At 34.5% G+C, this 72089-nt stretch overlaps 5 protein-coding genes and 1 pseudogene across 5 annotated transcripts in view; 4 read left to right on the forward strand and 2 right to left on the reverse strand.

Annotated features, from left to right (window-relative positions):
* Positions 1-27062: 27062 nt before the first annotated feature.
* LOC130049609 (uncharacterized) lies at positions 27063-27725 on the forward strand. Its single transcript, XM_056147452.1, has one exon. The coding sequence runs from the start codon at positions 27063-27065 to the stop codon at positions 27723-27725; it is 663 nt and encodes a 220-aa protein (XP_056003427.1).
* A 1261-nt stretch (positions 27726-28986) lies between these two features.
* On the reverse strand, positions 28987-47095 carry LOC125660689 (uncharacterized). Its single transcript, XM_048892427.2, has 3 exons — positions 46159-47095; positions 30290-30518; positions 28987-30007 (listed from the first exon to the last, which is right to left on the reverse strand). The coding sequence occupies exons 1-3, from the start codon at positions 46397-46399 to the stop codon at positions 28987-28989; spliced, it is 1491 nt and encodes a 496-aa protein (XP_048748384.2). The 5' UTR covers positions 46400-47095.
* LOC125662868 (uncharacterized) lies at positions 41931-45947 on the forward strand. Its single transcript, XM_056146948.1, has 3 exons — positions 41931-44962; positions 45515-45620; positions 45752-45947. Exons 1-3 carry the CDS (start codon positions 42284-42286, stop codon positions 45787-45789), a joined length of 2823 nt encoding a protein of 940 aa, XP_056002923.1. The 5' UTR covers positions 41931-42283; the 3' UTR covers positions 45790-45947.
* Positions 47096-47962: 867 nt separating the features above from the next.
* On the forward strand, positions 47963-50117 carry LOC125662869 (ATP-dependent DNA helicase RecQ-like). Its single transcript, XM_056146949.1, has 3 exons — positions 47963-48307; positions 48483-48642; positions 48749-50117. The coding sequence occupies exons 1-3, from the start codon at positions 47995-47997 to the stop codon at positions 49695-49697; spliced, it is 1422 nt and encodes a 473-aa protein (XP_056002924.1). The 5' UTR covers positions 47963-47994; the 3' UTR covers positions 49698-50117.
* Positions 50118-50162: 45 nt separating this feature from the next.
* On the reverse strand, positions 50163-60430 carry LOC125660696 (uncharacterized; annotated as a pseudogene).
* An 8577-nt stretch (positions 60431-69007) lies between these two features.
* LOC125662870 (uncharacterized) overlaps positions 69008-72089 on the forward strand; it is a 4619-nt gene continuing 1537 nt past the window's right edge. Inside the window, exon 1 of the mRNA XM_048895220.2 lies at positions 69008-69171. Coding sequence (XP_048751177.2) covers positions 69055-69171 — 117 coding nt within the window. The 5' untranslated portion in view covers positions 69008-69054. The remainder of the gene's footprint in view (positions 69172-72089) is intronic.

A 72089-nucleotide genomic window follows, 5' to 3' on the forward strand; every position in this document is an offset into this window, starting at 1 on the left:
AAATATTTTGAAAAGCAATAAAGAACAAAAGTTGTTCAGAATGATGATCTGAACAATATGCATATTTCGTTTTTACCCTATGTGGCCCCGTTAGGGAGCTACAGTTTGGCCCCTAAAAATTACTTCTAGAAATAACTCGAGAACGGTAAAGAATTTCTAAATACTTGTTGAACAAAAAATGTTTGAAATGTCATGACCTTTCTTACGATATCAAGCAAAAGGGGCTGACCCTTTAAATTAGGGGCCCAGAAGGGTCCAAAGGTTTATGAGAATATCTCAGAAACTATTAATATTTTGTAATAAGTCATTGAAGCGGAAATGTTCATCTAAACGAGCTTGTTCTTATCAAATCAAAAAGTAGGTCATATGTTACGTAATAAGGGATTTTAAGGGCCAAAATCATAAATAATTGACGCCTCATATCTTGAAAACGACAAATATTTTGAAAAGCATTATTGAACAAAAGTTGTTCAGAATGATAATCTAAACAATATGTACATTTCGTTTTTTCCCTATGTGGCCCCGTTAGGGAGCTACAGTTTGGCCCCTAACTATTTCTTGTAGAGATAACTCGAGAACGGTAAAGAATTTCTAAATACTTGTTGAGCAAAAAATGTTTAAAATGACAAGGCCTTTCTTACGATATCAAGCAAAACGGGCTGTTGTTGAGTCTATAGAGGGCTAACAAATGACATCAAGAAATAGGCCCGCGGGCCTTATGGCTCGCCTGGAGAGTCGAATTTCAAACGAATTTCACCGCAACTTTGCTTCAGAAGCTTATGATATGAAAAATTGATTATATCTAAAGTGTCTTAAAGTCGGAAACTAAATTGGGACTCATTTGTCTTTTTTTTTTTTTTTTTTTAACTCCGAGTGCATCAACAAATCGGACGGAAGACCTACTCGTTGCTCGCAACGAGATCGTGTCTAGTTATTATTATTATTATTCTTTCTTTCTTCTTGGGACTTTTTTGTCCACGAGTGTTCTCAGAAACTACTCAAGGGATCAATATGAAACCTTTTTAGGATGATAGTATAGCATATGTAGATGTGCGGAACGAATGTCATTTTGTCTGAAAATGCATGCATGTGCATGCACGTGCATTGGATTTTTTGTTTACAAACTTTGGAATGAGTCTAACTTTTTTATTTTTCAATGAAATCGTTTGCTATTTATGTCGTAGGTATAACATGGGACCCTAAACTGTTTGCCATCGTCAAAATTTCAATTCTGCACGCGCATGCACGTGTGCTTCAATTTGATTGGATAATACAAAACCGTTTATAACATTCATGCCAATTAAGGAAATTTTATGATGTTTACAGGATAGGTAGACATTTCAAATATCTACAGATCGATGTAATAAAAATTGCAAACGCGCATGCGCACGCACGTGCATTGTCTTTTGAAGGTTCAATTCTTTCAATGACCCTAACTTTTTTGTTTTTGTCAAAATCTTTTCAAACTTGTATTGTATATGTATCTTGATATTCTTAACAAAAGTGTATAGTCATAATTACCATCCGGCACGTGCATGCACGTGTGCTGAATTCTGATTGGACGATTTTCAAATCGCCATAACTTTCTTATAAATGATGGAAACAATATGAAATTTATACTGTAAGTATATCTATCAAATGCCTATTGAATGACATCAACATTGATGCTGAGTCATACTCACGTGCCCGTGTATCCACGTGCATAGCTTTTTTTTTCATTTTTTGGGTACTAAAATGGTCATAACTATTGAATTAAAAACTGAAATGAATTCAAATTTACCCTGAGGATCTATGATATGAATGTCTGTGAAATGGTGTCAACAAATTTTCCATTATCAAAATCGCGTGCGCGTGAATGCGCGTGCATTGTAATTTTTGACGTCTAAATTTGAGTATTGGTCTATAACATTTTGAGATTGCAATGAATAGGTTTGAAAATTAGGTTGCAGGTATGTTTTGGGCCTGTCAATTTATTAATAGTCTCAAAATCACTTCCCTGCACGCGCATGCACGTGCGCTTAATTCTGATTGGACGATTTTGAAATCCCAATAACTTTCTTAAGAGTGAAGCGATCGATACCAAATTCATATAGTAAGTATATTGTTCAAATGTCTATTGAATAGCATCAACAAAATTGTTGTGTGGTACTCACGTGCACGTGTATGCACGTGCATTGATCTCGGTCTTTGTAGTTTTGAGTTGTTGTTAATTTCTCGATTTTCATTGAACTATTGTGAAACTTCTCTTGTACTCATATGGTAAGACTTCTAATGTATCGAGATGGTCAAATTATTTATCAGCACGTGCATGCACGTACGTGCACAAAATTCTCAGATCTTTATAACTGACATGTACTAGCATGAAATGGACTGTACATTATGAAATAGTTATATATTCACATGCTAGACAGTTTGCCATGGTCAAAACCACTTGTACTGAAATAAATGGCACCGATTGCTAAATGGGGGAATGTTTGGGGAACATGTGTAACGGTCCCCGTTACAATAAGTACTAGTTATTATTATTATTCTTTCTTTCTTCTTGGGACTTTTTTGTCCACGAGTGTTCTCAGAAACTACTCAAGGGATCAATATCAAACCTTTTTAGGATGATAGTATAGCATATGTAGATGTGCGGAACGAATGTCATTTTGTCTGAAAATGCATGCATGTGCATGCACGTGCATTAGATTTTTTGGTTACAAACTTTGGAATGCGTCTAACTTTTTTATTTTTCAATGAAATCGTTTGATATTTATATTGCAGGTATAACTTGAGACCCTTAACCGTTTCACATCGTCAAAATTTCAATTCTGCACGCGCATGCACGTGTGCTTCAATTTGATTGGATAATACAAAACCATTTATAACTTTCATGTAAATTAAGACAATTTGATGATATTTACAGGATAGGTAAAGATTATAAATATCTACAAATCTATGTTAAAAACATTGAAAACACGCATCCGCACGCACGCGCATTGACATTTGAACGTTCAAATCTTTCAATGACCCTAACTTTTTTGTTTTTTGTGAAAATCTTTTCAAACTTGTATTGTATATGTATCTTGATATTCTTAACAAAGGTGTACAGTCATAATTACCATCCGGCACGTGCATGCACGTGTGCTCAATTCTGATTGGACGAATTTCAAATCACCATAACTTTCTTATAAATGATGGAAACAATATGAAATTTATACTGTAAGTATATCTATCAAATGTCTATTGAATGACATCAATATTTTTGTAAAATTCACTTCCGGTCGTGAGATATAGGGTGGACATATTCAAACCTTGTTTTTTCAGTTTCTCAATAATGAATATAGATAGACGCTTGAAACTTGTAGAGTTGATCAACTAACATTAGTCCATTGTACAGATACATTCAATTTTTTTGTCCGTCACTTCCGGTCTATACCGGAAGTATTTGAATAATTGTCGATTTTCCGATTTCTTCGAGTGATTTCTCAGAGATGGCTGAAATTTTCAGGAATAATGTCTTATGAAATGACCTTGCTATAATTATTTTTGTTTTTACAAAATTCACTTCCGGTCGGAAAATATGGCCGATTTTCTGTTTCTCAAAAGGAATTTTGTCCAGCATTTTTCTTGGAAAAGGTAAAATATAGGTTCATCAAACATTCAGGGATGATCAATCTCCGTTTGTAGGCGTGCAGTAGTGGGTTGAACATGTCGACCGTCACTTCCTGTCGTCACCGGAAGTGATGGAAGGAATCGCAAATTTCAATCTTTTTCTTTTAAATTGAAACCTATACTAGTTTATTAACTCTCTTTCAAAATGTCAAAAGAATGTTGAGTATGTCGGTAGACAAAACGACTACTTCCGGTTTCTTGATAAAATACCTTTTTACTTTTCGTCTCTTTGTCCCCATGAATCTCGCTTATATTTGAAGTCTTTCATATGATTTTCACATGTCTTAATAAAAGTATCAACTTCTAAAGTTTTGATAATTTAGTTTTTCAAAATTGACTTCCGGTCGGTAGTAACCTACTACTTTTTCTTTCTTTAGTCTACTTCTTTTTGTTGAGAACTCTTTCAGATAGAGACGTGAAATTTTCAGGGAATATAGACAGTAGAGTCGCTGTCATTTATAGGACAACGCATCTGAATAGTACTTCCGGTCGTCACCGGAAGTTACGAGAAAGGAGTAAAAAATTCGATAATACATTTCTCATTCACTGTTAAAGTAATTCCATCCTCCTGTGATGTCATCAGATTTTGCAAAATCAATGATTTATTTACATTTATGCGTGATAGGAACATAAATTTTGTTGGAGTCTTTTCCGATAGTTATTGTAAAAAATCTTGTTAAAAATAAACTATTTTAAAAGTCTAAGTTATAGATGAATAATCAATGATACGTTTTAAAATATTGAATCCAAGGGCAATAAATCTGTTTCTATTGATTTCTTTATCAAGTCTATTATGCGATAGATTTCCTTTATTTTTACAGACATTTTGTATATTTTTGTGAAGATACAGTTTCATGAAATTGTTATGAATGCTACTATATCGTCATAACCAGTTTGTATGAAATTTTGATAACGCTGTTTAAGGAAAATTGCAATTTTCTGACGGTGATATATCATTCTGTTTATGTACGTCTCGCATCTTAAAAAGTGTGATGACCTATGTATTTTATTTGATAATTTGTTAGTTTTAACTTTAATGAATGGAAATAAATACATTTTTCAAACTTGTATCAGATAAAACTGGGAGTATGGAGTTACCTTAAGGCACATTTTCTGATACATTTAAATGGTTTTCGTAGGAACAGAAAGTTCTTGACCGGAAGTGGTCTGACGGAAGACCTACTCATTACTAGTAATGAGTGTCTAGTTATTATTATTAGGGTCTTCCGTCTTCAGCGGAAGACCCTTCTATTATTCTATTGTTGATTTTTCACTTTTCTTATTATTATTATTATTATTCTTTTTTTTTCTCCTTACCGATTTTTGTGCAGAAGATTTCTCGGAGATGGCTGGATCGATTTGCTTCAAATTTTCAGGATTGATGCGTTGCCATTTGAAGTTTGTACCGCCGTTTCAATTTTTGAAAAATCACTTCCGGTTGGAAGTTATCCCCCTTTTATCGATTTTCAGATAACCATTTTGTCCAGACAAAAACTCAAAAACGATACAAGCTAGAGTGCTGAAATTTTCAGTGATGTTAGACGACATGTTGTAGTTGTGCACATCGGTTTTCAAAATTTCCGGAAGTGCCTAGTATGGAAGCTCGGTAGGGGTCGAAAATGGAGTTTAAAAAAGTGTTCAATTTTTTTCCACGTTTTAAATCAGAACTTTTTACTCGTAACTATTTTGTTTAGATTTATATAACAAAAGTTGTACAGTTTATTGAGATCTTTTGTGTCATATCAAGAAATAGGCCCATGGGCCTCATGGCTCGCCTGAACCATTGAATTTCTGTTACAATGATTAACTTTTTTCTCACGAAACGTTTGATAAGACATGTAGAATAAAAGTTGTTCAGTTTTGCAAGATTTATTTAATGATATCTTAAAAAAGGCTTCCGGGCGTCATGGCTTGCCTGAACAGTCGAATTTGTATCGCAATTAATAACAATGATAACTTTTTTCTCGAGAAACTTTTGACAAGACATGTAGAACAAAAGTTGTTCAGTTTCGCAAGCGTTAACTAACGATGTTAAGAAATAGGCCTGCGGGTCTCATGGCTCACCTGAACAGTTGGGTTATTGTTGCAATCTATAACATTTTTGTCAAGAAATTCTTAATAAGAAATCTAGAACAAAAGTTGTTCAGTTTTGCAAGATCTTTCGAACAACATCATGAAAAAGGCCAACGGGCCTCATGGATCGCCTGAACAGTTTGATCAATGTCACAATTACTAACTTTTTTCTCGAGAATCTTTTGATAAGACATGTAGAACAAAAGTTGTTCAGTTTTGCAAGATCTTTCAAACGATATCAAGAAAAAGGCCCACGGGCCTTATGACTCGCCTTAACAGTGATAAATGTCGCATAACTTTATACTCGTAAATATTTTGTTTAGACATATATAACAAAATTTGTACAGTTTATTGAGGTCTTTCGTGTCGTATCAAGAAATGGGCCCATGGGCCTCATGGCTCGCCTGAACCATTGAATTTCTGTTACAATGATTAACTTTTTCCTCACGAAACTTTGATAAAACATGTAGAATAAAAGTTGTTCAGTTTTGCAAGATCTATCTAATGATATCAAAAAATAGGCCTGCGGGCGTCATGGCTCGCCTTAACAGTCGAATTCGTATCACAATTAATAACATTAATAACTTTTTTCTCGAAAAACTTTTGATAAGACATGTAGAACAAAAGTTGTTCAAATTCGCAAGCGTTAACTAACGATGTTAAGAATAAGGCCTGCGGGTCTCATGACTCACCTGAACAGTTGGGTTATTGTTGCAATCTATAACATTTTAGTCAAGAAACTTTTAATGAGACATCAAGAAAAAGGCCCACGGGCCTTATGACTCGCCTTAACAATCTGATAAATGTCGCAATCAATAACTTCAAGAAAATTTTGATAGGACATTTAGAGCAAAATTTGTTCAGTTTTGCGAGATATATCTAGAATGATATATATATATAAAAAATAGGCCTCCGGGCGACATGACCCACCTGATAAGTCGAATTTGTATCGCAGTAAATAACATTATTAACTTTTTTCTCGAAAAAAGGCTGACCTCTTTAATTAGTGGCTGAGAGGGGCTGAGAGTCTTTAATTTATAACACATAAATGATTAATATTTGTAAAACATTACTGAAGCTAAATTGTACGTTTAGACAATATATTTGTATCATTATTTATGAACGAAAATCTCAGTCAAATTCTTATCTCATCACATCTAAAATTGGACGGAAGACCCACTCGTTGCTCGCAACGAGATCGCATCTAGTTATTATTCTTTTTTTTTTTCCTTACCGATTTTGTGCAGAGCATTTCTCAGAGATGACTTGATCGATTTACTTCAAATTTTTAGGGTTGGTGCATTGCTATCTGAAGTTTATATGTTTTTTTGGATTTTTGAAAATTCACTTCCGGTTGGAAGTTATCCCCCTTTTATCGATTTTCAGATGACCAATTTGTCCGGCCAAAAACTCAAAAACGATAAAAGCTAGAGTGCTGAAATTTTCAGTGATGTTAGACGACATGTTGTAGTTGTGCACCTGGGTTTTAAAAATTTCCGGAAGTGCCTAGTATGGAAGCTCGGTAGGGGTCGAAAATGGAGTTTTAAAAAGTGTCCAATTTTTTCCCACGTTTTAAATCATAACTTTTTACTCGTAAATATTTTGTTTAGTCATATATAACAAAAGTTGTACAGTTTATTGAGATATTTCGTGTCATATCAAGAAATGGGCCCATAGGCCTCATGGCTCGCCTGAACCATTGAATTTCTGTTACAATGATTAACTTTTTTCTCACGAAACTTTTGATAAGACATGTAGAATAAAAGTTGTTCAGTTTTGCAAGATCTATCTAATGATATAAAATAAAATAGGCCTCCGGGCGTCATGGCTCGCCTGAACAGTCGAATTTGTACCACAATTAACAACATTAATAACTTTTTTCTCGAGAAACTTTTGACAAGACATGTAGAACAAAAGTTGTTCAGTTTCGCAAGCGTTAACTAACGATGTTAATAAATAGGCCTGCAAGTCTCATGGCTCACCTGAACAGTTGGGTTATTGTTGCAATCTATAACATTTTTGTCAAGAAACTTTTAATAAAACATCTAGAAAAGAAGTTGTTCAGTTTTGCAAGATCTTTCGAACAACATCATGAAAAAGGCGAACGGGCCTCATGGCTTGCCTGAACAGTTTGATTAGTGTCACAATCAATAACTTTTTTTCTGGAGAAACTTTTGATAAGACATGTAGAACAAAAGTTGTTCAGTTTTGCAAGATCTTTCAAACGATATCAAGCCCACCGGCCTTATGACTCGCCTTAACAGTCTGATAAATGTCGCAAACAGTCACTTCCGGAAGTGAACAAAAGAAACGTCAAATATCAAATTTACGCTTCTGAAACAAAACTTGCATACATTAATTAGGTCTCTTTTGGCCTTTCAGAAAATTTTAGACTTACCGGAAGTTTAACCAGCAACTTCCGGTTTTTAGAGAAAACCTTCGAAAAGTTGGTCTTCCTTTGTTATCGCATATCTCGCTAACCTATCAACTTTTTAATACGATATTCTCAGATATTATTGACATTATTCATATCTAGGAAATATGCGAAAACTCAATAAATTGCTTATCACACATGATGCCTAAGATTTCTTGTCAGCTTTTCCTTTTTCTGACATGACATTTTGAACATACATTATTATGTTAGAAAGTAATTTTTCCGGTTTCATGAAATTCCATCCAATGTATTGGTATGACAGTAGCCATTTGGCATACTAGGGTGTATAAAGACTACTTACACTGGGTTGCTTTAATACTGGAGCACCACAATCATTTATCTATCAATTTCAGAAGGACAGCATCGTGGTAACTATAATAAGTTGGTAATCGATGAACACCATCAATTTGTACAGAACTGGATATATACACATGATCCAGAATTGTTCCCCCTTCTGTGGTGCTAAAAGATACAAGTTGTCTGAAGTTTTGATCTCTCAAAAATCTTTGAAGTGGACCATTGGCTTTGGCATCCTCGTTAAAATCCCCCAAAATGATACTGTTTTGATCACTTGCTTTTAAAAAGTCAAGAACTTCCTGAAGACTGTGAAGGAATGTTGTCATATTTGCCATGCATGGTCGATACACAGTCAACAACAAAATATTTTCCTGTATCAATTGCACAGCTATTCCTTCAATATTCATCTGGGACAGTGAATGAATATCATAACAATTTTCACCATCTTTCAAATACAGAGCAACACCTCCACCCTTTGACATGCGCAAACCCTGATTTGAGACAGTACTTTCCTCATATGCTTCCTTCTAGGAAAATGATGAAACTGAAACCCTTGAAGAGCATAATTCTCTGTGTTTTCCCCAGATCTTAGCCATGTCTCAGTTAAGCAAATAACATCAGCCTGACTGAACCTCACATCATTTCGCAGATCTGCAAAATGGCTACCTAAGCTCTGTATATTATGCAGAATTATTTTCTTTCCACTGGAATCTAGAGTTCGTGAAATGTCACCAAAAATAACTTTTGCCATTTCATTTAAAGCTGCCTTTACCTCTGGATCAGAATAAATATTTTTCTGTAATCGAGCTGGATCATCAGTATCAATAAATAGGCCAGACTTTGAAGTAACCCTTGACAATGCAACATATGCTTGGCCTGGGGCAAATGCTCTATCTAAATTCACTACAACTTTGTCTGTTGTCATCCCTTGCACCTTATGAGCCGTGCATGCCCAAGACAACCGAATTGGAAATTGGTGACGTACCACTGTAGTAACTTTGTCCTTTATCTCTTCTTGCACTCTTTCTATGAACACTAACTTCTCATCCTTTGTTTTTTGCCCCGACTTCTTCCCAACTTCCTTATTATCAAATTCTATTCCCACCGCTTTAACAATTCTATCACTGTTTTCTTCAAAGACAAACTGACAGATATAACCCATTACTCCATTTACAAGCCCATCTTCCACATTGCAATTTCTTGTGAGCATCACTCTTGCTTTGATGGACAAGATCAAAGTACTTAAAAGTCCATCACCTCTTGATTTTGTCACAGGTTTATCTTTTAGTATCAGTTTACCAGATGTTTTGTCCTTCTTATAATCTTGTGCATTAATTTCTAACAAATCTTTACAAGATCTCTTTAACATTGTCAGATTGAATGCGTTAACCTCCTCATTAGTAGAAAACACATGAAGAGCATCTTCTGGTCCTTCCCTGATACATTCTTGTAACAAATTACTTTGCTGCTGTGTTAATTGTTCATCTCTCTCTCTTATACGAAAAGAATTAAGTACCTCTGCAAAAGACAAATCATCTCTTTGCCTCATTATGTCTTTCAACTCAATGACCTTAAATAAATCAAGCCAATAGTCCACAGGATATGACATGTTTTCTTTGTAAAGCCTTTCATCTTTTCGCTGCTTAAAGGGGGAAGCTGATAAAAGTCCCCAACAGCAATAACACAAACTCCTCCAAATGGTTCTCTGCATTTCTTAATCTGTACCAACCTTTCTTGCAACCATTGCAACCAGCCTATTGTTGAAATACCTTGAAAGTGTTAATTTCTCTGACCTTTCTTCATTCCAGGAAAAACGACCACTCGGAAAATGACAAGGAAATGCTTTGGCTTCATTGCCTGGATCTTGTAACATTCGAACCGGGTTCTTCCCTTTGCCTGGTGCAATGTTGTATACATCATCAAAATAATGGTCCAAAACTTCCTGTGCAATATCAATTGGTTGTAAACGTGTCAAATGAAACCATTTCCTCTTCAATTTCTGTTTTATCTTTTGTAACTACATCTGCTACTTCTTCATGATTCCCAACACTTTCCTCCAAAGTTGATTCAATTTTCACATCCGTATACCAATGATTGTTTTCCTTTAAATATGATAACGCTGACATAACATTATTTGTATTAACAAACTGATATTCAAAATATCCTTTGTAATTCAATTTCCTTTTTAATTTGACACGCACCAACAAGTTTTCATCTTGATCTAATGGTAAACTGGCAGCCTTTCTTATATCTGATGGCACACAAATAACAGGTCCATGTATATTCTTCTGCTCACCATAATCTTCATGAATGGGATGTGGATAGCGATCAGATGCTGTTCTAAACTATTCAATTTTGTCAATACAAGTGGAACATCCTCCAATTTCATACTGTTGACTGCAGCCTCTGCTGGTGTTTTGCCACTCATTATTTTTCTGTGACACGTGTAACAGATCCATAATGATGATTTGGTGCATGCTGCTGGACAAGATTCAGAACATTCATGTAAATACATGTCTAGCAAACAAATGTCAGAAATAGATTTTGCCGATTCACTTTTTTGATACATCTGATATTCACATGCTTGAACTTGTTTTTTAAACAAAAGCCTATGACAACAAGTGCACACATAATTAGGGCCCTCCATGGCATTTTTCTTAAATGCTCTGATAACTTCCTCTTCCTGTTCCAAGTTCAATTGCTTGAGTTTCCTCTTTTGTGCAACTCCCTCCTTCCTCTTATTTCTCACTTTCTCAGATAACAGGTACCTAGTTTTACTACGTCTCTTCACTTTTGACTGAACTTCAGTATCAGTTTGATATCTCCTTGCAGCTCTTCTTTGCACATTTGCTTTAAAATCTTCATTTGTACTATACCTATTCACATTAGCAGCTTTGTTTTTCATTCTGTAAGTTTCATCTTCTTGGTATTTTTTCAAAACTCTCTGTTTTGCAATAGCCCTATGTTCCAAGTCTGTCTCATACTTTTCATTGCTTCTCTTTTTAACATTTTTCTGATGTTCCAAGTCTGTCTTATACTTCTCAGTACTCGCTTTTTTCACATTTTCCTGGTGCTCCAAGTCTATTTTATACTTCTCAGTACTTGCTTTTTTAACATTTTTCTTGTGCTCCAAGTCTATTTTATACTTCTCAGTACTTGCTTTTTTAACATTTTCCTTGTGCTCCAAGTCTATTTTATACTTCTTAATACTTGCTTTTTTCACATTTTCCTGGTGCTCCAAGTTTGTCTTATACTTCTCAGTACTTGCTTTCTTTACCTTTTCTTGATATTCATAATTTGTCCTGTACTTTTCTTTGCTCTTTTCTTTCACCTGTTCTCTGTGTTGAGCATCCAACTTATATTTTTTAACACTCTTCTCCTTTTTTTCCTGTCTATGATTCAAATCTGTTAGGAACTTAACTTTACTTCTCCTTCTACTTGTTGTTTGCACTTCTTTTCTGTATTCTAAATCTAAGGCATATTTCTGAATACCTTGTTGAATGAGATTAGACCGATAACCAATATCATCATGATATCGTTCTTCGTTTTTCGCATGCATTTTCATCTTGAACTCTGAATTTGAGTACATGTTTTTCTTTTGCTCCAATATTTTCATGCGAAACTTTTCATTTTCTCTGTACTTTTTCTTAAATGCATCCTTTCGCTTTTCTATTGAATCTAATGCCACTTTTGATTCAAAAGTATTTCTTTTTGTTTTCATTCTGATCCGATTTTTTTTACGTTGAGTATACTCTGTTCTGCAAGACCTTTTTTGAGTGTCTGATTCCTTTTCTGACACCCTTGTTGACACATGTAAAACAACATCATAATGGTTCTGCTGTCTGTGGTATAAATAAATAGCTTCCCTCTGTTCGCCCAGTTCATAGTATTGTCCCTCTCCATTGAACTGAAGCCACTTCTTGTCTGAATAAGTATAAATATCTACATTTAACATATGCGACATTGCAATAATCTCCAATTCAGTGGTCCATGTACTCTCTTTGGTCATTTTACTTGAAAGCAAGTAAGTCCTTAAAGATCCCTCAGACCTCATAAACTGTTGAAATTTTGATTCATGCTTCAGCAAATGTTCACAAACAGCTTCACGAATATGTTCATGATAGTTCTGAGTTTGTCAGACTGAACGATATTGCCCTGAAAAAGCAATTTCCATCTTGTTCAATTTCTTTACAGTGGCTAGGTTTATCCATGTTTTTCACAGACACTGCATGTTCACATCCATTAAGAGAATACGGCAATCCCAACTCTTTACACAACTCTCTTTGTTTCTGTACAGACAAAGGAATAAAATCATGTTGTGTGACTTCCTCACCCATAAAAATTACATCATTTGTCTGTATCACTTCAGATTGATCTGACATTAAGTCATCTAGCATGGAATTATCAAATGCTCCGAAAGCTTCTTCAACCTGACTAGCAAATAAGACACCTTGCCTTGAATTTTTTAATGTTTCCTCATCGACTTCAGCAGTAGTAAAATGCTTCAGTGAACACAATACCCCAGTTAATTCACATTCAACAGTTCTTGAAAAGCCCATTGATACAGCTAATGAGACTAGATGCAAGTACACATCATGTACACTCCTCAACAGAATTCTTGTACTCTTCCCATTTACACTAAGATATCCACGATAACACCTTGAATGTGAATCAAATATATAAAAACCTTTTCTGGTTCTACCAACTAAGAGGGTGTTTCCTCCAAAACATACAAAACATCCACTCGTTCCCGCAAGCACCATCTGAAGAGCCTCAAACAGGGGGAAAGCATTGAAATCCTCATAACATGGTTCTTCATCTGATAAGCTTATTAAACTAGACACAGCAAGTTTAACCTTGAACTCAAACGTTTTGCTGTAACACTCAAAATACTGTGGTAATTCATCCACTAATAGATATATGTTCGTAATTGAGGAACTGTGTTGCAAATATGTATATAATTCATCTCCAGTGACTAGTACTTTATTAATGTCAGATGTTTGCCAAATAATGGCACATTTCACGATATCATATGCTAAACCTGCCAAACAATTTGCGACACATTGTGTCCCTGCAGTTTCCCCAAACAATGGATCGCCTTGATGAAAAGAACCCTGTACTGAAACAGAATATGAAGTTTCTTGATCAATCTCAAATGTGTTCCCTTCAACACCTCTATCATTTAAACTGGAACTAGAGCTTCCTCTTTCTACACAATACACGTTTAACTCTTCTTTATGCTTTCCTTCATCAATTCTTTCCTCAACCACATTTCCAACTGTCTCTCCTTCATAGGTTTCTTTCATATTCTCATTCACACAAGTTTCATTTCTCTTCTTGAAAATGTTTTCCACAGTATCATTATCACTCAACTCTATTAAATTCTCAGCATTCTCTAGTTCATCTTTATTTCTTTCCATACGGGCCTGCACCTTGGCCAGGGGTTTTCCCTCAAAAGGCGGCAACCCCATAAAACCTTGCCCTGAAAGATTATCAGGAACATCTGACACACCTCTGTCTACTGTCCCGCGAGGAACAGCAGACTGTATCAGATCATCTGGTGGCTTGGAGGACAGAGAGTGCTGAAGTCTCTCCTGTCTCTTCCGTTCTCTGTCTTTCTTTCTTTGTTCTCTATTATTAATTCTCTTTCTCTTAGCCATCTATAAACATTAAAAAATTTACATGAAATAATTTGTTGTACCACCTCAATATGTTTAACCCTTTTTGCTAAAAGGCCGTAAGCGCCAAATTTGACCTGTTCTTACTTGAACCAATCTATATTTATTTTTTGAATTTACCCTATCTTTTATTCTACTTGATATATGGAGACATCACATACATTTATGGATTATTCTGTACACTTCTTTAAAACTCATTCATTTCTGATACAATATCAGTAATAAATCAACATACCACACTAAATGCACTACCAACGACATGCAGTAATTTTAATACTTCAACAATACAACGTACTATAATCACAACATGTAGATTTATACAAGTTGGATTTGTATGAATTTTAAGCGTGCTATCAGCTCCACGTGTCGTCCTAAACTGACTTTACATAGAACCTCACTCGACTAAAAATCGCACGACTGAACATACGTATACAGGTATTCTAATTGAAAACTTGAAATATCCGGAATAATCCATGGATTAGTGTATAGTATTATTATGAAACTTTCAGGTATGATAACGTATTGGACTGCTGATGTCTGCAAAATGATCACTGATAATGTAATACGGGAGGAAGTTTTAAGGAAACAATGTACGAAACTTTGATACTCTCTCGGAAAAATATTTTGAAAAGACTTTGAAACGAAGATTGCTCAGAATGCCACTTTAAATAATATGCAACCTTTAATATCATTCTTGCGACATCTTTAAGGGAATACTCGGGCTGTTCCTAATAATCCCGTAGGGATTCGGGTTAGAATAGGTCCTCAGTACCCCTTGCCTGTCGTAGGAGGCGACTAAATGGAAAGGGGGGGGGGGGTGCTAAAACGCGGAACGGAACAGAATTTAAGACTCAGAATGAATAATGTAGCTGAAATAACAAAACAAATCGGAAGAAAATACTTTATTATGCTTAAAATCAAATTTTTGGGAATTTGTTTACAAGAGGTAAAACAATTTTATCTTAAAATTCTGCATCATAAATTGATTAAGCGAAGTTAAACGTTTGTATAAGAATTTACAAAGCGTTTTATAATAATTTTGAAATGTCGGCATTGACAGATATGTTAGCACGCAGCGACACCTATGAGAAGATAATGGAAAGAACACCCGTACTTTATATTGCCCCCTCCCCCCTTTTGGTGACAAAACGACATTAAATAACGCACATTTACAGGAATGTTGTATGGATATGACAACGACAATTCATGATCAGCAAGTGAAACATCTTGTGTTTGATACATTATTTTTTAACTAACAGAGACTTTGTGACCGAAGCACTCCAATCCTAAATAGGGGGGAGGGCTTCTAGCAGTTTATTTCTAAACTAAATATTTGTATCTTAATATTTAGATTAATAATGAGACGATCTTTTAATTCCAATTAAGCAGAAATTGTTAGTTAGTCTTTCAGCTATTTCATACTAGTATCTGTTAATTCCTCATACTATGGATCGTAAACTTCACTCTAGTTTACATTGGTTTTGTTTCAATCTTTCTTTCTCGCTGTATCTCTTCAATTTCAACACTAATCCGCAGGATATCGGTAAATGTACGAACTTTCGCATCGATTCATCCCAAATGAGGCAAACCTTTTTTCCACACCAAACTCGTTCGCTTTAAAATTTGATGTGATACATAAATGTATATTGTACCAGGTGTAGAACTAAATTCAAATGCAGTTATCTTAAACATATGTAGTTCGATTAAAAGCAAGTTCGAATTAAAAAGCCTATGTTTGGGGAAAACTGATTACTGTTTAAAAAATTATTTTATCTTTTACAATGTTGGTTTGGGTTGTTTTTTTTTGGGGGGGGGGGGGGGAGGAGGAGGGGCTTTTATTCATTGGGTAGGCTCATGAAATCTTTTCTCAAGGTAGCAGCCAGAATAAATTGATATAATTTAAAAGGGTTTCGATTATATTTATTATTTTTTTCATTTGTGAAACAACATACTGTCACAATCGCGGGGAGGGGGTGTAACAAAGGATGGTGCTTGCTTAATATTTTTATTAAAACTTACTATGCCAAATATTAGGCAAGCGCCTTTTAGTCCACAACATCCGCCGTTTTTGAATTCATAATAATGCATTAGTATGAGGTACAGTGTATTAATATGAAATGGTGGATTCTGAGGATGACTTCCTGTTCTCTCTGTAATTTCTGCTTCCTTTTTTCATAATAAGCCTTTTGATTTTACAAAATGTTGACCTTCTCATTACATTATTGCATAAAATATTTCCGTTTTCCGTTCCATATGCGTGAAAAAATCCCTAGAGGGACATTAATCGATTAGTTCCTAATGACTTTGACTTTTTCTTCTTTACAGTGTCATGAAAACATGGCATCGTCAACACAGGTAGTGATTGCGCCTTATCGAGATTAAGACGTAAACACAAGTAATAATTGCTCCTTCGCTAAACGCTCATCATACACAAGTGAATTTTGTGTTGCAGCAGGCGTTGGCACGTTAAAGAGCCCTCACCCGTATGACCATAGGTTGATTGATTGATTGTAGTTTTACACCGGTTTGGCCATTTTACGGCGTTATGACCATGAACGTTAAGCAGGCCGGCTTTACTATTTTGAAAAACGCGATCGTTAACCGCGAGTCACCTAAATCCATTTAATACTTATCATTTCCATTAGTGGAACTCTTCAAATTAAAGGCGCGTAAAGTCGTGCTACCGGGACAACATACGTAAACATTACTTAGGCATACATAATATAAATTATGGTATCGGATACATATTATATATAACCGACTGCAAACCACAACACTGATTAAAATTCTAAAGTCAAATTTAGGAATTGATTATTCTTACAAGAAAACAGACGAACTTATTAGACTATGTGAGGGAGTGCAGGTACTAAATCTGCCAAATCTGACCGATATAAAGCATCAATCGCAAGAAGAACTGTGAAGGGAAAAACCTATATGCACATCTGACACAATAACTTTTAATGTGAGTAATATGTTTTTAAAGTTATTCTGTCAGACTATGAAGACATTCTGTTTTATCATACAATTAGGACAGGTTCATATGGCATGGACTTGGTAATCGTACACGAACAACCCCCCCCCCCCCCAATTTCCATATTTTAGAACAAGTTATATATATGCCAAACTGCATTTTTTAAGACGTTTATAACACTAATTAACACAACTAATGCGTTTCCAAACTGCATTCAAGTTATTTTGAAAATTACAAAATATTGATGGATTTAGGACAGAGAACATCATTGTTTGGAATTTTTGAAATAGGTGTGGTGGAGTTTAAAAACATGTAACATTTTTAATAAGATTGTGTTAGAATATTTGAAAAATGCAGTTTGACCAATGGTTATTTTATTTAAAAATACACCATGTATTTTAACTCTTAAAAAGGGGGGGGGGGGGTGCTATGACCGTTTCGTTTATGTCCCAGTAATCTCGCACTTGCTCGCGAGACTTGTGCATTTTCTTACCAATGACGCACAAGAGCCACCAAAGCGCGATAACTCTAACGAGCTGGTAATGAGAAGTATTGATGTACGTGCGTGCGTTCGTGATAGTGATTGATTGTATTATGCTTAACGTCCCTCTCGAGAATTTTTCACTCATATGAAGACGTCATCAATACCGGTGAAGGGCTACAAATTTAGGCCCGCTATGCTCGGTGCTTACGGCCATTGAGCAGTGAAGGTTCTTTAGCGTGCCACACTGACTGTGACATCCGTTTTTAAGGTCATCTCCGAGAACCCGTGATATTTGGTGATGGAACTGTCACTAACTGTTTTAACGACTTTCAAAGGTCTGTAGTCGCGGCCTTCCGCATGCGGGCCGAACGTTCTACCTCAAAATAATATTACTGTACTGAATATGTTGTCCTCGTATATCTCGCTTATAAATCAAGTTTTTAAAAATGATTTTCGCATGTATTATCAACATTATCCATCTCTAGAGTACAATCAATTCACTTCCGCTCACGAGATATGTACAATTTCCGGTTGTTGTTTTTTCGAGGAAATTTTGTGCGGGTATTCTTTCATCAACAGTTAAAGATTGAATCAGGAAACTTTCAAGGATGAACAATGCTGACTTGTTGGATTTACCTACGAGTTTAAATGTTGTTGCTGTCCCAACAATAGTCCAACAAAGTGTTTCAAATCATTCCATTTCCACCGGAACTAAGTTTTTCCAAAACTGAGCATATTTTATTGACACTCTCAAGAATGATTCCTGTAAGACCAATGGTGAATTTTAAGTCATTTTATGGACTTCCGATGCACGAGAACTGAATGAAATTGAACTGGAAGTTATTTAAAACTGATAAACTTCATATCTTACGTGTTTTTCGTTCTCTGTTTGATGAATTTAGGTGCTTGTTGGTTTCATCTATAGTCATTTTCACCAATTGAATTGTGCCAGTAAATATCTTATCCCTGTCAAAATCTTATTTCGTCAGAAATCGGACGGAAGACCTATTCGTTGCTCGCAACGAGATCGTTTCTAGTTATTATTAAGGTCTTCCGTCTCCTGCGGAAGACCTTACTATTATTGTTCGCGTTCTTCTTCTTCTTCATTATTAAGGTCTTCCGTCTCCTGCGGAAGACCTTACTATTATTGCTCGCGTTCTTCTTCTTCATTATTAAGGTCTTCCGTCTCCTGCGGAAGACCTTACTATTATTGTTCGCGTTCTTCTTCTTCTTCATTATTAAGGTCTTCCGTCTCCTGCGGAAGACCTTACTATTATTGTTCGCGTTCTTCTTCTTCATTATTAAGGTCTTCCGTCTCCTGCGGAAGACCTTACTATTATTGTTCGCGTTCTTCTTCTTCTTCATTATTAAGGTCTTCCGTCTCCTGCGGAAGACCTTACTATTATTGTTCGCGTTCTTCTTCTTCATTATTAAGGTCTTCCGTCTCCTGCGGAAGACCTTACTATTATTGTTCGCGTTCTTCTTCTTCATTATTATTATTATTATTATTATTTTCCTTGGTAGTACACGCGTTTTTCTCAGCCATTTCTCGATCGATTTTCACCAAATTTTCAGGAAAGATGTCTTTTGGTGACGAGACTTTGCTTGCAAAATTTCGTGCTTGACGTCACTTCCGGTCAGGAGTTATCTCTCTTTTAGTGACTTTTTGAAGGGCCTTGTTGTCCACGCATCTCCTCCGTTAGTTTTGAAGCTAGAGTCTTGAAATTTCTACACAAGATAGAGTAAACATTTTAGAAGATTTGTGGGGGATTCGATTTTACCGGAGGCGATTTGCCTAAACGCTCGCCTGGACCTGAAAAAATGGATGCCAAAATTCTTCGCCGATTTCGGCGATTTTTGACCTTTGATCTCCAATATCTTTTTTCTTGCAAATATTTTGTTAAGACATGTAGAACAAAAGTTGTGCACATTTACGAGATCTTTTCGAAAATATCAAGATTTAGGGACTAACCCCTTAAATTAGGGATCTAGAAGGGCTCAAAGTCTACATCAAATATCTCAAAAATCGTTAATATTTTGGTATAAGTCAAAGAACAAAAAATGTTCATCTCAACAATCCAAATCCATTCATATAAAAATTTAGGTCATATGTTACGTAATAAGGGATTTTAAGGGCCAAAACCATAAATATTTTACCCCTTGTATCTCGAAAACGACAAATATTTTGAAAAGCAATAAAGAACAAAAGTTATTCAGAATGATGATCTGAACAATATGCATATTTTGTTTTTACCCTATGTGGCCCCGTTAGGGAGTTACAGTTTGGCCCCTAAAAATTACTTCTAGAAATAACTCGAGAACGGTAAAGAATTTCTAAATACTTGTTGAACAAAAAATGTTTGAAATGTCATGATCTTTCTTACGATATCAAGCAAAAGGGGCTGACCCTTTAAATTAGGGGCCCAGAAGGGTCCAAAAGTTTATAAAAATATCTCAGAAACTATTAATATTTTGTAATAAGTCATTGAAGCGGAAATGTTCATCTAAATGAGCTTGTTCTTATCAAATCAAAAAGTAGGTCATATGTTACGTAATAAGGGATTTTAAGGGCCAAAATCATAAATAATTGACGCCTCATATCTTGAAAACGACAAATATTTTGAAAAGCATTATTGAACAAAAGTTGTTCAGAATGATAATCTAAACAATATGTACATTTCGTTTTTTCCCTATGTGGCCCCGTTAGGGAGCTACAGTTTGGCCCCTAAATATTTCTTGTAGAGATAACTCGAGAACGGTAAAGAATTTCTAAATACTTGTTGAGCAAAAAATGTTTAAAATGACAAGGCCTTTCTTACAATATCAAGCAAAACGGGCTGGCCCTTTAAATTAGGGGTTCAGAAGGGTCCAAATGTTTTTGAGAATATCTCAGAAACTATTAATATTTTATAATAAGTTGTAGAAGCGGAAATGTTCATCTCAACGAGCTTGATCTGATCAAATCAAAAAGTAGGTCATATGTTACGTAATTAGAGATTTTAAGGGCCAAAATCGTAAATATTTGACGCCTCATATCTTTAAAACGACATCTTTTTTGAAAAGCATTATTGAACAAAAGTTGTTCAATGTGTCATAACCTATCGACCAATATCAAAAAATGGGTATGTGGGCCTCATGGCTCGCCTGTAGAGTCGATTTTTGTCGATATCACTCGATTTCAAAAACTTGTAACTGGTAAATATTTTGTAAGGACATATTGAACAAAAGTTGTTCAGTTTATCGAGATCTATCGATTGATATCAAGAAATAGGCCTATGGTCCTAATGGCTCGCCTGTAGAGTCGATTTTTTGTCGATATCGGTCGATCTCAATAACTTTTTACAGGTAAATATTTTGTAAAGACATATAGAACTAAAGTTGTTGAGTCTATAGAGGGCTAACAAATGACATCAAGAAATAGGCCCGTGGGCCTTATGGCTCGCCTGGAGAGTCGAATTTCAAACGAATTTCACCGCAACTTTGCTTCAGAAGCTTATGATATGAAAAATTGATTATATCTAAAGTGTCTTAAAGTCGGAAACTAAATTGGGACTCATTTGTTTTTTTTTTTGTTTTTTTTTTTAACTCCGAGTGCATCAACAAATCGGACGGAAGACCTACTCGTTGCTCGCAACGAGATCTTGTCTAGTTATTATTAGGGTCTTCCGTCTTCAGCGGAAGACCCTTCTATTATTCTATTGTTGATTTTTCACTTTTCTTCTTCTTATTATTATTATTTTTTGTTTTTCTCCTTACCGATTTTTGTGCAGAAGATTTCTCGGAGATGGCAAGATCAATTTGCTTCAAATTTTCAGGATTGATGCGTTGCCATTTGAAGTTTGTACCGCCGTTTCAATTTTTGAAAAATCACTTCCGGTTGGAAGTTATCCCCCTTTTATCGATTATCGGTAGGGGTCGAAAATGGAGTTTTTAAAAGTGTCTCATTTTTCTCCACGTTTTAAATCATAACTATTTACTCGTAAATATTTTGCTTAGACATATACAACAAAAGTTGTACAGTTTATTGAGATCTTTCGTGACATATCAAGAAATGAGCCCATAGGCCTCATGGCTCGCCTGAACCATTGAATTTCTGTTACAATGATTAACTTTTTTCTCACGAAACTTTTGATAAGACATGTAGAATAAAAGTTGTTCAGGTTTGCAAGATCTATCTAATGATATAACTAGGCCTCAGGGCGTCATGGCTCGCCTGAACAGTCGAATTTGTATCACAATTAATAACATTAATAACTTTTTTCTCGAGAAACTTTTGACAAGACATGTAGAACAAAAGTTGTTCAGTTTCGCAAGGGTTAACTAACGATGTTAATAAATAGGCCTGTGGGTCTCATGGCTCACCTGAACAGTTGGGTTATTGTTGCAATCTATAACATTTTTGTCAAGAAACTTTTAATAAGACATCTTGAACAAAAGTTGTTCAGTTTTGCAAGATCTTTCGAACAACATCATGAAAAAGGTCAACGGGCCTCATGGCTCGCCTGAACAGTTTGATCAGTGTCACAATTACTAACTTTTTTCTCGAGAATCTTTTGATAAGACATGTAGAACAAAAGTTGTTCAGTTTTGCAAGATCTTTCAAACGATATCAAGAAAAAGGCCCATGGGCCTTATGACTCGCCTTAACAGTCTGATAAATGTCGCATAACTTTGTTCTCGTAAATATTTTGTTTAGAGATATATAACAAAAGTTGTACAGTTTATTGAGGTCTTTCGTGCCGTATCCAGAAATGGGCCAATGGGCCTCATGGCTCGCCTGAACCATTGAATTTCTGTTACAATGATTAACTTTTTCCTCACGAAACTTTGATGAAACATGTAGAATAAAAGTTGTTCAGTTTTGCAAGTTCTATCTAATGATATAAAAAAAGGCCTCCGTGCGTCATGGCTCGCCTGAACAGTAGAATTTTTATCACAATTAATAACATTAATAACTTTTTCCTCGACAAACTTTTGACAAGACATGTAGAGCAAAAGTTGTTCAATTTCGCAAGCGTTAACTAACGATGTTAAGAAATAGGCCTGCAGGTCTCATGGCTCACCTGAACAGTTGGGTTATTGTTGCAATCTATAACATTTTAGTCAAGAAACTTTTAATGAGACATCAAGAAAAAGGCCCACGGGCCTTATGACTCGCCTTAACAATCTGATAAATGTTGCAATCAATAACTTTTTTCTCAAGAAAATTTTGATAGGACATGTAGAGCAAAATTTGTTCAGTTTTGCAAGATATATCTAGAATGATATATATATAAAAAATAGGCCTCCGGGTGACATGACTCGCCTGATCAGTCGAATTTGTATCGCAGTAAATAACATTATTAACTTTTTTCTCGAAGAAAGGCTGACCTCTTTAATTAGTGGCCGAGAGAGGCAAAGAGTCTTTAATTTAAAACACTTAACTGATTAATATTTGTAAAAACATTACTGAAGCTAAATTGTACTTTTAGACAATATATTTCTATCATTATTTATGAACGAAAATCTCAGTCAAATTCTTATCTCATCACATCTAAAATTGGACGAAAGACCCACTCGTTGCTCGCAACGAGATCGCATCTAGTTATTATTATTATTCTTTTTTTTTCTCCTTACCGATTTTTATGCAGAAGATTTCTCGGAGATGGCTGGATCGATTTGCTTCAAATTTTCAGGATTGATGCGTTGCCATTTGAAGTTTGTACCGCCGTTTCAATTTTCGAAAAATCACTTCCGATTGGAAGTTATACCCCTTTTATCGATTTTCAGATGACCATTTTGTCCAGACAAAAACTTAAAAACGATAAAAGCTAGAGTGCTGAAATTTTCAGTGATGTTAGACGACATGTTGTAGTTGTGCACCTGGGTTTTAAAAATTTCCGGAAGTCCCTAGTATGGAAGCTCGGTAGGGGTCGAAAATGGAGTTTTAAAAAGTGTTCAATTTTTTTCCACGTTTTGAATCATAACTTTTTACTTGTAAATATTTTGTTTAGACATATATAACAAAAGTTGTACAGTTTATTGAGATCTTTCGTGCCATATCAAGAAATGGGCCCATGGGCCTCATGGCTCGCCTGAACAATTGAATTTCTGTTACAATGATTAACTTTTTTCTCACGAAACTTTTGATAAGAGATGTAGAATAAAAGTTGTTCAGTTTTGCAAGTTCTATCTAATGATATCTAAAAATAGGCTTCCGGGCATCAGGGTTCGCCTGAACAGTCGAATTGTATTGCAATTAATAACATTAATAACTTTTCTCGACAAACTTTTGACAAGACATGTAGAACAAAAGTTGTTCAGTTTCGCAATCGTTAACTAACGATGTTAAGAAATAGGCCTGCGGGTCTCATGGCTCACCTAAACAGTTGGGTTATTGTTGCAATATATAACATTTTAGTCAAGAAACTTTTAATGAGACATCAAGAAAAAGGCCCATGGGCCTTATGACTCGCCTTAACAATCTGATAAATGTCGCAATCAATAACTTTTTTCTCAAGAAAATTTTGATAGGACATGTAGAGCAAAATTTGTTCAGTTATGCGAGATATATCTAGAATGATATAAAAAAAAAATAGGCCTCCGGGCGACATGACTCGCCTGATCAGTCGAATTTGTATCGCAGTAAATAACATTATTAACTTTTTTCTCGAAAAAAGGCTGACCTCTTTAATTAGTGGCCGAGAGGGGCAGAGAGTCTTTAATTTATAACACTTAAAGGATTAATATTTGTAAAACATTACTGAAGCTAAATTGTACGTTTAGACAATATATTTGTATCATTATTTATGAACGAAAATCTCAGTCAAATTCTTATCTCATCACATCTAAAATTGGACGGAAGACCCACTCGTTGCTCGCAACGAGATCGCATCTAGTTATTGTTCTTTTTTTTTCTCCTTACCGATTTTGTGCAGAAGATTTCTCGGATATGTCTGGATCGATTTGCTTCAAATTTTCAGGGTTGATGCGTTGCCATTTGAAGTTTGTACCGCCGTTTCAATTTTTGAAAAATCACTTCCGATTGGAAGTTATTCCCCTTTTATCGATTTTCAGATGACCATTTTGTCCAGATAAAAACTCAAAAACGACATAAGCTAGAGTGCTGAAATTTTCAGTGATGTTAGACGACATGTTGTAGTTGTGCACCTGGGTTTTAAAAATTTCCGGAAGTGCCTAGTATGGAAGCTCGGTAGGGGTCGAAAATGGAGTTTATAAAAGTGCCCAATTTTTTTCCACGTTTTAAATCATAACTTTTTACTCGTAAATATTTTGTTTAGACATATATAACAAAAAATGTTCAGTTTATTGAAATCTTTCGTGCCATATCAAGAAATGGGCCCATGGGCCTCATGGCTCGTCTGAACCATTGAATTTCTGTTACAATGATTAACTTTTTTCTCACGAAACGTTTGATAAGACATGTAGAATAAAAGTTGTTCAGTTTTGCAAGATCTATCTAATGATATAAAAAAAATAGGCCTCCTAGCGTCATGGCTCGCCTGAATAGTCGAATTTATATCACAATTAATAACATTAATAACTTTTTTCTCGGGAAACTTTTGACAAGACATATAGAACAAAAGTTGTTCAGTTTAGCAAGTGTTAACTAACGATGTTAAGAAATAGGCCTGCAGGTCTCATGGCTCACCTGAACAGTTGGGTTATTGTTGCAATTTATAACATTTTTGTCAAGAAACTTTTAATAAGACATCTAGAACAAAAGTTGTTCAGCTTTACAAGATCTTTCGAACAACATCATGAAAAAGGCGAACGAGCCTCATGGCTCGCCTGAACAGTTTGATTAGTGTCACAATTACTAACTTTTTTCTCGAGAATCTTTTCATAAGACATGTAGAACAAAAGTTGTTCAGTTTTGCAAGATCTTTCAAAAGATATCAAGAAAAAGGCCCACGGGCCTTATGACTCGCCTTAACAGTCTGATAAATGTCGCAATCAATAACTTATTTCTCAAGAAAATGTTGATAGGACATGTAGAACAAAATTTGTTCAGTTTTGCCAGATATATCTAGAATGATATCAAATTTAGGCCTCCGGGCGACATAACTCACCTGATCAGTCGAATTTGTATCGCAGTAAATAACATTATTAACTTTTTTCTCGAAAAAAGGCTGACCCCTTTAATTACTCTCCGATAGGGGCAGAGAGTCTTTAATTTATAACACTTAAATGATCAATATTTGTAAAACACTACCGAAACTAAATTGTACGTCTAGACAATATATTTGTATCGTTATTTATGAACGAAAATCTCAGTTAAATTCTTATCTCATCGCATCTAAAATTGGATAGAAGACCAACTCGTTGCTCGCAACGAGATCGCATCTAGTTATTATTCTTTTTCTCCGGTACTTTTTTGTCCGGTAGTGTTCTCAGAAACTACAAAAGGGATCGATATGAAACTTTTCAGGATGATAGTATAGCGTTAGTAGATGTGCATAGTGATAGTCATTTTGTCCACACGTGCATGCACGCGCGCAAACGTGCACTGCAATTTTGGTACAAAAAATGGAAAATCAGAATATTAAAGGGATCGATATGAAATCTAAATAGTATGGTAGTATATCATTTGTAGATATGAAAAATAATAGTTATTTTGTCTGCACGCGCACGCATGCGCGTGTATTACAAAATTTGTACACTAACTTTGGATACAGTCTAACTTTTTTGTTGTTCATTGAAATGGCTTGATATTCATATCATAGGTAGATATTGAGACCCTTAACTGATTTGCATGGTCAAAATTACCCATTTGCACGTGCATGCACGTGCGCTTCATTTTGATTGGATAATACTAAAACGTTTGTAACTATCTTATTTATGAAGTGAATGAGATGATATTCACAGCATACGTAGACAATATGTGTATCGACATATTGGTGTTACAAAAAAATACCAACGCACACGCGCATGCGCGTGCAACGTTTTTCAAATGTTTATTTTTAAATGACAATAACGTTTTCGTTTCTCATCAAATTCTATTGATATTAGGGGTTTAGATGTGTCTTGGTACTCCTTACAAATTGCTGTGGTTAGAATTACTGCTCAGAACGTGCATGCACGTGTGCTGAATTCTGATTGGACGATTTTAAAATCGCTATAACTTCCTTATATTTGGTGGAAACGTTAAGAAATTCATACTGTGGGTATATGATACAAATGCCTGTTGCACGGCATCAACAAAAATCATACACGTGCAACGCTTTTTTTCATTTGTTGGTACTGAAATGACCATATTGAACGTACTACATGTAATTCAAGGCTAAAATAAAATGATTTTTGCTATAGATTCACAAGGACATCACTTTTTAATTGGGGGAAGTTTGGGGAACATCTGTAACGGTCCCCATTACAATTAGAACTAGTTTGACTTTTGAATTTCTTGCTCATGCAAAAGGCATACCAAAATCAACGACTGTTGGTTATTTTTGGAAGTGGATGGATATAATGCATACCAAGCTAGACTTTTTAATTCGATGGTTAGACCGAGAGATAATTCACAGAACAATTCCAGCTGTATTCGAGGCAAAGTTTCCTCGACTGACTTCTATCATTGATTGTTTTGAGATTTTTATTGAAGCACCGAAGAACTTCCTCGCCCGTGCACAGTGTTACAGTAATTACAAGAGACATACTACCATTAAGTGTTTCATTTCGTGCAACCCACTCGGAGCAATAAACTTTTTGTCAAAATGCTGGGGTGGACGAGCATCAGACATTGAAATAGTTAGAAATTCTGGATTTATTGACTCACAGTTACATTCTCCAGGAGACCAAATTTTAGCAGACAGAGGATTTGCCCTTGCTGATGACTTTGCTGCACAGTGCAGTGCAGAGTTAATTACTCCGGCTTTCACTAAACGGAAAAAACAGCTGTTTGCTAGAGAAGTGGAAATCTCAAGGAAAGTTTCATCTGTGAGAATACACATTGAGCGGGTAATAGGATGTATGAAAAACAGATTTAGCATCCTGAAAGGTACTCTTCCTATTCGCTGTATTCAAAGCTTAAAGAATGAGAAGTTGGATGCAACCTATGCCAGCTGTGACAAAATTTTAACTGTGTGTGCTGCCCTCACCAATCTGGAACCAAGCATTGTTTTTCAAGAGTAATTCATGTGATTGTGTGACAGAGACAAGACCATTATTTTTTTCAATTTTTAATTTCTTTCATGAATAATTCAATGATTGTGACAATGGCAAAACATAATTTTTCAATCTTGAATAAATTAATTGCAACATGAATGATGATTATGAATAAATAAGAAATTCAAATAAATAGTTTAAATTAATTATGCCTTGATATTCCTTTTTCCTATCCTCTTCGTGCCCGGTGGCACATAAGGCTGATACCAGATCCCTCCATTTGTTTCTATTCATAGCCATCTTTTCTACTTCCTTCCAGGTTTTTCCCATCTTCTTTATATCACTTTCTATAGTCCTTCTCCATGTCTCTCTAGGTCTTCCTCTGCTTCTCTTTCCTTCTGCTGGAGTCCATTTAAGTGCTGTTTTCGTGATGGATTCGTTTCCTTTTCTGATGACATGGCCAATCCATCTAAACTGTCTTTGTTTAATCATTGTGATTAGATCTTTCTGCCCTGTTCTTTTATATAGATCTTTGTTTGATATTTTCCTGGGCCAGTAGATCTTGCATATTTTCCTTAGACATTTTGTGTGGAATCCGGACAGCCTTTTATTATCTTTTTGCGTTAGTCTCCAACATTCTGCACCATACAGCAAGACTGATAGGACCTTGCTCTGGTATAGTCTGATCTTTGTCTTTTCGCTGATGTTACTAGTCCTCCATATTTTATTAAGTTGGTGAAAGGAAGCTTTTGTCTTCTGTCTTGATATGAAAGTCATTAATTATAGTTATCCGAACTTTGCTTTTGGTATTTACAATATTTACATTTCAATACATGTCAATACAAATTGACACAAATGTCAATTTATCACATTGGCACGACCATTTGCTTCAACCATGAACTCACTGATTTTTCATTGACAATCGGCATTCCTTGCAATACCAAGTCTTGGTACATGGCAGGCGTTTAAGTTTCAGACAAGAAATGTGGAACCACTGGTCACATTTATCACATCCTACCATATCAGAGTTGGTGTCACTTGTTGCATTACAAATGCAAAATCTATTAGTGTTGGAAGGTTTTGTGGCACTGGGGGTAGTTCCACTCCTATTATTCTCCAGTTTCCTTGTTAGCAGTTCTGGTAGAATGTGGTATGTCCAGAAGGTCTCCAGCTTCTGCATCATTTCAGAAATGAAAGTGGGGTCACGCTCTATTCTTGTTATGACACAGTCGATAGGGGTCCATATCATAAAGTCCGCATAGTCAACATCACACACATATATCTGCAGCTACACTTGTGCAAAATACTTATGGTTTGCTTTCAATGCATATGTATCACTCAAGCAAAAGGACTTGTCCAATGAAATGACAGAGTCCAGACCTGTGTCCCTGTACTTGTATGGACACTTGATTTCAAGAACTCCTTTCCCACAACAGCTGCACTCAGTCATTCCATCTGGTGAGGCTCCTATGAATGTCTTTTCAGGATGGATACAAAGTCCTACTTTTGTCGTAGTTCCATCAATGTGGTTCATTTTTACTTCTGGTGCCAGATAAATATGGCCTGAGGGTGGTTCCTTAAGTTGTCCTTCAGCTTGATGATGAATGAAGGTGTATAACTTAAAAGCATATTCTTCATGTTCGTTTCCCCATTCTATGGCTGGCACTCTCAAGGGTCTGTTTTGTGGAACACAGATTTTCTTCACAATAGAAATCGGTGGATTCTGTCCCTTCCTGGTTATAATCTCCCCTCTCACAGATGCTGTTATCCTTCCAACACGCATATTATGCCATGTAGTGGAAAGGGATTGATTCCTGGTCACTTCCTCCACATAGTCGATACGCTCTTTCGTTACAGTAACTGCAGTTCTGGCACACAGGTCTAGAAGATTTTCCTGGCTAAGACTTGTATTGTCTTCTTTAAACAACTCATGTAGACTGGGTGGCAGTTGTTTGTTTGTATTAGGTTTAGGACCGAGTCCAATAAAGGGTTCACAATGCTCCTTGAAAGTACTGAGTCCAACGGAGTTTGTCTTTAATGCACTGAGCCCATCAAGAAATTTCATTTGGTCAGACACTGTTGATGGTTGAGGTAATGGCTTTCCTTTCTGTTGTGATGACTTCAGTTTCTCTTTGGCAGACTGTTTGTAGAAATTAATTGCTGATATTCTTGCAGCCTTGACGTTCTTTGTAAAGCACTGGTTCCACTCGCAGGGTATGTCGGTACATGTTGCCGATGTGTAACCAAGCCTCACAGCTGCCTCCATTTTAAAGCTAGTAGCTCCAATGTGAGAACATGTCTCCCCAAGTCTGAAAAATTTACTTTCTTTTACTAAATAATACTTGACATTATCATCAGATGTTGATCATATTGTCATTACAATCATAATATATTATTACAAAAAATTATGAATTCTAAATATAACATATTAAATTACTTCTATATCCTAAGGTTCCCCAAACTTGAATATTGAAACACTTATGAAAATAATTTCAAAATAAACAAAGAAACCCACATCCATTTAGACTTTATATATGTATAAAGGAGCTGTAAAGTGCATATGCCTAAGTGTTTTAGTTTTATTTACTTACCCTGCCATACAATCACAGTGAGCAGCTATCACTTGACCATCCTTTCTAACTGCAACCCAGGGGTGGTGAGGTTCCTCTGTGACCCTCCATGACGGTCTCACATCAGCTTTAAGGATGAAATTCCCACTATCTGTCTTAAGATGGTAGACTGTCTGAACCCAGCCAGACACAAAGAAAGTGTGTGCCTCTAAGGATCTGTAATTTTCCATGGCCTCGGGTGAGAAAATACCTACAAAAACAAATGATTTACGTAAGGTATATGCGAATAAAGAGAGAGAAAGAGTGACTAAAATGTTTATCTCAAAATGACTGCTGCTATTTTGACACCTTTTTGATATAGACGGATAACTCTATTCTATAGAATAGAATATAATATGATTTATTTCCAAATTAGGGCCCTCTCGAGCATACAGCATACATGATTGTTAACATTTCAATGTGCAATGTTTATTTAAAACAAGAGGCCCATGGGCCACATCGCTCACCTGAGTCATCTTGGTCCATATATATATATATTTGCATGTAAAACTTTAGTCCTTGTTATGGCCCCAACTTACCCCTGGAGGCCATAGTTTTTGCAACCTTAAATCTACACTATGTCAGAAAGCTTTCATGTAAATGTAAACTTCTTTGGCCCAATGGTTCTTGAGAAGAAGATTTTTCCTATATATTTGTATGTAAAACTTTGATCCCCTATTGTGGCCCCATCCGACCCCCGGGGGCCATGATTTTAACAATTTAAAATCTGCACTATATCAGGAAGCTTTCATATAAATCTCAGCTTTTCTGGCTCAGTGGTTCTTGAGAAGAAATTTTTTTAATGACCCTACCCTATTTTTATATTTTCTTGATTATCTCCCCTTGGAAGGTGGCCTGGCCCTTTATTTTAGCAATTTAGAATTCCCTTTACCTAAGGATGCTTTGTGCCAACTTTGGTTGAAATTGGCCCAGTGGTTTTTGAGAAGAAGTCAAAAATGTTAAAAGTTTACAGACGGACGGACGCCGGAATACGGGTGATCAGAAAAGCTCACTTGAGCTTTTAGCTTAGGTGAGCTAAAAAATTATGATAAAAAGCAAGAACAAAACAAGAGCAAAATATGCACTATTAGTATGAGCAATGCTCATACATGAGACATTTTGAACATGATAATACTTATTTCTATTACATGTAAGTACCACCGTGTATCCTAATGCAAAACAGTCAGAAATACACACAGAAAAAATAAAATAAAATATATATATATGCACATAACAACACTACATGTAATAATAGTAAAAGTAGTATAAGTACATATGAATAATACTCTACTGTGATGCAAAAGATACCACGGGACGGTGCATTGGTACTAGGTCAACATGTCATGTTTATAATGAGTGCATAGTAGTATGGGCTTAGACAATGTACATAACATGAGACATTACTTGAAGTAATATATATGTAAGTACCACCGTGTATCCTAATGCAAAACAGTCAGAAATGCACACAGAAAGAAAATAATAACAATATATGCAATGACATATAATAATAGTAAAAGGCACGTAGTACAAGTACATATGATTGACTGTAATGCAAAAGATACCACGGGACGGTGCATTGGTATCAAGTCAACATGTCATGTTTACAATGGGTGCATAATCTAATCTGTTTACATATTTTATTATATTTTTCACTACATCAAAATGTAGTGGAAACCTGCCAAGTTTGGATAGTGTTGCAAAGTTTGATCTTTTTCTATGAAGACCTAGAATAAATTTACAAAATTTCACATGGAGGTTTTAACATTTTAATTTAGAGTAAAAATCAAAATGAATTTAAGAGCTTATCTACGAGAAAACCATGCAAATATATAAACATGAAGGAAATGGTGGTCATCAATATCATTTCTAATAATTTATATCATTGGAGTATATGGTTGGAATAATTATAATTTGAGGTCAATTTATTGATAGGTCGTTTCTATTTTTAGTAACAGCGCATTCTGTATTTACACGTGGATTAGTCTTTGAACACAAGAAAAATCCTTAAATATTAGGGTTTTATTTTTTCAAAAATGCAAATCAATTCTGAAGGCTTATGAAAAGAATGGATTTTTTATGATATTTCCATGTAAACCACTTATGGAGAAATCATGTTTGACATCATAAGTGTCCATAATAGAGATTACATGGAGCCTGTAATTTGGCATTTTGCCAAACGTTTTTCATTTTGTGTTATATGGTCAATTTTGAAATAGGTGATGCTGCAAAAGTAACGCTTAAATTTCTTTAAAAGTGTATAATACTTTGATATCAAATCCTTGTCTGTAAAATATAAAAAATTGTACTTTGGACTTTTGGCCGTTCATTTGCAATTAAAATTTAAAAACTGACAAAAATGAATATTTTTAAGCATTTAAAATTATCTTTTAAAAGATAAAGATTTAAAATTTGTGATATTAGATGCATAAATTGTTTGGAAATTTAATTTTATTTATAGATTTAACATTTTCTAATAAATAAATCCCAGTAATCTACTATTTTATATGAAAAAGGGGTCTTTTAATGAAATTGACCTGTTGCTGGAATTACCTCCCCTTTGATCCACTCTTCATACGTAGAAGGTACAAAATGATAGCAATATTATGGAATGTTATGATTCCAACTTGAAATGGGATTTGAGAATTTGTACATCATGTTTATGTGATATCAGTGAAAGACATAACAGTATCTGTGAATGTAATCCAGAAATTTCTAAATATTGGCAGGGTTTAAAAAGTATCCGGTACTTCGTCCTGTTATATTGCAAACTAGTAGATCTACCAGTGCATAGGCATTTTGTCATTGAAGAATTGAAAGTGTTCTTTCCTTGATAATTCATGCATTAACCGAGAATGCTTAGATGTTATATGGAGGAAATCAAAGAAAATATGCATCTATAGTCAGTCCAGATGGAGCATGTGAGGAGCTTGTGCAGCCCCCCCCCCCCCGAATTTGCAAAATGTATTTACCATCATGATTGATGAAAAAAAAATTGTTATTAGTTTACATATATGCACTAAGTAATGAGGACAGGACAGAATAACAAAATTGTGAAATAAAAATGCATAACGTGTTCTCAATTAAGAATGTATACTGTAACAGTTTGCTCGGTATCTTTCTTCTTCAGTGCTCAATGTAACAGTAAGACATACTCAATGTTTAATCATAGGTTACGATTCAACATGCAAAAATTTACACCTTTCTCTATTTTACCAACAACAAATATATAGATATTGTAAACTGATGGTATTAGGTATATGTTTATGTTAAATGTAGTTTCTTAAAGTCATTGATGTAGGTAGAGTTTGGATCGTCACTATACTTTGTTCATCATTAGAAATTGATCGGGGAAAAAATGGGAAAATCATTTATCTGACAGGGAAACCGAAGATTATTTCGATCAGGCTCCGGGGCCATAAAACTTAGCTAGCTCACTTTTGAGATTATAAAAAAAATCTCACTTTCTAAACTCAACTTAGACCGTCTCACTTTTGGTGTGCCATAAAGCTAGTTTTAGCTCATTTAGCATTTTCTAACTTGAGACAGATACTGAGACCAAAACCATGGAAACTGAGCAGGAAATGAGTTGAATTATGGGATGTTTTGTTTACATTTTATTTTTTGCAATGCCAAGCCCACTAAATATTGCATAATGCATGGAATATTAAAAAAATCCAGTAGGCCTACAAACAAAATACTTTGTTGTTTTTTCTTTTTTATTGTTACGTCAGATTTTACGTTTTTTACCTAATTACGTGGTTTCATCTTTAATCTGATTTAAACGCTATGGCTGAAAACGATATCACCTATCGTCGTAAACGCAACAAAAGTTACACATTACTTTGTTTGTCATAAAATTGATGACATAATATTGTTTTATCTTCAAAGTTTTCCAAAACAGGAAAACAATCAATTCATGAAAAAAAATATTGTAAGGAAATAAATACCACAATAAGAAATTATTTTATAGAAAATATATGTCCCAAAACCAAAGTCAGATTGATATTATTGATTTTCATATGTGTTATGATACGATTATCCCCCCCCCCCCCTATCGCGCTGTGTTCTAATGGGGAAAAAATATAGCGATATTGAAGATACATTGTAGAAATTCAAGAGTTATTAAGATTGGATGCATTGATTTCATAGAACACTTGTTTCTCATTGAAAAACACAAAGATCCGCCTAACATAAAATATCGGAATTATTATCTACAGTAATGCTGACGTCATACTAACCTTGTAGTGCGTCATGTTCATTGTGACGCACTTAAGCACCTCATTCTCACTGTTTATTTATTTATTTCTATCAGATGATCAAGCTATCAATGTAATTTATATTATAATGCAATCATATTTCGAAATACTGTGCACTGTACATACTTTACGATGTGGATTATTCTGACGCGAAAAAATATACTGGGGTGTGGGGGTGGGGGTGGGGGTGGGGGGTTGTGTTAAGAGTTTTAATGTGCATTGTTTATTTCATTGGTAACAAGATACTAATTTTTCCGTCGTGACAAGCCCTTGCATTGGGTCATTTCAAGAAATACTTTTGGGAGGAGGGAACAATTGTGCTCCTTCTGTCTCTGCCTCATTGGACACCAAGTCAACAATTCATAAAATAAAACGTTGTCCTCTTCCTAGTCCTCTAGAGGATTGCACTTGTCCTGAAATATCTGGAACCGAGTGCTTTCCTTTTGCTATGGATGGTGTTGTACCAATTCAATTGGAGAATTGCGGAAGCCATATTGGAATTGAGAAAAAAATTACGGAGTTAGACACCTTTTTAGCGATCTAACTTTCTGAGCTCAAAAGTGAGACTAAACTAGAAATCAGAGACTGAGATGAGAAATTGTTATGACACACCAAATATGAGGCTGAGACCGAAATCTGAGACGATCTCAGATTTTGGTCTCAAAAGTGAGCTAGCTAAGTTTTATGGCCCCGGAGCCAGGTCTCTTTAGCTAAATCAGCCCCCCCCTCTACTTTTTTATGGCAATCAATTAACAATTGAAATGGAAGCTTTAACTGATGAATTAAATCCTTGGAACCCCCCCCCCCCCCCACACACACACCATTATTATCATTATCAAGGATTTTGAGCTTCGGGTTGTGTTAAAATTAATTTTTTAGGGAGGTTGGGGGGTTCTATAAAAATTTGTCACCCACCCACACCCTCCGCCCTGGTGATAAGTGTCAACTACGGGGCCTCTCCACCTATCTACAATGTGTGTGTTTAGACAGGACAGACTATACCAGTCGTGTCAGGTATAAACAGTACATTTCATTACAAATTATATTTCCAATTATTACAAGCGAACTTCTTTACTTAAGTGCGAATTCAGACGTTATTATTATCTGACTTTCATCTTCGGCAATTTATGTGATTACTGTCAGTTAGTATTTAAGCTATATGTCATTTGTACGTGTAATGGTGTTAGGAGTGGAGTGCCAATGCAAAGAATATTTCTGTATTTAGATATATTCAACATTATTGATTATTTTATGATTTTAACAAGATCATTCACTATCTAAGAGCATTTTACCATTAACCACCCTTTCCTCTCAATATAATGTTTGTAATCATTAATTTCCGGTATTGAATATGGCTGCTTCGAACTCTTTCGCGTGGATTTAGAATGTAGAATAATACACTACATGTAAGAATAAAAAACAAAAGAAAGACAATAAAAAGAACATTCACATTCCTTTTACCTCACCGGGACGACTATCCGCAGAGCTACATGTATTGTAATGACCCCAGTGTTGGCGTCGGCGCCACTTTAAGGAAACACTTTAACCTGGGTTATATCTTCTAAACCAGGGGGGGGGGGTAGGGTTTTGATATATCCCTTATTGATTCCCCATGAAGAGACCTTTGATGTGGTACCAAGACTTTCGACCTTGTGACCTTAACCTATTTTTAAAAAAAACAACTTCAACCTGGGCTATGTCTTTTGAACCAATAGGGATAAGGCTTTGACATTTTACATATATAGATGTCTCATGAAGAGACCTTTGTTTTGGTTTGACCTAACGACCTTTGCCTTGAACTTTGACTTACTGTTCAAAACCTTTATCTTGGTTATATCTTTTGAACCAAGAGTGATAGATCTTTGATGTTTCAAACATAGATGTCATTTCTTTTGTTACCAGAACTGTCAACGTCGACCTTGGACTTCACCCTATTTTTCAAAAACTTTTAACCTTTTGAACAAACGGTTAGGTACAGTCATCTGACAACTCTTGTTTATATGTACATATTAAGCATGTTATTTAATTGTTTAAGGGTTGCTGGTCAAATTTTTTTCTGGGTACTTCATTTGTTAAAGTTTGATGACATCTAAAAATTTCTGACCACAAAGTACTTTTTATCTAATATATTGTACCAGACAACTTCATTTGACGTGTTAACTGTCCCGAGGAAAAGATAAAGATTTGGGGTATTATACTCTGGATATTTATTAAGTTTTGTCTTCATACAAGTTTTATCTTTGAACTTAAACCACGTCAGTCTTTAAATTGGTCTAAATGTTACAATGGCAAAAATTTTATTTGTTTTAGAATATCAACATTGTGACTCTCATACAACTTTTCAAAAGTTACATTGCTGTCTGGCTTAGTTTTTGCGATTGAGTTTGATATTTTCAGAATGTTTTCAATAACCAGTTAGATTTAAAAAAAAAAATAGATTTATCCTTATTGTATCCATAGGGAAAAGCAAATCTATGAAGAAATATGATCCAATTGCTTGTGGTATATTTAAGTCTCTGTATGACCACAATGTAAACTAGTCATTTGTACTAATCGTGCTATCCTGTCTAAATAAAGAATTTATTATATATAGCATAATATAAATTGGCATGAAATTTGTTTTTTAAAAATTGCATTTTAAAAGTACACAAATATCAATTTTGTTAAATTACAACTATTCATAAGATGCATATTATTTTTTTAAAAACGTTATTTTTTCAAATTTTGAACGAGGACCCATAGCAACAAAAAATTATTGATATATACTTCTGGTCATCTGATGTGAAATCATAAAATTATATAAGACTTAATCAGATCACAAGGACCATGCATGGCAAACAGGTTTAGGTGGCTACCAGAATAAAAAGCAAGAAAAAATGCCCAACTTGAAGTATTGATATATTTACTATAATCGAGAGTCCAAAGACAGATTTTTGATATATCGTAAATATACTTCTTTTCTATAAGATGGAAGTAATTTTGAATAAATCAAAGCGTTACTTTTTGACAACTAGTTGATTCAAAAATTATCATTTTCTGCAATTTATCAAAATCTGGAATCGTGCCAAATTTGTGACCTTTGTGCACTTAAACGGAAGTAAAATTTTAGAGTCCCACTAAACAATATGAATATGTATATCCAGTTGTTTTACAAACTGTGTCAATTATTAAAAATCCATTTTTAATAACCTGTTAGAATTTTTAAATAGAAAGGTTAAAATATACATAATTTTAACCTTTTGTCAGAACAAAAGTGCTATTTTTAGTAACATGGCTGCAAATTCCTATCCAATGACTAAACCCCCGAAAAAAATATGCCAAAGTATTTGATATTGATGTACTTTATTACACTCAAAATATGTTGTTGATCCGACAACCTTGCTTCCATCACATTTTGCATGGTTTTCTCGTAGACAAGCTATTAAACTACTTAAGGATGCTTATCTATGTAGTAAATCTTTACATTTCAACAACAAACTGTCATGGTACTCACTAGTAGAACAAGAGGCCCATGGGCCGCATCGCTCACCTGAGTCACCTTGGTCCATATCAGAAGATTTTCCATATCTATTTGCATGTAAAACCGTAGTCCCTATTATGGCCCCAAACCTTCCCCTGGAGGCCATGGTTTTTGCAAACTTGAATCTACACTATGTCAGAAAGCTTTCATGTAAATGTGAACTTCTTTGGCCCAATGGTTCTTGAGAAGAAGATTTTTAAAGATTTTCCCTATATATTTGTATGTAAAACTTTGATCCCCTATTGTGGCCCCATCCTACCCCAGGGGGGGGGGGGCATGATTTTAACAAACCTGAATCTGCACTATATCAGAAAGCTTTCATATAAATCTCAGCTTTTCTGGCTTAGTGGTTCTGGGAAGAAGATTTTTAAAGAATTTTCCTATATATTTGTATGTAAAACTTTGACCCCCTATTGTGGCCCCATCTGACCCCCGGGGGCCATGATCTTAGCAATTTATAATCTGCACTATATCAGGAAGCTTTCATATAAACCTCAGCTTTTCTGGCTCAGTGGTTCTTGAGAAGAAGATTTTAAAAGATTTTTCCTATAAATTTGTATGTAAAACTTTGAGGCCCCCTTGAGGCCCCATCCAATCCCCGGGGTCCATGATTTTAACAATTTAGAATCTGTACTATATCAGGAAGCTTTCATATAAATCTCAGCTTTTCTGGCTCAGTCGTTCTTGGGAAGAAGATTTTTAAAGATTTTCCCTATATATTTGTATGTATAATTTTGATCCCCTATTTTGACCCCATCCGACCCCCGGGGGCCATTATTTTAACAATTTAGAATGTGCACTATATCAGAAAGCTTTCATATAAATCTCAGCTTTTCTGGCTCAGTGGTTTTTGAGAAGAAGATTTTTAAAGATTTCCCTATATATTTGTATGTAAAACTTTGATCCCCTATTGTGGCCCCATCCGACTCCCGGGGGCCATGATTTTAACAATTTAGAATCTGCATTATATAAGAAAGCTTTCATATAAATCTCAGCTTTTCTGTCTCAGTGGTTCTTGAGAAGAAGATTTTTAAAGATTTTCCCTATATATTTGTATGTAAAACTTTGATCCCCTATTGTGGCCCCATCTGACCCCCGGGGGTCATGATTTTAACAATTTAGAATCTGCATTATAGAAGGAAGCTTTCATATAAATTTCATCTTTTCTGGCCCAGTGGTTCTTGAGAAGATTTTTTAATGACCCTACCCTATTTTTACCTTTTCTTGATTATCTCCCCTTGGAAGGTGGCCTGGCCCTTTATTTTAACAATTTAGAATTCCCTTTACCTAAGGATGTTTTGTGCCAACTTTGGTTGAAATTGGCCCAGTGGTTGTTAAGAAGAAGTTGAAAATGTGAAAAGTTTACAGACGGACAGACGGACAGACGCCGGAATTCGGGTGATCAGAAAAGCTCACTTGAGCTTTCAGCTCAGGTGAGTTAAAAAGCTTTAGAATATGTTAAAATTGGATATCCGTTAAGAGATTTTAGTCAGTATAGATTTAAGAAAATTGTAAAAAAAATTACTCTGTGATAAATACACTGAAACCTGGTACAATAATCGAAATAAATTAATTGATGGGAAACTTATTTTAAACTTAAGGAGCTCTATGGTTTTGAGAACTATCTTAATAAAATTAAAAATTTTGATATTAGAAGATCTATTTGTAAGTTACGGATATCAGCTCATAAATTATTCATTGAAGTTGGTAGATATTTTGGAATTACTAGGAATGAATGAATATGTAACAAATGCAACTCCGTTTCATTAGGTGATGAGATTCATTTTTTGATTAAATGTGAAAAGTTTGCTGATGAAAGAAAATCTTTTTGTGGTGCTATAGAAAAAAGAGTTAATTTTTTTTTTTACCAAACTCAATGATGAACAAAAATTCATTTACATACTATGTATGTTCTGAAGAACCATCCATTCTAAATATGACTGGAAAATTTATTTTGAACAATATATGACACTGTATTTGTATATAACTATGTGTTATGTAATCACTTCTTTCTTTACTTGTATATGTACATCATTTGTATGTATTTTCATGTTGCCCCTTGAGGGCCCTAAATTGGAAAATAAAATATGTTCTAAGGAGATATCATTGTGATTGAAAAAAGGAGGGCGATTAAAAATTCCCCAAATCTCACTGCCATAGAGTAAAATTGGCTTGATTGTGTGATCAAAGACATGAAGGGATGTTTTCATGCTAGGTTGTAATGATAAAAAATATTCATGTATTTTGAAATATGCTTTTAATGCCTTTTTGTACACATCCTCTTGAGCATTAGAAAAATTCCCAGCTGTATATTGAAATATATTCCCAAATATCTTTAAGTCGCGCCATTGAGCTAGCACGTGACCTGTGTGCATGCACTGCAGGTAATAGCTATTCCACCTAACGCCATTTAAAGCTAAAAATAGTATCAACGGGAAGGCACCCGTTGGCCATATTGACAACGATATCGTGCGTTTCGACAAGTCGAGCTGGAATATTTGTTGTATGTACCATTTATCATATATGACAATGCACTGATCTCTGTTATATTGTTTCTAAGAACGTGTATGGCATTTCAGTGTTTAAATGATATAAATCAACTTATGCAACACGCATATTAAAGGAAATTATGTTGGATGATAGGGTGGTAGGTCATCTATTAGATGTATGTATTTTTACATTTTTCAAACTGAAAACAGTGCATTAATCATAATTAATTACTTGTAATTAATTTGCATTATGCCTATGTTGATAATTGTTGGTGTTGAAGAAATGAAAAGTGTTGCACTTTTTGTCACGATGTTTAATTTGTAATAAGAATGTGTTATACAGTCATGCTACTTAGAAAAATTACATGCCCTTGCTTATAATCTGTTTCTAAAAAGAGTCAATCATAATGAAAATGATTTACAGTTATAACTGATATGAAATATGATATTACTGAATGTTCCCTTCATGATAACACCCCTGGTGTGTAAAACAGTGTATACTGAATAATACCAAGGTCTTATCCAGCTCTTACAGGGGCATGGGAAATTTCAAATTTTAGTTTTCCATATTGATTGTTTAGAATACTTAACTAAGGTATTTATATATGGTCAGCAAAACTTTGAATGTCAGTTGTGGAGGTACATGTAAACAAGGCTTGTGATATGTTGTTTACAAAGGTTAAATACTAGGAAAAGTTTTGGTTAACACAGATTTTGTTCAATTTACAAGTAAATTCCAAACACAATAGAATAGTTTCTAGTGATTAATACATCTTATTTTGTTTTAAACATAATATTTGTATTAAGCAATCTATATTTGTAAATAAAAACATGGCACAGGCCTTGTTTATTTACATATATCTAAAACAAAGAGTTGTGAGTGATATTTCTCACTTGTGTGTCCAGGGGTCCGTGTTTGCCCAACTATCTATTTTGTATTGCTTGTAGGAGTTATGAGATTGATCACTGTTCGTTATCTTCACCTTGCAACATAACAAATCATATTCAAATTCTGGTTGACCATTTGAGATACTTTAGTAAAGCATTGTAAACATTAGAAATGGAAAAATAAAATTTTCATCTTAAACCGTGTCCATGCCCCTGTAAGGTAGCTCATTACAGTATATTTTATATCATATAAAATGATTGTGCAGTTTTGTTCAGTTCATTTTGGTCATATGTTTGCCATACTCATGGATAAATATACCGAACCTGTGTCAGAGTGGAAAATATTGTGGGAGTTATGTCCCTTCTTAGCATTGAATTTAATTGAATTGTTGCACACATGAAATGAATTGAAGATATCTACAAATAATTAAAGATATCTTCAATTATTTGAGTTTTTGTTCATTTGGTGCTCCATAGTGCAACACATTAGGTCCAATGTATAACATATTATGATTTATTTATTTTAGATAAAATATTTACAGCAAAGTTTGCAGAGAAGGCATACAATTGACAAGACTCTGACATTGTGAAAGATTTTACCAAATAAGGTAAATATAACTATTTTAAAGTATCATACATTGTATGTTATATGTCGGTCATTTATGTGTATATCTGTATCTTCATGTGTACTATGTGTGTAAATGTTTTGTATTTGTGTACATGTGCAATTGTCTTCATGTGCATTGTAATTTTCTTTTATCACAGCATATGGTAAAATCTAACATCACGTTTCTTGTCACAGTTGATAATAAAAATTACAGCTATGTCTTTGACATATTCGGATGTATATAAAATATTTAAAAAACATGAGGGCACCTCCAATTATATCAGGACTATACAAAGAAACATTTGTAACACCCTAAATGTTGAAACTAAACATATGTGTCGCATAAGCTTACTTAGGAAGATACAGAAAATTGTAAGGGAGTCTGATAAATTAAAGAAATATGCAAATAAGGAAAGACTCAGAGAATACGAAAGAAAAGTGTTTGAACTACCAAAATCAAAGTCAACAAAGAAAGACGCTGGATCTCCCATGGATTTTACTCCATCAACAACTACATCTGTAACATCACCCACAAAACTGACTTCATCTGCCACTGTGTCGTCAGCCTTGGAATCGTGTTCACCCATCAACAACTGTACATCTTTGAAGCTTGAAACATCACAGAATATAACCATCAAACATTTACAAAGAGAAAACAAAATGCTGAGAGATAGAATTAAGAACATCAAAATTAGAAATACAAATAGAAAAATGAAAAGATATTCAGAAAAAATAAAGAAATTGCAAGACAAGGTTGATTTTTTGGTTAAACAGAAAGAGACAAAAGACAAATCTGTACAGTGCAATACTCTCCAATCCTACATTCAAGATTTGAAAGCAGATATAGATGATTTATTATCTGAAAAAGAAAATTGTATATCTGATGAAAATGTTATTACTGTGAATAAAAATGTTGATTTTAAAGACTGTACAAAGGGTAAGCCCTACAATTTTAAATTGCGAAATCTTTATTATATTTTTCGTAGCAGAAATATTGGGTTGCAACATATTTCACCTATTATAGAAGCAGTTTTAGAAATTTTTAATATTCATGTTCAGAATCTTCCATGTAAAAGTACAGCAGCAGTTTTAACAAGTGAAATGGGTGTTGTTGCTAGAAATCATGTTAATGAAGAACTTTGTAAATCTGAAAATACCACAATGCATAGAGATGCAACAACAAAAAAAGGGAGACATTTTTATGGTGTACAATTTAACACAGGGGAAAAACTTTTTACTGCAGGTGTGAGAGAGGTGTGTGATGGTAAGGGAGAAACGTATGTGAGTGCTGTGAAAGAGATTTTATCTGACATTGGAAATGGGGACAATATTTTAAACACAGTTTCATGTTTTATGACTGATAGAAGTGTTACTGAGCAGAAAGTTAATAATATTTTATCCAAAGAAGTTTCACATGATGTTCATTCTTTTAAATGTGCCATGCATCCACTTTTACAATTTTCTGATGTTTGTGTGCAAGAAATTTTTAATATAGAAAAAGAACTTGATGTAAAATTTGATGGTTATACAAGTTCATGTAAAGAGCCATTTACAATGTTTGTTTTAAGGTGTGTTTCGAAATTATTTTTTAAAGATGGGACTGGTGATCCAAATATCTCCAGTGTTTTTATGAAAAGTCATGGTGTTGACAGAATCCCTCTCATGAATTTTAGAGGGAACAGATTCAATTTGTCTTTTTACAATGCTGCTGGTACTTTTTTTATGCACAAACTTGTTTTACAATATCTTATGGCTTTGAAAAGTTCATATACTTTTATTCAGAATTTTATTGTTTTATCTTTGCAAAACAAGGTTATTTTAACAATTCTAAAAGCTCTTGGAATTTTGTGTAAAATTATTACAGAACCATATTTGGTAAAAGTTTCAGAAAGTGGGGATATTTTAAAGATGGACACTGTCTTTCAGAGACTTTTATTCCTTTTAAACTCATTTTATGAAAATCCTTCTCTTGCAATGAATCATGAATTAAGATTTTTTTATGGGCCACTCTTTAATGATGAGACTGCAGAATTTTTATTTGAAATGTCTTTTAATGATGATCTTACATGTGTATTTTTGAAAAAGTTTTCTTGTGTTTTAAAGGACAAAGTACAGAAACTGTTTAGTGAATTTTTGACAGGTGGGAAGTATTTTAATGTAAATTGTGAAGTTTTAAAAGAATGTTTGTCCTGTACTTCAAACAATATATCTGTGGAAAGAATAATGGGCCAATTAGATTTTAAATTACATGTTGCACCCAATTCAAATGTAAATAATATGGAGAGTCAAATTATTTTTAATGGAAATAAAACTAATGAGTGGCTAGCTGAAAAAAATGAAAGCGAGAAGAAATGTATCATTGACAGTTCAAGGAAAGAAAATAGAAAATCTATGGAACTAGAAAAGAAGAGAAAAGAACAATTATTCAAAAAGCATTTATATTTATTAAAACAAAGAGAGGAGAAAACAAGGAGGAAGAAGGACAAACGGACTAAAGAACTAGATAAAGCGATTGAAAACTTGCAAACATATGGATTATGGGAAAATGAAGACACCATCAACAAAGAATTGGAAAAACTGAAGACAAAGAAAGAAAAACTGTGTGCATTAAAAACTCAAATCAATATATACAAGAAAATTTTTAATATAAGCAAAGATCATAAACATTTATTAAATTTCTCTTCTAAAGGAAAGACCTTTGATTTTATCAAGTTGAAAGACAATCTTTTAATGCTTTTAAATATAAGGAAGTCAGAAGTGGATGTATGTGATGGAAACCAAGTGACCTCAAAAGAACTAATTAATAAAGAAATAATTCTTACATGGATGGATGACAATGGTGAAAACATTGAATGGGAAGGAAAGATTTTAAGTTTCCACAATGGAGTGTTTAAAGTAATTAGTACAAAAATTGTTGAAAGGTTCCATTTAATACACCTTTCATACACTATCATAATTTACTTAAATCAAAGCTGCATCACCTCACATAATACTTTTAGTTTTCATTTTGAAAACAGTTTAATGTATATGTATAACATAAGTACATATATATTTAACCTGATCCATAGCATCTTTTAATATTCATTTCTCTTAAACATATTTGTTCCATTGATGACATGGTGTATGGCTTTCATTTTTAGTAAATGTACCATGTATCATAAATACTTGCAAACCACCATATCATCATGGACGTATTTGATATTAATATCAATTTTTTTTTACTGCAAGTGTACTACGTTTGTATGCATGCATTGTTTTGTTTCTTTAAATATTTCCAGTATGTTAATCTTTAGTACAATATAACTTTTATTTTTATCAAATTTTATCATTATTTATCATTTAAAATCTCCAATAATTGTAAAAATAATTCATTTTTAAAGGATATGATTTTATCTTCAGAATTATCCAAGATAAGAACACATACTTATATTCACATCTCTGCTTTAGGTGCTGTATTGGGATGATAAAGAGAGGAAGGAGAGCAGCGTCTTTGAGTTGACAGAAAGAGAGCTCAATACAGACAGAAAAGACGGGACTTTGTTCATCATAGGAGGTAATGCACTGGCAGTATCAGTGAAATAATTTTATTATACTTGTTACCTGGGGTAAGATTTTATTTTAGACAGTCAATTCATATATGTATAATAAAAAATAATCGAAAGATTTAAAATATTTTTCATTTAGAATCAACAAAATTGGACCATTCCTACACTGCTGCATGACCATCTATTGAAAAGGACTATACAGTAAGGACAGGTAACTCTTTGCTCCTTAATCTGAGTATATTAGTTTCAAAACAAAATTGAGATATCTCTCTTTGATCCCAAACCTGCTTAGAAACGTTCATAATAAGTAATGATTTGCATATTTACTCAGCAATGACCAATGAAAATTCAGTTATTTTTAACTAAGTTTAGCTATTCTTCAATAGAAACGAGTGGGTTTTACACACAATTTTTTGTTTTAAATTTCAGGTGGAATAGCTACAGGTAACTCAGCCATAATTTAACATCTTTACGAACAATTTTCCTTATCGCTAAAGTTAAAAAAAAATTGCAGCAAAAATTATTAATTTTTAAATAAACACTTACGTGGAGATTTGATGAGATAGTGATAAACATCTTTATACGTAGTGGGCGGCCATTGTTTTGGATCGTTGCACCACCTGTCCGCGGGCTCCTTGTAGGGACACTGCGTAATACCTGTTGTCTCCAGCTTTCGTTTGTATCTCAATTTGGCCTCAGGTGGCAAGTTTTCTTGGTACTGATACATTGTAAAAATAATATTCACAAACAATGGTAAAAAGGTCAGAAATAAACACGAACAGACCATTTAACAGGCAATTGTTGTTTTGACGCTAGCGATTACCCGGCCTTTACCCCAACTGTCATGGCGGCTGTTTTTATTTCGGACTGTGACGTCACACCGACTTAGAGAATGGGTGCGTTCACAATTCTCCCATTGGTTGATATTGGTGGTGCAATTTACCATTGGCAAAACATTGGTACTAATGTTTACCATTGGTAACATTTATTGGTTACCAATTCTGCAGGCCAACCACATTCACGGTAGAATTACCAACGCGAGTTTTCGTTTATTAGAGTCACCGACAAGATGGCGGCGGGAATCGTTCCTGATAGTATTTGGCATAATTTTAACTAGTGCAGATCCTGTTCTTTTCATGGATTTGTGAAAAGAACTTTTTGAGACATTAAATCGGTCTGACATGGATTTTATACTCTCAAGGTTACCTGCAATGATAACGTTTAAGTCTATAATGCTAATACTTCTGAAACCCGGTAATAGGACATTTTACTTCATAAAACAAGCAAGTTTAATTTTACATGTTACAAATATTTGCAAGCAAATGAGAATTCCTCTAATTTTACATACCCATGAACCATAAAAACATTAGAACATCTTTTTCAACATTTGGAATTGGTCCAGTTGTTTGAATATATTCAGGTAGTGGTAGCAAATACAAGCATGTTACCTGGTAGGTACCTCTTGACATTCGAAAGTAACTTTTACTGTGGAATAGTAACCTCAACATAGTGTTGCATACGTGGTACAAATGATCGCTTTTTTAGCAAATGAATATCACCTGATGACACGTGATCATGTCCATGAGATTAGTTTCATTTTGTTTCAGCAGTGCAACAAATATTCTTGTTAGGTTTGTCATTTCTGAAAATAGCGGAAAACTAAACATTTGGCGTTGGTAACCATTGACTATCAATGGTGACCATTAATGACCAGTGGTACCAATGGTCAACATTGGCAACCATTGGCTGTTATTTTGTCTTTGGTTTTCGAATTTGTCGTTCACTATTTTAAGGCAACCAAGTGCACCATTGTTTAACATTGGTACCAAAGACAACCAATGGCAAAATCGATATTTGTACCAATGGAAGAATTGTGAACGCACCCAATATAGATATTGATTTTGTTAGAAAACCTAGCTGGCCCATTCGGTAGATTCTGGTACTCTACTGTAATGTTAGATGGAATAGACCGAGGTGATCCGAAAACCAATCTGATTAAAATAAGATCTTTGATCCGCTCCGTTATTGTTATATCGCTACACAAATAAGATCTTTGATCCGCTCCGTTATTGTTATGTCGCTACACAAAGATCTGGCCTGCGTTCAAGATCGTAGCGACTAGCCTAGCTGCTAGGCTAGATATCTAGGTATTTTGAACGCACTGTATGAATTAACGCTTGTTATCCCTACGTAGGGTTAGTCTAGCACATCGTTCAAGATCGTAGCGCTACCGAGCCCTACGTAGCTGCTACGATCTTGAACGCAGCCCTGAAGACATCCCGTGTGGGGTCACGTCGGTGTCAACTTTGGTAACCTGGGGTCGACCAATGAAATGCTTCTGCTTCAACCAATCGCGGGCTATTCTTACAAAATGCATTCGGTATGAAAGGAAAAATGGCCGACATTAAAGTAATCGATGCAGCTTTAGAGAAAAGTTTACCACGTTTCGGTGTTAGTGCTTTAAAGAAAGAACAACGGAGCATATTGGATGCCATGATTGAAGGCAAAGACTGTATGGCCATTTTGCCAACTGGTTTTGGCAAATCGCTGCCTTTTCAAGTCTACATTCCACTTATGCGCGAGATGAACCCCGGATTTAGTGCTGTGATATTAGTCTGCTGTCCTTTAGTTGCACTAATGCAGGACCAGGTGAAGAAAATATCAGCTGTACCGGGTATATCGGCAGCGTACAAAGGTAAAGGGCTTTATGTAATCCATGATACAAGTTTTGTTCACTGATGTGCTGAGTGTCGGATCGACAAATATTTGCACGGGGTGTCGACATAATCTGAGCAAACTTTGGTATATAGTATTATAATAAATAGGATACCAGCCATTTACAGGGTATTCTTTAAAAAATATTTTTACAGGTTTAAGTGAAGAAAGTGACAGGCAGATACTCAGTGGGGAAATAGATGTCATCTATGCATCTCCAGAATCTTTGATAAGTAATGCAGTTTGGAGAGAAGATATGAAGAAATTGAATGTACAAAACATAGTCATTGATGAATTTCATACGATTGCAACATGGTAAATTTTTCATTTACTTATTGTACATATATCATTATTCCAACAAACTATTCCTCATGTTTTGATCACAACCACTGACCTGGTTATTGTTTATTTTTTTATGTAGGGGTGAAGACCGAATGGGTTTAAAGAAACAAGCATTTAGGAAGTGGTTTTCGCATATGGGAGAATTAAGATCTTTATTTCCAAAAGCCAGTGTTATCGCACTAAGTGCAACATCTACAGTAAAAATTCAGAAAAGAGTTTCAAAACAGTTGTCTTTTGGACCAAACACAGTAGAAATTGTTATGTCTCCAAATAAAGCTAACATAAAATACTCAATATCCAAAGTATCCAGTGATCTTGAAATGGCAATGTCCTGGCTTGTGGATGGAATTCAGCATTTGCAGAGTGACTTTCCCAAAACATTATTGTACTGTTCTAGCATTAATGATGTTTCAAAACTTTACACTTATCTCATTAAGGAGTTGGATGGCACAAGTCCTCTTATTGAAATGTTTCACTCAGAAACACCCATTGGCAAAAAAACTGAAATTGTCAATTGCTTAAATGACCAGAATAACACTTCAAAAATCAGATTAGTGATTTGTACTACTGCATTAGGGATGGGTATTGATGTGTCCCATTGCAACAGTGTAATTCTGTTCGGAATACCCGAAAATATTGTAGACTTAGTGCAAGAAATAGGGCGCATTGGAAGAGATGGGGAGTCATCAATTGCCCTTATTTTGTTTAACGCCTATCATCTGCGTAGACTTGACAAATCCATGAAAGATATCCTACGTTCACCTACTTGTAGACGAATAAACATTATGAAACAATTTTTGAGTGAATCCAATTTAAGTGAACTTGAACAGGACGTTAAAAAGCATACATGCTGCGATGTGTGCCACAAACTTTGTAGTTGTGGCAATTGTGAATATCTTTCCTTGGAGAGACTTTTTGAACAGAGTGTCATTTCCAACTCAGACAGTAATGAGGCTGAAGATTCTTTTGGAAGTTCAGATAATGACTTCTTAGATGGCACACTCGACTTAAATTCATGTTATGTCTGACTTTTCAATGACTTCTCATAAAAAACTGATGGGGGTGGGGGAATAAAAAACCCATCAAAATTAATAGTATTGCTTTTCCTTTCCAGTGGTCAAGGTAAAATTTGTTCTATTACATGCTTGAAAGGGGCGAGATATAAAAGGTCATGTCGGATAAAAAGCTATATTCAAAGGGGAGGCTCTGTTTTCAGGATCTATGAGAAAGATTGAACATGTTCAGTCTATGTCATTAGAGTTGTACTAAGTAGGTTAATTGCTTTTTAATTCATTGTACCTATACTTAAGAATTGAGTTAAATCATTATTTTCAAAGGGTTGTAATGTCTTGAAGAAAAGTACTAGGTATTTGATTGGGGTGGGGGTGTATATGTCAGACATTGAACTTTTAATCTCGCCCTTAATCTTTAAAATGTTTCTTCGATCGACATGTCAATAAATTTAAGTGAATAACTAGTGTCACTGTGTGTATTTGTTTTATTCAAGCTCAAGACATGCAAGAATTGTACATGTTTATTACTGTCAAATGGATGGTAAAAGAAAATGGTTTTTGAACATCTGCCTCAAGATCAAGTCAGTCATCAAATTCAATATCAATTTCAATGCAAGACCTTACAAACCAGGGTCCTATTTTTACAAGGCAAAGTATCAAGACATAAACTTGCTTGAAATTCTTAAAACATCGATATTATGCAGATATTTATGACATGCATGCCCTTGTAGTTTCTGCGTAGAAAAGCTGGCAAAATCAAATGTGCAAATTTCGGAGTCGACAAAATAGCAAAGTTGGTTTGTGCCTATAGTTTGGTAAATGCGTTGTCGAACGGATTTCTATCAATGACAAATTTTTTGCAGTGAAGTTTCCTATTTGGGTCATACACAAGAATATCATTTTGCATTAAATCCTGTAAAACTTTTTTCACATCACTCTGGTACGAAGGTAGATGATGAAAGCCCTTCTTTTGACGAACATTTGCAATTTCATCGAGATGTTTTACAAAATGGACTAAATGTGGGTATTCCTTAGAATGGAGAGTGATGCTATCCTTCGTCTGATTGCCAGTACAAGCTACTTTGCTGTCACGGTTCACCATTTCAAGGTATTCATCAAGGGCAATGTTGTTATTTTGTCCACCTTGAATATTGACAAATCTGTTTGCAACTAGCCGTTGTCTTTAATCTTCTGGGAGTACACCACTATTTGATGTTAAGGCTGTAAGCTGAACAGATCCTATCAGGTATTTGACTTTGTTCGTCTTGTTATATAGAGGCAGTTCATATTTAGCTGACCTGACTGCCCGCTCTCCATCTCCCATATCTACAGCTGTGTCCAAGTTTTTGTGAAGAATGACAAGCTTGAATACCATTACCAAGTAATCCTGGAGCTGATCTTTTTTCTTCTCTTTCAATTTTGACTGTTTTGGAGGGATTTGAACATCATGCTTCTTTTGTTCATGGGATTGGAGTGAGCCCACACATGCATAGGTCGCTTCACAAAAGTGACACTTCAAACGTTCATTTTCAAGCATTCTCGAAAGCCAGTAGTTCTCTGAGTGCTGTGGATCATCTAACACATCCCTTAATTCTTTACAAATGTCATTCTCATTTTCAAAGAACCATGTCTGCAAGATTTCACTGCACACCAAGTTTAACCATTCTACTTTAGCATTGTCTGACAATTCCTGGAATTCCTCTGGAAATGGGAGGTTAGAATCAACATCCGTCATGTCAAAATGATGAAGGAGAAAGAGCTGACAAATAGCATCAAACACGGTGTAGCACAGGAACTTATATGGGCGATATGAGTTCTTAACTTCACCCTTCACACCTCTATGATTCAGCAGATTCCTGTAGTAATAGAGAGTCCCAGCATCGTGTCCACTATCTGTGCTGAAAGTCATCTTGACTATGGCCTATAACATATATAAGATGGATTAAGTATCTAATGAATCAAGTTAATAAAATGGGAGGTATATGTCAGCAATATATACAAAAAGTACATTATGTATACAATGATGATTAATCATTTTGAATCTTGATTAAGGTGTACACATACCAATACCCACATCCATAGAGAAACAAACTTGTAAGAGGTTAAGAAAGATATAAGTGCCTGATTTCAAAATATGTTGTCTAATTTTTTTTTAATATGCAATTTACTCGGCATCCTGAAATTATTTCATCTCGTGGGCAATGAAATCTAGAAAAGACATTTCTTGTTCTGAATATCTAAGCTAAACTCTATCATTCAGCAACAGTTTAAAACAACATGTGTTCTTAAAACTTCAATGTCTAAAAAGCGAGTACACTGATGAAAGTCTTTACATAATCTATATATGTATTAACATTAAGCGATATGACTAATTTGGACCCATCCTAGAGTCAAAACCCTGGGGTTGCAAAATTCACCATTTTTTGTACATCCTTTTCTGCTATTCCTAAATATGCATTTAAACTTTATACGGTATCAGTAAACTGAAAGAAGTCCTTCAAATCATTATAATAATTTTGGCATCACCTTGAAACGAAACTCTTACTCCCTAGGATCATGAAATTTACAATTTTGGTGAAGGACTACTTGCTCATTCTAAATATCCATTTAGTTTCAATTTAGTACCAATAGCATTAAAGCGGATATCATTTATAAGTTTTGCACATATACACTATACATACCAAGTTTGACCCCACCCTGGACTCAGAACCTCTACCCCAGGGATCCAGAAAATTACAATTTTGGTAGAGGCCTTCCTGCTTTATATCACTATGCATTTAGTTTCATTTCTTAAAATATGCAAGTGTAAAGAGAAGATTTTTGAAAATTAGTCAACTTTTGCCCCGCCCCTAAGGCCCCAAAGAGTCCTTAAATTTACAATTTATGTCCCCATTGTCCTAAAGATGCTTCATACCAAATTTAAAAAGAATTGGAACAGTAGTTATCAGGAAGAACTTAAAAATGTTCAATTGTTAATGCATGACAAACGACGACAAACGACAACCAATTGCAATAAATAATAAAAATTGAATTTTAACAAGTACCTCTAAGAAATTCATCAATCTATGAAAATCTTCTATTTTGGAAATAAACCCTTCCAATTTCTCTTTTGGTGTTGCAGCATTCTTCATTGCATTTTGAGCTGATTGGACTCTTTCGTCAGTTAGTCTGTCTCCTATAATACATGCATTAATGGTTAAAACAGCATTTAATGTGTATTAGATAAGGTTCAATACCCTTTTGTCACAAAATAAAATTGTTTGAATTTGTAAAAATATTTAATCATTATCCATTACAATAATGTAAGTAAGTGATTAAAAAAACAACATACCCCCAAAAAACACAGGCTCAACAATTTCCCCATTCTTGTGTGGTATGAAGTCATTGGATAGCTTCTTCAAAAGAGCAATGAGTTCTTGGGTCTTGTTTTCATTACAGTCATATAATCCAAGTGGATACTGAAACACAAATGTATAAAAATGGTTACATGGGTATTCATATTATTCAATAAGTCAATCAGTGGAATTCTTTAAAAACATGCATATAATTAAATTAATGGTGAAATATATTCATGAATTTACAATTTCAGTACTGTAGAATGTAAATATTTACTTGGAATGTCATTTCCAGAGTAATGACTGTAAGGATGATCCAAATGCTTTGGATAAATAGTGTTAAACACTCTATGCAGCTGAGGATTATGCTCAATGATGGAGGTTGCAAATAAGAATGTCAATTCTTTCATCAGTTGTTTTTGATCAGCAATGGATGGTAGAAATTCACAAGCTTGTATCATCTCTCTTTCCTCTTTAGGAAGCTCCGGTAAAGGTGGGACTCTATCTTGAACCGCAATAACATTGAAGAGATGGAGTGACAGGGTTCCTCGGTCTGATGTCCTGTATGATGGTAATATATTCTTGTCCCAATTGTCCCCCCACTAATTGGTATTTCACATTCCCACTATCAGCCCATGAATCACGTAATTCTTTGACTTTCACATCTATCAATTCTTTCCAGGATTCTAACTTCCTGTGGATGATCTTGCGATGGACACTCAATCCAATGTTTGATAGTCGTTCAATGTCCTGTAAAACAATATACACATTTATCATTTCACCTGAGTAGCATGATTTTAACAGCAGTACAATAATGTTTTACACTAGGTCAGAATGGAACAATTGCTGTTACTGAGAATATTTTGAAACCTTAACGATGTGAACCCCTATTATAGACCCATCCTGACCATTGAAGAAAGTTGTACCAAGTTTGGTTGAAATTGGCCCAGTAGTTCTGGATAGCTCAAAATGAAAAAAGTTCTCAGACTGATAGACAACATATAACAGGCGATCAGAAAAGCTTAACTGATCCTCTGACTTTTGTGAGCTAAAAATCATTGAGTACTGGGAATTTGTTTTGCATCTCCACCCGAATATCTAGTATACATATAACATTGTTTATATCCTAAGTAACCATACCCTTTGAATGCATCCACCATGAGTTAACACAAGTGCAGTCATGTACTGGAAAAAGGACATTTCCTGGTTTCTTCCATGCAATGCAATGGCGGCAGATACCATAATGTGGATGAATCCCTTGCTTTCACTGGACAGCTCCTTATCACTAACTACTGCTGATAGTAATGTAAGAATTGTAGGGCACCTCCTTCGCAGTTCCTCTTTCATTTGCTCCCACTTAAATTGGAAGAAGTCTTTAAAGTTTTTACTCTGAAGAATGGATCCTGACCCCCTCTTACAAAGAGTCTGTGCTTCTTTCATAACTACTCTTGACACGCCATTTGTAACAACTTCTGGGTTAGATGAACAGAGGTGATTTACAATGGTCTGTTCAACATTGCTCCTGCCGACTATTGTTTTGCAAATACTTTTGTGAAGTTCAGAAGTTATGAGGGCTGTCTTTTTTCCACTTGGATAATGCACATATACCTTTAATATAAATATATAACAGAAATTAACTTTAATGGTAGCAGGAAATTAACCATATTAACAGCTGAGAACTTAATATTTACAAGAAAAATGTCATAATTTGCTTATATATATAAAATCTATCAACATGATCAATATTTACATGTTTTCTATCAGTTTAATATGGACAATAATCAAGTTTAGACAAATACTGAATACATACTGAAGTTCATTCAACGGTGTTGATATCTGTCAACAAAGCAAAGAATAAAATAAAGAACAAAACTATAAAGTCATGCAAAATAAAACAAAAATTTAAGCGAGAGACCCACAGGCTTTAACGGTCACATGAGTACTAACGCCCATACATAGAAAAAGATTTAATACATTTTCGCTAGAGAGGCTCAGAGCTACATTGCTCTACCCAAGGGCTTAGACTCGTAACCCAGGGTCCATGATTTTCACAATATGGGTAGCGATCTTCATGGACATCATAACCATGCATTTATTTTTTCTCACACTTCTGACTAGAGAAAAAGATTCTCTAAGATTTAATATATCTTTACAGTACTATATGGCCATATTGACCCCACCTAAGAGACTGAACCCCTTTCATACCAAAGGGCCATGAATTCCACAATTTTGGTAATGGCTTCAAGGACATCTTACCTATAGATGCATTTGGGTTTTCTGTGTGGGAGGAAATAAGTTTTGGCACAACCCATGAGGCCTTGGGGAAGCTAAGATAATAAATTTATCAGTTTACATTCCTCTTACCCTAAAGAAACTTCATACCAAAAATGGCAACAAATCAATTTGCCTAGTGGTTTTCAAGAAAAAAATTAAAATGTAAAATGTTTAACGGACAACGACAATAGTCCACCTAAGTCACTTGGACATCTGATTTACTAGCCTAATTATTGAGGAATTCTGACAAGTATTCAAATTAACAAGCCCCAATGGTGCATGCTTGTGACAAAGCACTAGACCAAATACATACTATACAGACCCCAGATCATCCGAACATCAATTCTTTTGAGCCTTGTAACTATTTCTGAATTATCTCATTTTCAGGTTTTAAGTATGACTTGAAGATAAACATTAATCTTTACTAAAGACAAATTCAATTAATAAATATGGCATACCTGTGCCAATGAAACATGCAAAACATAATGTATTAGAAATAACAATCAACAGTTCAACTGGTCAGTTTAATCAAATCATTGATTCTTCAAAACCATGCTTCAGTTTTAGACACATTTAATATTCCAGTCAATGGGTCGAATGAATATGAGTTACCGTACCTATACTGGATTCCTAAACTACATAAAAACCCTTACAAACAAAGATACATTGCTGGATCCAGTAAGTGCTCTACCAAGCCCCTATCTTTGCTCCTCACGAAAATGTTAACAGCTGTGAAGGAGAAACTTCAAACTTACTGTGCGACTACATCTGCCAGAAGTGGTGTTAATCAAATGTGGATTCTAAAAAATTCTAAAGAACTTTTAGTAAACTTGAAATCACAGAATTTTTCCCAAATCAATATCATTAAAACCTATGACTTTTCAACACTATACACGACCATTCCTCACGATAAATTAAAGACTAGACTTTTTGACATCATAGACAGTTGCTTCTTCAACAAAAACGGAAAACGGAAATATTCATATCTAGTGATCAGTCATTCAAAAACTTACTTTGTTAAACACCACTCTGATTCCACGCACAAGTACTCTGAAGTTGAAATAAAAAATATGCTAGAGTTCCTCATTGACAATATCTTCGTGGTCTTTGGTGATCAGGTCTTCCAACAGTCTGTTGGAATTCCCATGGGCACGAATTGTGCTCCTTTGTTAGCTGACCTGTTTTTATATTCATATGAAGCAGAATTTATTCAAAAACTTCTACGTGAGAAGAAAAAATCTCTCGCTGTGACCTTCAATTCGACTTTTAGATATATCGATGACGTTTTGTCTATTAACAATGATAGCTTTCATTCATATGTCGATTTGATATATCTCTGTGAGCTCGAAATAAAGGACACCACAGAGTCGTTCACTTCTGCTTCATACTTAGATATTTTATTGAAAGTAGACATTAACGGCAAACTAACAACTCAACTGTATGACAAACGGGATGATTTCAGCTTCTCCATCGTCAACTTCCCACATTTATGTAGCAATATTCCATTATCACCTGCATATGGTGTTTATATATCTCAACTGATTCGATATGCAAGAGCTTGTTCTGGGTATAGTCAGTTTTTAAATCGAGGTAAGCAAGTTGATGGTACAGGGATTTCAACATTCTCGATTGAAGTCAGCATTTCGCAAATTCTATGGTCGTTATAACGATCTAGTTCGTCAATACAACCTCGCATTGGGTCAAATGCTGTCTGACGTGTTTCATACCGATTGTTAAGCCGTTCTTGGCACACTGATTTTGACTGCGGATAACTCCGTTTACCTGATCAGGATATGGGGCTCACGGCGGGTGTGACCGGTCAACAGGGGATGCTTACTCCTCCTAGGCACCTGATCCCACCTCTGGTGTGTCCAGGGGTCCGTGTTTGCCCAACTATCTATTTTGTATTGCTTGTAGGAGTTATGAGATTGATCACTGTTCGTTATCTTCACCTTGCATTATCATGATTATCATAAATAGCTAGATCAGTGATGCAAAAAATATCTGACCAGCTTAGGCTTAAAATAAAAACTAAAGTGTTTCCGCTAACCTGATCGACCTAATGAATGATACTTCCTACCTGGTACAGTTAACAAATTGTTTAAGAGATTATTGAATATACATTGTTTTGGAGCTAATACTTATTACAGATGATCATGTAATTAATATATTTATTACAGCTTACCAAGTTGCAACAATAGTGAAAATTAAGTCCCTTGCAGGGCTTTCAACAAATTTAAAAGTAGGAGGCTGAAATGAAAAAGTAGAAGGCGATCCAATGCGAACGGTACAGCCGTATCGCACACCGAGCTATGCTCGGCGCCCTTACGGCCGGGGGCACTTAAATGCAGCTTTGAAATTGTCATTTTTTTGCCTGAAATTTTTGCTTTTGTCATGAATTTATTGTTTCATATGTGAAATTTTCTGTTCATGCAAAGACTTAAAAAATTCAACAGTGCAAAGTACTAATTTTGATGCAAAATGAAAAATAAAGTGCATCAAGATAACTACATGTAATTATTTTTTGCAATGCTGTATCAATTAAATTTTTGCTCACCCCAATATTTTTTTAAAATAAAACCCAAACAATCTTTATTACAAATTAATAAGTAACATTTAAATGACCTATAATTTTATTTTTCCACAAATACAAGTTAACAGCTACAGATTTGTAGGTAACATAGCGAATTTGTGCTGAAAAATTCTACTTTCGTTTTTATTTAATACCACGTGGGCATTTGCAAATTAAAAAGAATAGCAAGTCTGAAATCTTTCCTGATTAAATTCTGTTTTCGCTTTAAAATTGTTGATTGATATTATACTTGTGTCACTTTCACTTCTGGCCTTTTTAAAGCCGAAACTGAACAGGGTATTTGTTCTCTTCATTCCGTCAACATCATTGATTTTTACGTTCAGGACTTGTTGTTATCTTTCGGAACTTCTCGTCTGTGTTGTCACGAATTGGGTAAATCCGAGGCTTTCCGACTATTGCAATTGACATATTATTTTCTACACCAACAGACGACCAATCAGGTGCCGGTATTTACCTGAACTAAATTTAGCGCAAGTAAACACGTTTTTACATCCTGGTTGATACGGCCGCGATTTCTGAGTCTACTAAAGTGTGGAAGATGTTTAAAGTTTTATAAAAGTTTTTTTTCATTGGACATACATTTTTGTCACTAAAGTAGCCGGCACCTAATGTTACTATAGGCGGCGGAAATCCGCCGGCTACCGGCTACTTTTGAAAGCCCTGTCCAGGCATGTCAAATTGTATTAATCCTTTGCAATATGCACCAGCATCCTGCCTTTGCATAGAAATCGAGTGCAATATCCAGTCGTTACCTGTTTCAAAAAGTCCCCACCAAGAGAGCGCCGTGCTTTGTTCACAATTACATTAGCGCTGGCAGGCTGGAGTTGTACCAGCTTCACGGGCATTACCCTTCTAATAGGTACTAACAGTGGATCATCTGGTCGAACCCTCTTCACATCAGTATTTTCTTTAAATGGGCTCCTTATTTCTCTCTTTTCAATGAATCTTTTAGAGGGGGAAGGCACACAAACATTAAACCTATATGAGATTGAAGGTACATCATAAGATCAAGATTTTGTTTTATTATTAAAGCCACACATATTGAAACAAATGAAATATCTTTATGGCAATAATATGTTGAACAAAATCTGCATGAAAGTGATTCCCCCCCCCCCCTTCAACACACACATTTACTTAAGACTTTGATACTTATTGATTTAAAATCGATTAAATATGCAGTTATAAACGTATATGAACCTAGTGAGTTGTATTCTATCAACGAGTTTGGCTTGCCATTTTGAAGTTGGGGGAAAAAAGGTCACGGGGGTATTTATCGACTTTCTAAAGTGAGCAGGGTTATTTAAATGTGACTGACCTTTGCAGCGTGAGTTGAACAGATGCTTTAAAAGATTCCCTCATAGTTGCTGCTTCCTTTTCCAGTTTTAATACTCTTTCGGTACTTCTGAAACACTTCTGACACACACCTGTGTCAGTTGGATACACCACACTATCCGAAATTCCGCACACATCTTTCAAAACTTTCATTCGGTCCGTGGAAAGTCGGAGTTTTTTGTCCAGGTATTTGTTGATTTTAATGTTGCCATCAGTGTCAACAGATTTGCTCACAAATGAAAACCCACAGATAAGGCAACTGTTCCCCAGAGGATAGACTTTTCGTGGGGTAGTCCGAGTACTCCCATGTGTTCCAACTGGCGCTGCCATGTTTTTCTTTATTCGGAAGTTTAAACATTCGGAACTTTTCGAGGGGTGGGTGTAAATGTAGTCCGGGACATATGTCCCGGGACATATGTCCCGCGATGTCCGATATTGATGTTTGCCGATTTATCGTTATACGTTAGTTTTTCTTCAATTATCTTACTGAATGTGTTTTAAGACGATCGCCAAGAGTCTTCATTGTGAATTTGGTGTGTGGAAATTGCCTAATTATTTAATAAATGGCTTTTATTTTTTCTTCAGGGTGTAAAGGTAGTCCCGAAGATTTTACGAAGAAAACGCATTTCCGGTTTTTGTTTTTGCCTCGTTTAAGTACAAAGCACTTATAATCTTTAAGTATTGTGTCCTATTGATAATCATAATAGACTATTTTATCTGGTTATTTGAAATAATCTCACTAATCAATATATTAAACGGGTTTTTATATCCTTTTTTTCTCGGGACATCGCAGTTAAATGAGATACTAATGAGAGAATCGGACTGATATGAAAACATTAAATCCGAATTCATCTAAAGACTAATTTATTATTATTATTATTACTATCCAAAAGCAATGTTAGACGTTTAAATTAAATGTAATTTGTAATTCATATACAATATCGTGGAAAGATCAATAAAATTGATATTGGGGTTGTTAGCCTTAAGTTAATTAAACATGTAAAGTATGCCCAGCTCTTGCCACGTGGAGGCCACCCCTCTAAAGAGTCATAGTTTTATTAATTTGATATTTTGCTAAATCTGCACCGAATCATATATTTACTTTTTTCTGATGCTTTATTTTTAAAATGAAATATATTTATTATTAATTTAATATTTTGCTAATCTGCACCGAATCATATATTTACTTTTTTCTGATACTTTATTTTTAAAATGAAATATATATACTATTTATTTGATATTTTGCTAAATCTGCACCGAATCATATATTTACTTCTTTCTGATACTTTATTTTCAAAATGAAATATATAGATTTTTAATTTCGGCAATGTGATTAAAGAGTTTTCTTATGTTTATAAACAAACCAGTGAGATGTTAATTTTGTAATTTAAAGCATCTTAAAATTTAAAAAAGCAAGAAAATTTTGATCATTAAAGGTGGGAAAAAAATTAGTATTTTAGAATGAAATTATTTATGTTCTGCCTGTTTTAATTTAAAATTTCTTTAGCACTATTATACACACTAAAAATAAATACTACAGTAGGTCTACTACTAATGCTACATGTATAAGCACTAAGAACAACATCCGCAACACTGTAACCGGTCTTGAGTGTAAAGATAATCCACAAGATGGTTAAGGTCGTAGATTCGTTTAATAGTGGGAAACAATGAAAACAACCCAGTTTATGGAACTAGGCTACAGCTTCCGAAATAAAGGTGAAGCTGCTTAAAACTCTCTTATGATGACAGTTGTTGGTGTTAGGAAATCCTCTATAAATTAAATACATGTATATACTTTATACTTTTTAGAGAAGCTTTGTGAATAATCGCCTTGAAAATTCACGCAACGATTGTGGTACGACTTGTCACAGATGTCGCATGATGTCATATTGTCAAAGATGTCGGGTAGATTGCAATCAAGTCCTATAAATCCAGACCCCCTGCCTCATAAAGTGCCCCCCCCCCCCCCCTCCCCGTAACCACAATTCCTGGATCCGTCCCTGTTCATTGCAAAATGCAACATCTACATTAACTGTAGATATTCCATAGAGAGGGCAGTTTATATATATTTACATGTATTTCTATTCAGGTATAAAATATCACAGAATGTCATGGTTGTAAATTTAAAATAACAAATTGAAACCCGGCATAATATATAGCACTATTCAGTTATAACAGTTAAAAAATATGAATAACATAACAAAATATATTGATACCAAATCTTATTATTTATGGTACTTTAAATATCAGTTGTAATTAATTTTCCTTACTAGATATATTACACTTCAAATCACTTGTATAGCTATTCATAATACGGGTTGAAACTGTCCCCTTATTACGGTTTTAATTTTACACTCTTCGTGTCGAGTCAACCACCGAAGCGATGTCCCATAAAAAGAAGGACGAGCATTCATATAACATGCTGAATATTTTGTATATCTTTCTATCATGATATCAAACAATATCTAAACAAGAGCAAAAGCAACATAAAACACAGAAAAGGTTTTACTTCAATTATTAACAAGGCAAAAACAAAAACCGGAAATGCGTTTTCTTCGTAAAATCTTCGGGACTACCTTTACACCCTGAAGAAAAAATAAAAGCCATTTATTAAATAATTAGGCAATTTCCACACACCAAATTCACAATGAAGACTCTTGGCGATCGTCTTAAAACACATTCAGTAAGATAATTGAAGAAAAACTAACGTATAACGCTAAATCGGCAAACATCAATATCGGACATCGCGGGACATATGTCCCGGGACATATGTCCCGGACTACATTTACACCCACCCCTTTTCGAGGCTTACCGTTATTTACTTTTACATCCAAAGATGTAAGCAGTGACGATTTGATTGACCAAACCAAAGTTGACAGCTTTCTAGACGTTCCGTCCCATAATCAATCCGTCCCTTAGTCGATTCGTCCCATTACCAATCCGTCCCTAGACTATCCGTCCCTTAGTTAATACGTCCCCTAGTCGATCCGGCCCAGAAAAAAATGATATTTCTCAAGTGCTATTTACAGTACTGAATTGATTTGATTCATCTGCGTATTTCATCTTCATGGTGTGTAAATATAGAAATAGAGAGGGTCAATTTCGTGACGAGCCCCTGTACTTATATAAAGGTGTACGTGTTGTCATGCTGCCCCTTGAGGATCCTTGGTTGGAAGATAAATGTGTTCTATGTTGTATAGTACATGTATATAACATTATTCTTCTTATGTCTCTGTTGAAACATTGAAACGACCCGAATATTAGTCGAAATCTGGTGACGCCGAGGTAATTCGGGATAGTCTGCTTACCACATGTAGGCTATGTAAATTAAGATTAGGGCAAACACGGACCCAAAAACTTTATATTTCTTACCTCAATAACTTTCCCCATAATGTCCGCTTTCTGTCGTCTGTAGGAAAGCGATAGAATTTGCACGCATTGGCCCCACTGCGGTGGTTACATCCGTATGCAAAGCATAGTATGTTGTACGGTGTGACCGTTGAGGGGTCATACTAAAACAAGTCCCACGGAGAAAATAAATCCCACATGAGTCCCACGGAGGAAAACAAGTCCCACCATTAAATACGATATTTTGAATGTGTTTTAAAACATATATGTATAGATTATCACTGTTTAAACATAATTTGTAGGGGAAAAAAGAGAAATAATGATTTTAGAGGTTATTTTGATCGTTTACAAAATCAAAGAACGATAACTCTTACTAACAGCGTATCACCTATGTACAAGGTCTAAGGCCCACGAATATTTTTGACATTCTAATCTAGTTTTGTTTAAGAACACATATTTTGGATATATAATGTATGGAAAAAAATTCTTTGAATGTCTTTGTAGAAGTTCACGTAGAAGTTCACCACGATTGATTATAGATATAAACAGCGAAACATCTGCACATATTTCTGTACATAGTGCTTCAATAACTAATTAAGTACAAAAACTGAATAAGAATTTATATATACGTCAGAATTTTGTATATAACTTTAAAATTATGTTTTTATTTTTATGCATTTATAATTATGAAATCTAGGTTGGTAAATAAAAGTTTTATAAACATATTAAATTACAAAACTATAAAGTTTCTGTGTTAATTTATTTTATTTATTTCATTCTGTTATTCTTTGAAATATCTATATCATGTTGTTTTATATATATATGTATACGGTGTGACCGTTGGACCGAGCGAAGCATGTACGTAACTCCGTGTCCCGAGTGGTAGTCATAATTCCGTTAAGTACGGTAGATTATGATTCACTTAAAAATATAAATTTTGAATGAAATTTCCTTGCGCTAAACACGCAGTAACATCTCAATATTAAAGGGGTTTATATGGGGACAGCAGTTTTACATGATCCGCCTATTCATTGAACGCGGGAAATAAAACGCAAGGCGACGTAAACTGTGACGTCACATTTAGCCTCGGCTTTTTTCTCTTTTTCAAAGCTAACAATTATAAACAACAATAATACATTCCGTATGCAATGAAAAAGGCCGTTAAAACTAAACAAAATTAACCAATAAATTAAAAATGGTAAAAAAGTAACCGTAATTAAATCGTATAAACTCATGAACTCGTTCATTTATTTAGTCGTATTACGGTTTTATATGTATTTATTTGCTAAAACCTGTTACAATGATAATTATACTATTCACTTTGAACAAACTGAGTGTTTAAATTACGAATTGCACGTTAGAGTCTTCTATTATTGGCATTCAAAATAAAACACGAATAACTGTTGAAGCAGGTAATGAAAAAATAAATGGCGGCGCCCATATGGATCACGAAAATTTCAGTGAACGTATATAGAGATTATCTCTTTTTCTTTTGCTGATTTTGACTTTTTTCTTTTACATACGTGTTACCTTTAGAGCCTTACTTCGCGTGACAAGCCCCTGTGATATAAGCAAAAAGTATTGATTACATAACATTTAGTTAAATACAGTCTCACTATTATTAAGTTATAGATATTTATAATAGCGAGCGCAGCGAGCCAGCGCTGAGCGCTGGCTCGTACTGCGAGCTCTAATGACTAGAGCGCGGGAAATAATCCGAGCTAAATCTCAACCTCTAAGAATTTTTTTTTGACGCCAATCCCAGAAGTCCCTCGTACAAAATGGCGGATGGTTCGATTCGTAAAATAATAATAAAAAAAAAATCTTTGAAGTATTACAAACCTTTCTTATTTGAAAGGAAAGGATGACAATCATATTCTTTCCCCTTTCTTTTTCTTTTTGAAATATTGTCTAAAGAAATGTAAATAGTCACGTCACAACTACTAGGCTACGTCACAACACGCTCGTTGCATTTCCCGCTAAACTAGTTCCTACATTGGCGAGAAGAGCAAGACAGTAATTCTACGTATTGACAGTGAACCAGATCAGTTTTCCTTGTTTTCAATATAATTTTTTATTGAAAACAAATGTATTCAGATATCCTGCGCTCGCCCCAACGGTCACACCGTAATCATATTATATTTGTAGATCTCTATGCTCTTCAGAACACAATATGTATATGAATTTTTGTTTATTATTTATAGATACATGAAATGAGGACTTCATTTTTACATGTTTTAGGTGATAACTTTTGTACCCAAGGTTACATGTTTTATATTTATTTAGTAGAAAAATTACAGAGGGTACATTTACAAATCGTATGGAAAATGAAAGTAAGAAGTATCTGTAACCCACAGCCTTGACTGAATATTATATGTTGTCGGAGACTTGGAGGAAATGGATACAGGCTAAATTGTCTTTAGAAGTAAAGAATTAAGTAAGGGAGATATAGGTCAGGTTATAGTGGTTACACAGGGTACAGATGGTAACAATTTTATATTAAATGGATACAGACTGAATTGCCTGTACCCTGGGATATATAGAGGCACCTCATGCAATTCTTACTTTCATTTTCCTTGGGATTTGTACTGTACTAATTATGTAATTTTGTACGAAAATATAGAGTATGTAACCTTTGTTAAAAAAGTATCTAAAAACAGAGTCATTATTTCTTAATTGGCCCATATGTACCTACATTATATCACATACCTAGTAGTGTATCAGCCCCGATACACCTATCTTGGCAAGGGTGAGACAGCTGCAGGTAGGTTGGGCTGTCTCGCCCTAAGGGCCGATATATCTCTGTCTCGGCCCGTTGTCAAGGGGCTGTCTCGCCCTCAAATTTCAAATAGCTATTTCTTCTTTAATCTTTTGAAATCTAACATAACATTAACTACATGAAAAAGTGATGTTTATTTGTTAGACACATTTTTGTTTTCAAATATAATACTTTCTTCCACGACAAAATTTAATTTAAGCAGAAAAATTAAATAAAAACGTTTTTAAAAAAACAGCGCTAAATTGTAGCGAGTATCTAAGCAAAGGGGGGTAACCCAAGTAACAATTGTTTATTTAGAACAATAACACGTTTAACTTCATTTAAAAATAATCAACGTTCTAGGCGACAGAAAACAGTAGGAGGATTATGGAGGGTGACACTGAAGCATTTTCAGAAATTCCAGGTCCTAATGGAGATAAAATGTAGATCAGGGTTTGACATTTACTTTTTTACCACTAGACCAGTCGGGCTACTTCAAATGATTTTTGCTAGACCTGACCTTACATCCACCAGCCCCAACCAACTTTCCAGAAACTGATAGTTTTTCCATATTTGAATGTACTTAATTCAAATGACAAACATTTAAAGTTTGCATGAACTAAAGCGTATTTAATTGTCTAAAAAAAGAGCTTTAGTCTCGTCATTCAATTTAATGCTTTCATTTTCAAACACATTTTCTGTTTCTTTAAATTCTACCCGGCATGGAAATTCTCTAGTCCATATAAAATAAAATGACCTCAACCGTTTTTTTAATCTCTATTTCATAAGCCCTGCTTTGTTTCTTCCCAACCTTTAACTTTTTTCTCTTGGGACATCTTTCCTTGAGAACGAGAAGTTGTATTTGAATATAGACATTCCCGCACATGTCAACAACGAAAAATGGCTGTTTACGACGCAATTTATTAATTTGATAAATACTTTCTTATATTTGATTCAAATAAACTGGATTTTTTCAACAAAATGAAAATAAATTCATCTAAAACATAACTTTGCAAACATTAACATCGAGTAGATGTCGTAAAACATCACTTCCAACCGCGACTTATTTATTTATAAAAAAGAATAACTGTAGATTTTGCGAGCAATTTTGAACTGCATGATAACACAATCTCTATTTTTAGTTCTATAATAAATAAGTCGCGGTTGGAAGTGATGTTTTACGACATCTACTCGATGTTAAATATCTTATGGTTTAAAGTAAAGTTTCTTGTTTATTTTTTCAACACGACCAGTCGGACTAGTAAATCGACATTTTACCCGACCGGACCTATCATTTAGTAGACTCAGTCGGTCGGACGTGCCTTAGTGTCAAACCCTGTAGATTTACGGCAATTTTGATGTAGAAAACTGCTTTAAAAGGATTTCTGAAATCTAAAATCCCGAGGACTTGGCAATAAAACGAGAAAAACAGAACAAATATCTTCCGACGTATTTCAACGACTTATAGATGCTAAACAGATGGGAAACGGTAAAAAAAAAAACTTACTTCAGTATAAGGTAACATTCCCTAAGCAAAGAAATAGCAGCATCAGATCTGTAAACATTCCCGTTCATACGATGACGCCACGTAAACAAAGTTCTACAACTCTTACAAATTATATGAAATAATGAAAACGGGCGAGTTTGGTAAATCCGAAAAAAGAAATAAAAATAATTCACTTATTTCCAATTTTAGTATTAATTAGCAAGCCCCTAGGAGCTGCTTAATAGTATATACATGTACATGAACAACACAGCGATAGATATGACGAGTTTCTCAGCCAATCAGTTCAGTTAATTGAAACGTCCAGATTCTAGACCACATGAGGGGATGTCCATAATTAATCATCCAATTATCGTGACCAGCAATGGAATAAAGCTGCAAAACCCAGATCAACTTTAGCATGTTTCACAATGCCAATAGTACTGGAAACATAACCATTAAAGTAAACTCACTGAAGGAATAAAATAGTCAAATATCGTTGTTCAGTATACCATGTATTTATGTTTGGGTCAATAACACTCCCCCCCCCCCATTTAAAAAAAATGTTTATCAGCTTGTTGTGTTTTAGGTATATGATATAAACAATATCACACTCTAATATTGATCTCGGACCTGGGATTGCCCCTCGAGTGATCTCGGCCCTTGCCCTACGGACTCGGGCCAAGATCAACTCTCAGGGCCAATCCCAGGTCCGAGATCAACATTAGAGTGTGATATTCTATGCAAGTGTACAGTAAAATTATGTACTGCTTTTTCTATAACATCACAAAAAGATTTATTTTTTTTCATCATGTTTATCAACAAACTTTTTACTTTTAACAAAAATTTTAATCTTGTCTCCTAATGAACCAGAGTTGCAGTTGTTACAGATTCGTTTATTCCTTAGTAGTCATACCAGAATATTTACCAACTTCAATCATTAATTTATGAGCAGAATGAGATATAGATCTATAATTTATAAATATATCTTCTTATACAAAATTTTTAATTCTATGTAAAGATAATTAATTTTCAAAATCAAAGTGCTCCTTAAATTTAAAATATGTGCATAGGTTCCCATCAATCAAGATTCCACAAGAGTTAGATTTTTTCGATTCATTATGAACTATGCATGTGTGCCAGCATTTTGAAATTGCTATATTAATGCATTGCTCATGACTTGGTCATTCAAGTGAATTTTAATGACTGGATACAATTTTGAATATTCCTGTGAACATTAATTTGTACACTTGTTGCATGGATCCGGTCTCATGGTAATGAGACACAGATTATTATAACTATCAAGGAGACTACATAGAATCAACTACTTTGTTTCCTCATTTTCAACATAAATTCATCTTTATCAATGAACTACTTTGTTTAATGACATTGATTTTGATATAAATAAGGAGGCGATCACTCACTACATCTCTTATTTGCATAATATAGTGTAGCAAAGGGTGTGTGCTCCCCCCCCCCCCTCTCTTCCTACTTAAAATGTCAATGGGGGTGTATTGATCCATTATTAGGTTATATTAGCTGATGAAGACCCCAAATTTCTTCCTGAAAGGATTATCATGATGCTGATGTATATTGACCTCATTAGTTTCAAAGTCCTGCTTGCAAAATGACATGATTAATTATATGAAATTACACTTAAATATATGTAGAATCAGGAACCTATACACTACCGTAGAAGTTTCTAGTACAATACATCTGCTTTGAATGAATTTTGAAAATTTATTGTTAGACGAGCTGATCGCCAACCAGGAGGGCAGAACGACAGGATTTGTTCCTGTCATTTTAAAGACGGAAGTAAAGACGGGGATCTTGCATATTTTGCATGGAATGAAGGAAAAACCATGGATTTCTCTGACCCTGAAATTATGAAAAGGTAATTATGTAATTCTGATTTAAAAAAAAACAACTTTTCATTGCCTCTCGAGTTGACAAATGTATGAAAGTTCAATTTATTTTGTTTCAGAAAAAGGAAAAAGCTAACAAGTGAGGAGTCAGAGTCGAGCCATCTGCAGGTATCAGATTTGACTGAATGTGAAGACCCAGCAAAGGTAACAGTTCTAAAGCATATTAATGATGTCATAAGAAAAATAAGACAAAAGTTTCCTTCATTTTTCAATATTTCATTACAAACTAAACATCTTGCTTATGATTCAATTCGCACTATATTTTTCTAGATGATGACTGAGCACAGCTACTCGGTGTCTTGCCGATTAAGTTGTGCTCAGGAAATGCAGCGGCTTTCAGAGGAGATAAGGGGTCTGGAAAGGGAACTTGGTGCCCTCAAAGTAGAATCCAACAAGTCAAAGCCCATGTCTATTAATAACATAAAAGACAATGAAGAGAAGGTAAATAAGAACTTTTTATATTGCAATTTGTTGTCTGTCGGTGTGCGTTAACAGTTGGAACATTTTTAACATTGATAACTACCATTCCAATTTGGTATGAAGCATCACTGGGACAAGGGGGGCATAAATTCTAAATTTCAGGAATCCTGCACTCCTGGGGCCTTAAGGGTGGGATAAAATCTGCCAAAAATTGACCAATTTTCAAAAATACTCTTCTCTAGAAGGAGTTGGTAGTCCTTTACCAAAATTGTAAATTTTATGATCTTAGGGGGTAAGAGTTTGGTTCCAGGATGGAATCTAAAGTATTATAGTGGAAATATTTTCTTTATCATTGGAAATATTTCTAGAAGTTTACTGAGGCCACTATTAAAAAATTGTTTGTTGGGTGTTTGCCTACCCTACCCCTTTGATGATGGGTAGGTAGGTAGGCTTTTTTTTTTGGTCAGGATTAATTTTTTTGTGTGCATTAAATACGTCAGTGCTGCTGGAATTTTTTGTACATCGTCTACATATATCTGTATATTTTGTTTGCTATATTATATCTCTTCATCAGCTAAGTTCTTTGTCATTGATTAAATATGCTTTTAAATGTACATATGTGCCAGCCTTATCATATTCAGCTCTATCATATTTATATATCTGCTTTTGTATATAACATCACTATTCATCAGTACACCACTTTGCACCACTTTATAAATAATAATTAGTTTTGCTTTGCACTTTTGTATTGTTCTGTGTATGCACCCTTTAGTTCTTAGTCATCCTCTGCTTTATGTTAGTAGGCATGCAGTGTTATATATTCCATTGAACATGTCTGACACATGGAACTAGTGTGACAACTGTTTTATGTAGATTTGAAATTTCTAAATGAAATATATAAGTACTGCTCAGTAACATAAAAGCATGATAAGTGGATTTTATTTCAAAGTTTTTCTGGGGTATAAAATGTAAAGTAGCAGTCTAAAACATTGAAAACAATATGGATTTTGTATCTTTTTTCAAAATTCTATGAAAAGCTTTGAAATAAATGTTAGATGCATTTCTGCATGAACTATTAACCAGGCACTGCAAGCATCGTGTAACCTGGGGGTTCCAACTAGCATAGAATCTGTTATAATGGCTTGGTTTGAGAAAATAAATTTAACAGATATGTACTTCGACATGTGCTCTATGTTGTGTCTACGTTCGTCAGCCGCAGTTGAATCCGTGTCAAACTCAAGCAGTCTATTGGCTTTGCTTCGTTCCTTTGAGTTTTTAAACTCTATATTTACGCATAAAGTTGCATACGATTTTGTCCTCTTCAGGTCGGACATTTTGAAACAAACCATCAAGGAAGCACTTGAAGCGAAGCAAGGTGACTGTCAAGCGCTTTACTGACTCGGACGGCTAAAATCCTACTCGAACTCTGTTCTGTTCCGCACCGGACAATAACCAAAGAAAAAAAAACATCACTGTTGGACCAATAATTTTTTTTGGGTCGGCAACCTTTTGAGAGGGTCGGGCTGCTAACGCCCAACAAACAATTTTTTAATAGTGGCCTGATATAATATAAAAATGATAGCATGTTTTGCCATTCAACACCATTTTCTCAGTATCTCATTTTTATATATATGCAACTTTTTTTTTTTTTTTTTTTTTTTTATAATTTATTCTTTTTTCATATTCACATAATCATCAGTAATAGTAATGAAGATACATATTAATCATTTTATACATTCTCACACTCTTTCACACTACTAGTTCAGCATTATTGGTAGAAAACTTCTTATTCTAGGTTACAGATCAAAAATAATTTTCCAGTTTTCCCAAAGTCTGTCGAATTTCAAAACTTCACATGATTTAATTGCTACAAATTTTTCAACTTTGTATTTGAAAGAAAGATAATGTATCAGCCCAGTAATATGAGGAATTTTGTTTTGTTTTGAACAATTGAAAACATATTGTTTGGTATACAGAATTATGAAATTAACAACTTTATTACACAAACTGAAAGGTGTTTCACCAAAAATAACATTACTAACATTAAAACCAATTCTTTTTGATGTTTTTCTGAAAATATGCATGCCAAGATTATTCCAAAGTGCTAAAGTATAAGAACAAGACATAAACATATGTTGCATTGTTTCTTCATTATCTTTACAAAATGAACAACAGTCATCTGAAATTATACTGATTTTCTTGAGGTAATATTTCGTAGGAAGAAACTTGTAAAGAATTTGGTACTGCAACCACTGAACTTGGGTATCAATACTTGTTTTAAAACAAACTTTAAACAGTTCTTTGACAGAAACATTGCCTTCTAAATGTACAGATAATTCAGTGTTCCATTTTTGAATTGATTTGGGTATGAGATCATTACTATTTATCATATTATATAACACTCTGGAACATTTATCATTCAACAGTATAAATTCAAAGTAAAAAGGAATAAATGGTGTACAATTTTTTTTAACATCTGATCTCTTAACAGACAAAGTCTTTAAAAACTTAGATATAGTACTGGTAATACTGTTGTATTGCATTGTACATACATTTGCTAGTCTAAATTTTTGTGAAAAATCTTGTAGTAATAAAAAATTTCCATCTTCATCTAAAAAGTCTCCAATTATTTTCACACCATGTTGATACCATGTTTTAACATAAATGTCTTTATTACCAACACACATATTTGTGTTATTCCATACTGGAATAGAACTGAGTTTTTGCATGGAATACTTTTCATCCATTACTCGAATCATTGCTAACCATGATTGAAAAACATCACGCCAAAAATCATTGCTGTGGTTTATAATAGTATAAATATATTCATCTCCAAAATCTATCATTTTTTTTACCACCTCATTGCCATGTACTGCCAAAAAATATCCACCCATGGTTTGTGACTGTTTGTTAATCTTTTAATCCAAGAACATTTTAAA

The sequence above is a fragment of the Ostrea edulis genome, chromosome 8 (genome assembly GCF_947568905.1).
Source record: "Ostrea edulis chromosome 8, xbOstEdul1.1, whole genome shotgun sequence".
Lineage (NCBI taxonomy): Eukaryota > Metazoa > Mollusca > Bivalvia > Ostreida > Ostreidae > Ostrea > Ostrea edulis.

Coding starts and splice junctions, on each gene's coding strand:
- LOC125662868 (XM_056146948.1), top strand. CDS start 42,284: ATGTCTTTGACATATTCGGATGTATATAAAATATTTAAAAAACATGAG. Junction 44,963..45,514: donor TCCACAATGGAGTGTTTAAA/GTAATTAGTACA, acceptor TCTCTGCTTTAG/GTGCTGTATTGGGATGATAA. Junction 45,621..45,751: donor GACTTTGTTCATCATAGGAG/GTAATGCACTGG, acceptor TTTTTCATTTAG/AATCAACAAAATTGGACCAT.
- LOC125662869 (XM_056146949.1), top strand. CDS start 47,995: ATGAAAGGAAAAATGGCCGACATTAAAGTAATCGATGCAGCTTTAGAG. Junction 48,308..48,482: donor TATATCGGCAGCGTACAAAG/GTAAAGGGCTTT, acceptor ATATTTTTACAG/GTTTAAGTGAAGAAAGTGAC. Junction 48,643..48,748: donor TTTCATACGATTGCAACATG/GTAAATTTTTCA, acceptor TTTTTTATGTAG/GGGTGAAGACCGAATGGGTT.
- LOC125660689 (XM_048892427.2), bottom strand. CDS start 46,399: ATGGTCTGTTCGTGTTTATTTCTGACCTTTTTACCATTGTTTGTGAAT. Junction 30,519..46,158: donor CTATCTCATCAAATCTCCAC/GTAAGTGTTTAT, acceptor TTGTTTTTGTAG/GTATTTTCTCACCCGAGGCC. Junction 30,008..30,289: donor CACTGTGATTGTATGGCAGG/GTAAGTAAATAA, acceptor TAAATTTTTCAG/ACTTGGGGAGACATGTTCTC.
- LOC130049609 (XM_056147452.1), top strand. CDS start 27,063: ATGCATACCAAGCTAGACTTTTTAATTCGATGGTTAGACCGAGAGATA.